Source organism: Sorghum bicolor, chromosome 5, assembly GCF_000003195.3.
Source record: "Sorghum bicolor cultivar BTx623 chromosome 5, Sorghum_bicolor_NCBIv3, whole genome shotgun sequence".
NCBI lineage: Eukaryota > Viridiplantae > Streptophyta > Magnoliopsida > Poales > Poaceae > Sorghum > Sorghum bicolor.
This window is the reverse complement of record NC_012874.2, coordinates 57,231,477-57,303,565: the sequence shown is the minus strand read 5'-3', so window position 1 is coordinate 57,303,565 and position 72,089 is coordinate 57,231,477. Positions and strand designations below refer to the sequence as shown.

At 46.3% G+C, this 72,089-nt stretch overlaps 2 protein-coding genes, 1 long non-coding RNA gene and 1 pseudogene across 4 annotated transcripts; 3 read left to right on the top strand and 1 right to left on the bottom strand.

Moving 5' to 3' along the window:
- On the top strand, nt 14,046-17,015 carry LOC110435967. The gene is made up of 3 exons (XM_021462086.1): nt 14,046-15,417; nt 15,525-16,810; nt 16,929-17,015. The coding sequence occupies exons 1-3, from the start codon at nt 14,046-14,048 to the stop codon at nt 17,013-17,015; spliced, it is 2,745 nt and encodes a 914-aa protein (XP_021317761.1).
- Nucleotides 35,327-44,001, top strand: LOC8064784 (DNA-directed RNA polymerase II subunit 1). 2 transcript variants are annotated; one of them, XM_002450796.2, is made up of 14 exons: nt 35,327-35,471; nt 36,502-36,765; nt 37,298-37,597; nt 37,686-37,844; nt 37,957-38,118; nt 38,206-38,426; nt 38,500-38,641; nt 38,743-39,078; nt 39,164-39,450; nt 39,563-39,821; nt 39,938-43,125; nt 43,234-43,305; nt 43,439-43,498; nt 43,584-44,001. In XM_002450796.2, exons 1-14 carry the CDS (start codon nt 35,388-35,390, stop codon nt 43,672-43,674), a joined length of 5,625 nt encoding a protein of 1,874 aa, XP_002450841.1. In that variant the 5' UTR covers nt 35,327-35,387; the 3' UTR covers nt 43,675-44,001. The 2 variants fall into 2 exon arrangements, with proteins under 2 accessions (XP_002450841.1, XP_021316578.1); XM_021460903.1 differs by having other exon boundaries at nt 43,427-43,498.
- LOC8083147 lies at nt 65,297-68,970 on the top strand (annotated as a pseudogene).
- LOC110435663 lies at nt 69,299-70,113 on the bottom strand. The gene is made up of 2 exons (XR_002453470.1): nt 69,593-70,113; nt 69,299-69,520 (listed from the first exon to the last, which is right to left on the bottom strand). It is a non-coding gene; the product is annotated as an uncharacterized LOC110435663 (long non-coding RNA).

Below are 72,089 nucleotides of genomic sequence, written 5' to 3'. Positions count from 1 at the left end.
TCGATGGTGACGCAAGACACGGACAAGCTTTTTATCCAGGTTCGGCCGCCGAGTTGGCGTAATACCTACGTCCTGCGTCTGGTTGTATTGATTTGTGTTGAGAGAATATGATGTCCTAGGGGGGTCCCTTGCCCCTCCTTATATAGTCTGGAGGGCAGGGTTACAGATCTGGAAACTAATCCTAGTCGGTTACAATTGCCATGGATAATTCGATATCAATTCCTATTCTAACCGACTAGAATCCTGCTTGATCTCCACATCTTGTTTCCTTGCGCGAAACTCCAGGTTGTCGGATCAAGCCTTGAACTCGTCTCGTAATGGGCCAAGCCTCCTGGCCGAAGTCTAGCCGTAAGGGTATAGGGGTTTATACCCCCACAGTTTCGAACCAAGTCGTTCGTGTATCCTTTTTCTTTTCCCTTTTTTACCACACTCACCTTACCATTTTCACCACACCACATGGATTTCACTCTAAGCATTAATGAGCATGGAATTTATTTCATAGCCACTTCATTTACTCCATGCTCATATGCAACATCTTCACAATCCATTGGTCTCTCCAACATCACCACATTCGAGATCTCCAACCCCCTCATCCTTTCTATTTATAAAAACTTTAAAAGGGCGGTTGTCGATGCATATGATATGTCTATATTAAATTTTGCAGATCTCGTTGAGTTGATCTTGATATAGGTCAGCGTTGGAGGGGAAACCACTCCACTGACATAAATTAATGGTTTCCCAAGGACAAGCTTAGTGTCCTAAAACAAGCACTGATCAGATTGTAACATGAGCTTTTAATTATTTGCAACATTAACTTGTGTATTGAGCATATAAGGATAATTGTACAAATATTCCTTCGGGTATTCTTGTCACTAACCTTTTCCAGGATTGGAGCAAGAAGATCGGATGAATAACAAGCACAAGGTATGTACAACCAATCATCATACAACATTGAATTAAATTCATCCAAACTTGAATTATGCAAAATTCAAGCTTGGGGAGTACTTTACATAAAAACATCCTCTGCCATGTTGCTCTGTTGGTTGTCCCTACCTTTGAGACATGCTCAATTTGTTAAATACTAATCACACTACTTCATCTCCACTTGAGTAAATTTCTATAAATGCTCTCATGCTACCTTTATTTGCTTTAGTATATGTTTAGGTTTGGAGTAGTTTCATTTATCTCTTAATTAAGCTTGGTGCTTAGTTTAGGAATGATGATCTTACTTCCAAGGGGTTTTAAATTAAGCATGGTGCTTAGGTTAAAATGCCCTCCTAAATCAAATTAGACATGGTGTCTAGGTTGATTTTTGAGCCGATAGTATGCTATAGTAGATATTGGATATTTTGTTGGATTAACCCCTACAGGAAAACTTTCAATATCGACCTGAGATGTCCTGAGATAAACTCACATTGGAGACAAAGAGAGACACACATGAAGTTTAACAATTTACACAAGGAAGACATAGCTCACAAGAGATGATCCATGGAGGGTACCACAAACACGTTGCATAACCACTAAGAAAGGAAAGCTTACACAAGGTGATACTGTACCATCATTCTTCAAGTAAGGTAACATCTTAAGGTACTTGACTATCACTTTTATAAGCTTCTCCTTATTTTTGGCGTTCACATGAATAAAAGAGACAAACATGTATGATTTATAACTCTAGATTAACCAACCCAATCGATTCAACATGTTTAGTCCTTCCACCTTTGTAATCCCACACTCCTATTCTTATGGGCTAAAATGTTGCACACTCAATCTTTGGGAGATATATTTTATAAAAAAACATAAGTATAGATAGATTATCTTTCCATTAGGTTGAGCAATCTGATCTGACAAAAGTTTTAAATGCTACACTCATGATCTTATTATCTATCAACTTTGTCTTGCTCGTTATGATTAAGGTTAGAGAGAACAAATACACTTTTGGTTCTGTTGGTGTTTTCCACCAACAGAGCCCATGCACTTGATCTCTGCCTTGTCTCTATGAGCAGGTACACTTCGAGCAGCATATGAAGGAGTTTTACAACTCCCAGACTCCACCAAGTGAAGAACTTAGATCAACGAGTACACACACTGGAGATACTGGACACTCAGGCAATCACTGCCCTGAGATGCTTGAGGATGTAAACTACTTCAACAACAACTACTACTACAATCATCCTCAACAAAACCAAGGTTGAAATCAACGGAGGCCTAACTACTCAGAGAGGCAATCCAGGACGCCCCGTCATCCCGATCTCCATCGGCATGGTGGACTTCCAAGAAGCACTCTGTGACTTTGGCTCCGGCGTCAACATTATGCTCAGGCTTGCAGATCAGACACTAAGTTTCCCAAAGGGAATATTGAAGAACCTCTATGTCCGAGTTGGTACCTTATACGCTCCAGCAGACTTCGTGGTGATAGAGACTGATACTGATGAGAGGGCACCCATCATCTTAGGGAGGCCATTCCTGAACACCTCGGGAGCTATCATCTACGCTAGTGCTACCAAGATCAGTTTCTACATCAAGGGGAGGAAGGAGACGTTTTCCTTCAAGAACAAGACTACACAAATCTCAGATCAATCCCGACATGAACCAAGGAAGAGGACCAACTGGAGGAACAGGAACAAGCAAATGTGGACTGAGTCAGCTAAGATGGTCACTGCAGCTCAAGGAGGTCAAGATCGTCAACTCAAGTCGCCTTTCTAGATCAAGAAGGACGACCCTGGTGTTCCAAGCATCAAGTGCACAATCAACGGATATTCTTTTCAGAAGACACTCTACGACACCGGATCTGACGTCAACATAATGGCCGCAGTCACCTATCAGCTCCTGTTTAGAACCATGCCCCTACAACCAAAATACATTCAGCTCCAGATGATTTGAAGGTTATTGACATGGGAGAAGACAAGTACAATCCACCCATCATCCTTGCGAGACCGTTCCTCAGCACCGTTAAAGCAATCATCTACATTGGAACCGGAGAAGTCCACATGCAGGTACGCCGCTATTTTACTGACCCTAACTATATAGTTGAAGACTCTAAGCAGGTCAGGACAAGAAGAAGACGACGCAACCGCAAACAGAGGAGGCAAATTATCAAGGACGGATGGGCGGACTATGAAGGAGAAGTTGTAAGGTCAGAAGACATACAGCTTGAACAGAACTGTCCTGAGGAGACCGTAGTACCAAGTCAGGTGTGGATAGAGAAGATAGTTATACACGAAGATGAAGCGCCGCCGGAACCACCAACTACGCCATCCAGCGAATCCCAGGACAAGTGAGAAAACGGAGAGTCCCGTTCAGAGGACGTAAAAACACCGAACGCCTTGCCAAGAGGTAAACTTGGTAGTTATCTTCTTCCTTTCAATTATTTAAAATAGTTTGCTTAGTTAATCAGGTTCATATCATCTCAAAAAGAAAATAAAAATGTTTAAAATAGTAAGCCCCATGTGAGTATGCTCATGGCATAAAACCCATAAGTACATTCACTGTGGTGGCATAAAAAATGAAATAAATATATTCCTGTCCTATAAAAATAAAATTATAAAAATAAATTTATGATCCTACTAAAGAGTGTAACATTTATTGAGGAGGCTCAACATGATAAAGGCTAAGAGATATTTATGCTAACACTTAACTAGTTCCACAAAGCTTTGTTGTCTATTTGAACTCCACAGAATTCAAGGATCAAAGAAGACTAGCAGACGGAGAACATCCTAATCGCTGACAGAGTGCTGCCGACATTCAAATACACCTCCGCCAGCTGCTAGCTACATCAGAAGAAACTTCGTCAAAATCCAGCTTGGGGGAGAGCACCCCCATTTATCCAGCTAAGTATTCTACTCACGTTTATACTTTACTCTAATAAAAAAAGATGCATAATCATATAAACCCAAATAAAGATTTTGTGCTTATATATATATCTTTGCTTAGTTTGCTAAATAAATAAATAAATAAAGTTTGCTATGAACCCTAATGATAAGCTCTCACATGGAAATGATGAATAGTTGCTCTGCCATGACTAGTTCTCAAAATTGAAATCTCTCTCAAGTTTAGGCATGACTGTTATTAATTAAGATTTGCTCTAAACCTGAACTTGTGGGGAGAGGACTTGATCTAAAGTCTAAGTCGTTAACGGATATGATATGGGAAGGTTGAGCTGCTGTTTTTCTGTTCCTAGAGATGCTAGAATTCTGGAGAATTTTATCTTTAAAATCTTTAAAATGTTGCATGATGAGTTCCTGTATGATGAGAGTTTAAAATCCTACCACAGCCATATATACATGCTTATTAGACTATGAGCCACACATTTACTTTTTACTGCTTATGAGCATTGAGTGTGGTCAAGCTGTGTAGACCCTTAGGAGCTTGTCTTGTGGTTAAATCAAGATCCACTTGCACGTTCACCCACACATGCTGCTTCTACTCCGGAAGTACGCATCCACATATATCCACCCAGTTCCATCTCCAGATTCATCCAAAAATATTCTACTCCTAATCAGGGAGAGAATAGCCAAAAACATTTCTGTTTTTCCCTGTGAAATAAATGCTCAAGTTATCTTGGTTACTACCACTTGCTATATTATTTCAAGAGATGAGTGCTCTAAAAAAAAGAGAGAGAAAAAAAAATAAATACGAGGAAATAAAAAGGGGCAAGTGCCCGGAACCTCGAAAGAAAGAAAAAGTGAGACGAGAGGTAAAAATGGACAAGTGTCCGACAGTAGAATTAGGGGTACAAGATACCCACCTGAGAACAAAAAAGAGAAAATATAGAGCATGTCATTCTCCTCAAAAAGTTTCAAAAGAGCAAGAAAGGTATGTATCCCCTCAAAAGAGCATAAGTAGAATTAGACTTTCACCATTGTTATCACCATCATCACCATACACCATTCATCGCCACACATGCATATCTTGATTTGACTTATTGACATGATCTTCTGGATCCATGGTTTGACTATGCAATAAATGTCTTGTAAGTATGTATTAGCTGTCTCCGACCTATGAGCTCCAGATATCAAAAGCCTTATTAGAGTAGGGTGAGAGAGAAGGCAATGTCACTATGCCTTATACCACAAATACCACATACTTTGAGAGAAGGCATATACCATCACTGCCTTGGTAAGGATCCAAAAATACCACAAAAGAGAGACTAGAGAGAGTCATACAAGGAATCTCAGAGTTTTATTTGAAAATCTGCAAAAACTCCAGAGCTATAGTTAATCGAAGAACAAGAGACATGGCGTTTGACTAGACCGTTCTATCTTTTAACTACTCAAGATAGAAGTGACGGTTACAAGTCCCATGGTGAAAGGTAAATGAGTAAGTTTTAAGTCTTAATAGTTTACTCTAACCAGAGATGAGATCTTGTTTAAACGCATGTGTATCTTTAAGTTATGAAACCACTGCAGAAACTCTTGAGTTCATCTTTGCTCAGGGACGAGCAAAGGTTAAGCTTGGGGGAGCTTGTTGACGGTCCTTAATGCTCACAATTAACCATCAACTAATCATAGAAAAGGATCCAAATGCAACCAACACCTAGACTTAGGGTTTTATCTGACAGAATTCCACGAGTTTTGGTGTTTGTCTATTTCTGCAGGGGGTTATCAGGAAATACGGAAGAAAGGCCCACACGTCGGGTTTACATAGAGATATTAACGTGCCGCGCAATTTTCTACCATCTAGAAGACTCTAGAAGCCACGGGAACGAACGGGAAGGAAATCGGGCTCGGAGGCAGGGCGCCCGCCCAACTCTCCTGGGCGCCCGCCCAGCTACAGTGCCCAATCAGGATACGTTTCGCGGATTATGCTCCACCGACCTAAAGGATCAAGGAAAATCGTGCGATCAATGTCGGTTTGATCCGACGACCCAGATTCACTTGAAGGGACTATAAAACCAGACCTCCCTGGCCCCTGGAGATCATACCTCTTCTACAGAATCAAAGCTAGGGTTTCAATTCTTCATCCAAGTAGAGAGGATCCCTCTAGTTCTTCTAGTTCTACCTCTAGTTCATCTAGATCTAGTTCTAGTTCATCTAGTTCTAGTTCTAGTTCCTCTAGTTCTAGTTCTAGTTAGTTCTAGTTGTAATCTAGAAAATAGGGAGAGAGAAGAGGAGAGCGGAGGAGGAGCCGGATCTGTCGGATCTTCCTCAACATTGTACTTTTGCAGCATCTGGTTCGTTCTTCATCGTTCTCCAGGTTCTTCAATTCATAACTCCTGAGTTCTCTAATTACTTTTATTTACATTCAAGTTATTTATTGGATTCCCGCTTGCATCAAGTGCTCTAATCTTTGAAACATTAGAGTAGTAATTAATAGATTAGACGTGGTGTTTAGTCTTGCAATTACCTAGAATTGCACCCAATCCTACGGATTGTTGTGGTAGCCTTAGGGTAGTGACAGCCCTAACGGTCGACGTATTCCACCATGTTCGGATTGGTGTTTGTAGGACCGTAGTGAGACCTTCCTAGCCCCCTTCTCATCTCTTTCTGTGGTTAGTGCTCTGATGTCCCGATATAGATAATCTTGAAGTAATTCTTGATTCTTAGATCAACTAGAGAACTCTCAGGAAACTTCCTCTCTTCCCATCAAAAATAATTATATAGTTATCCTTGGGCGATCTTGGATCTTAATTAGTACACTCACGTTCTCTGTGGAAAATCGATACTCTGGAATACTCCCGGGTGAAAGCTACATCGGTATCCGTGCGCTTGCGGATTTTTGTGTTTGCGTTTAAAATACCCAACAGGGAGCCAGCCAGCTGGGCCTCGGCCCAGAAAGGGGCGCGGGGTTTGGGCCAAAATGGCCGAAAAGAAGGAAGGGGGAGAGAGAAAGGCTTTTTCCTTTTTATTTTCCAAACATTTTTTTTCAAACTCTTTTCCAAATGAATTTTTGAATTCAAATTCCTTTCTTCAAAACCACTCATCACATAAAAGAAGTGCACCAACATGTATGCAACAAAATATTAGCCTAAACTTATATTTAATTTTAATTTCTCCAAATTTATTTATTTTCCTATATTGAAAATGCTCACAAAATATATTCATTTAAATTCAATTCATCTATTTTAAATAAATAAAATTTTTGGGTGTTACAATTCTACCCCCCTTAAAAATAATCTCGTCCTCGAGATTGGGTGATGCTTACTCAAACAGTTGTGGATACGACTTTCTCAAATCCTCCTCTTTCCTAGGTGGCTTCATCTTCGGTATAACGGTTCCACTGTACTTTACACATCTTTATGGTTCTGCTTCTTGTAACTCTGTCTGTAGTTTCCAAGATCTTTATCGGGTACTCTTCATATGTGAGATCTTCTTTAACGGTCAACTCTTCTATAGGAATCTGCTCTTCAGGTACCCGCAAACACTTCTTCAACTGAGAAACATGGAATACATCATGTACACCTGACAAGCTCTCAGGAAGTTCTAACTGATAGGCTACTTCTCCACGTCTTGCAAGAATCCTGAACGGTCCGACATATCTTGGTGCTAGCTTACCCTTCACATTGAATCTCTTCACACTCCTCATTGGAGATACCTTCAGATATACAAAATCACCCTCTTTGAAGCTCAAGTCCCTTCTTCGGGTGTCGGCATAACTTTTCTGCCTCGATTGTGCCACTCTTAGATTGTCTCTAATCATCCTCACTTGTTCTTCAGCACTTCTTAGGACGTCTGGTCCAAACACCTGTGTTTCACCAGTTTGATTCCAGAATAAAGGTGTCCTATACTTGCGACCATACAAAGCTTCAAATGGTGCCATCTTGAGACTCTTCTGGTAACTGTTGTTATAGGAAAACTCAGCATACGGCAAACTTTTGTCCCAACTAGTACCATACTGCAGAGCACAAGCTCTAAGCATATCCTCCAAGATCTGATTAACTCTTTCTGTCTGCCCATCAGTTTGGAGATGATAAGCAGAACTAAAGTTCAGCTTAGTTCCCAAGGATCTATGTACTTTATGCCAAAAGTGCGATGTAAACTGAGTTCCTCGATCGGACACGATCTTCTTTGGAACTCCGTGTAAGCACACAATCCTTTCCATGTACAGCTCGGCTAACCTTGCCCCTTTGTAGTTGGTTTTGACTGGTAAGAAATGTGCAACCTTAGTGAGTCGGTCTACTATTACCCAAATCGAGTCATACCCATGTTGAGTACGTGGCAACCCGGTTATAAAGTCCATACCGACTTCTTCCCATTTCCATTCGGGTACCTGCATTGGTTGCAACAACCCTGCAGGTCGTTGGTGCTCAGCTTTCACCCTCTGATAGGTGTCACACAAAGCAACATACTCTGCTACATCCCTTTTCAATCCATACCACCAATATCTCTCCTTTAGGTCCAAATACATCTTGGTACTCCCAGGGTGTATTGAATAAGCAGAGTCATGCGCCTCACGTAGAATTGTGTCTCGGATAGCCTTCACTTTTGGCACACATATCCTTTTCCCAAACCATAGGGTACCATTCTCATCTATCCTGAAGCCTGGTGCCTTTCCAAGCACTACATTATCTGCTATCTCTTTTAATTTCTCATCCTCCAACTGACTCTTACGTATCTCTTGTTCCAATGTTGGCTCTATCTCTAGACCCATGGTATGATTCACAAAGCCTATGTTGAGGTGTTCTATTTTGGCTCGTAACTCAGCTAGAATAAATGTCAGCTGAAGTCTGTTGACATAGCTTTTCCTACTAAGTGCATCTGCAACTACATTTGCTTTCCCAGGGTGATAATGCACTTCCAGGTCATAATCCTTGATCAGCTCTAACCAACGATGTTGCCTCAGATTCAGGTCTGACTGGGTGAAGATATACTTTAGGCTCTTATGGTCTGTGTAAATATCACACTTGTGACCAATCAAGTAATGCCTCCAGATTTTTAAGGCATGGACCACTGCGGCTAGCTCCAGATCATGAGTAGGGTAATTCAACTCATGTTTCCTCAACTGCCTAGATGCATAGGCCACTACTCTTCCTTCTTGCATGAGCACACAACCTAAACCTAAGCGAGAAGCATCACAATAGATGGAGAAGCTCTTGCTTAAGTCAGGTAAGGTCAACACTGCAGCTGTGGTCAACCTCTTCTTTAACTCCTCAAAGTTAGCCTGGCATTTGTCTAACCAATCAAACTTAGCACTCTTCTCTAATAAGGCCGTCATGGGCTTAGCAAGTTTAGAGAATCCTTCAATGAATCTCCTATAATATCCGGCCAATCCTAGAAAGCTATGGATTTCACTCACATTGGTCGGGGGTTTCCAATTCAACACATCTTGCACCTTGCTGGGGTCCATGGCTATCCCTCCATTGGAGACCACGTGTCCTAGAAAGGAGACCTCCTTTAGCCAAAACTCACACTTGCTTCTTTTGGCATATAGCTTATGTTCTCTAAGCTTTTGTAAGACTAGCCTCAGATGCTCCGCATGTTCCTCTTTAGTTTTGGAAAAGATGAGTATGTCCTCAATGAACACCACTACAAACTTATTCAAGAACTCCATGAACACCTTGTTCATGAGGTACATGAAATATGCGGGTGCATTGGTCAGCCCGAAAGACATAACTGTGTACTCATACAGGCCATACCAAGTAGTCAAGGTTGTCTTAGGTACATCCGATGCACGGATTTTCAGTTGGTGATAACCGGATCGAAGGTCTATTTTTGAGAACACACAAGCACCTTTTAACTGATCAAACAGGTCATCAATTCTAGGCAAAGGGTACTTGTTTTTGATGGTTACTTCATTTAGTGACCGGTAATCCACACACATTCTCCTGGTACCATCTTTCTTATCGACAAAGATAACGGGTGCTCCCCAAGGTGATGAACTAGGATGAATAAAACCCTTCTCTAGCAACTCCTTAATTTGCTTCTTAAGTTCCTCTAGTTCATTCACTCCCATTCTATAAGGTCTTTTAGCTATAGGTGCAGTTCCAGGTAAAAGTTCAATAAGGAATTCGATGTCTCGGTCAGGTGGCATACCTGGCAATTCATCAGGGAACACATCAGGGAAGTCATCCACCACTTGGTTCTCCTCATTGACCTCATCAGTCAACTAGTTCACGGTAGCAGTTGGAGGTGCTTGCACTACCACTTCTACACAAATTCTATCCCCTTTAGGTGATGTTACTACCACAGACTTCTCCTGGCATTGAATCACTCCCCGATGTTGCTTCATCTAATCCATCCCAAGGATAAGGTCAATACCAGAAGTTCTTAGCACAATGGGGTTTACTTTGAACTCTACCCCCCTTAGAGAAACACTAGTGGAGGGACTCCAATAGTTAGCTGGCATAGTACCCCCCAGTGAATTCACTAGCATTGAGTTTTTCATGGCACATAAAGCTATGCTATGTACTCTAACAAAAGCTTGCGAGATGAAAGAATGTGAAGCTCCGGAATCAAAAAGTACAGTAGCAGGGATGGAGTTGATACTGAACGTACCCAGCATGACCTCGGGTGCCTCCTGAGCTGATTCAGTAGACACATGGTTCACCCTTCCAGCTAGTGTGGGGTGGTCGAGCACTGGGCCTCTGATTGTTGTTCTGATTATGTGGAGCTGAGGGGTTCTGCTTCTTCGGGCACTGATGGGCATAGTGACCCACTTCACCACAACGGTAGCAAGCATTGGGGTTGTTTGCCACTGCTATCTTCACTAGAGCATTGTTGGGCACACCTGGACGTGGTGCCTGGGGGTTAGCTTGCTGCTGAGGGCGTTGATTACCAAACTGCTGCTGGTACTGGGGACGCTGCTGGTTCTGGTTTTGGTTGCGCGGAGGGTACTGGCCCTGATTCCACTGACTAGGGGGCCTCTGGTTCCTTGGAGGAAAGCCTTGCTGAGGAAACACGCGCAGGTGAGTGTTGCTGCTAGATGCCTGCCCCTGAATCTTCCTCTTCTTAGCATCCATCTCTTTGCGCTTATTGTCAATCACTATAGCACGGTTCACAAGTTCCTAGAAGCTGGGGTAAACATTGGACATCAACTGCAGTTGCAGGCCATCATACAGTCCTTTCAGGAAACGACGTTGCTTGTCAGAATCCTTAGCTACTTCACCCGGAGCGTAACGTGACAATTGAGCGAACTTGTCACGGTACTCAGTGATAGTCATGGAGCCTTGCTTGAGAGCACGAAACTCCTCTTGTTTGAGCTCGATGAGCCCCTCTGGAATGTGGTAAGACCGGAAACTCTCGATGAATTCCCTCCAAGTGACAGGCGGTGCATTGTTTGGGCGTCCATATTGGTAGGACTCCCACCACTCCTGTGCAGCCCCTTGTAGTTGTCCGGAGGCATACAACACCTTCTCCATCTCATTGCACTGAGCAATGTTCAGCTGCTTCTCCATAGCTCTTAACCAATCATCAGCTTCTAAAGGGTCACTAGCATGTGTAAAAATAGGGGGACGTCCCTTCATAAACTCTCCCCTCTTATCGCGAACCTGGACCGATGGTGGTACGACGGCGGGCTGATGATCCAGGCGATCCATCATAGTTTGCATCAATTGAGCTTGCATCAACATGAGCTGCTCTACTGTCAGAGGCTGTGGTGGTGGCGGTGGGTCCACTGGTGCGCCACGGCCACGACCACGGCCACGGCCTCGACCTCGACCACGGCCTCTTCCTCCTTCATCAGTCATCTGTTTCCAACAAAGGAATAAGCTTTTAGAGGTCTTTCCATAATTATAAACTGATTATAATATCAAATAAGCTTTGCTGAAATTTTTCTGGACAAGATGCAAAATCAGCAGTGCAGTATTTAACTCATAACTCGAGTTTCTGGGATCCAACTAAGGCATGCCATACATGTTTGGAAAGCTTATGAAATTTGTTACAACTTTTGTTCAGACCACTTTTACAGATTCTGACATTATCTTGATCAAAAACAGGGGTAGCGAATCTGTTCTGTGTTCTAGTCTGCACAATAGTCCCAGATTATAACAAGGATATCTCCCAGACCCGAGCAGGTTTTGACGTGGTTCCAGTTGCAAATGAGAGATACCGCAGTCTAGTTTCCTCCACAAAAATTTCAGAATTTTTGGACGTACCACTTCAGATATAAAAGTTAAACATCACAGGCTGCTCCAGAAAAACAGCACAGCAACAGCAGAAAATACCAACCCAACTAAGCATTCGATAATTAAACTTAAGATAACAGAAGTTTGTAGATAAATCCACAACCTTCCAGCAGTCATTACAAAGATTCGAATCATGCAAATACATAAACAAATTCAACGGACACATCAATTGTTCACAAACACTCCAAACTCAACTGACACAACGGGACTACGAAATAAAACAACTATGGCATCCTAGGCCTATGGTGCGTCGCCGGAGATGCTAGGAGGTGCGGTCTTTTTCTTGTAGAGCGGTGGCAACTCAAGCTACTCTCTAAGGTTATCAACCATCTCCTAGAAGCGGTCTAGGGAATCCTGCTGGTCACGTAGCTCCTCCTGTAGATCATCATTGGCCATCTGCAGGACATGCATATGCCTAACAGTTGCATCCAATGGCGTGTCAACCTCCTGCGGGTTCTCGATAGACCAAGTACCAATAGTAGAATCATGGCGAGGGAGGAACTTGTATTGGTCTGCTCTCATGGCCTCATAGCGAAGGCCATGGTAGTGAGTGTAAGCCATCTGGGCGGCGTCCTCCATGCTGTCCTGTGCCTCAGCTCGCCTAGCAATGTGACCATGAATGCTCCCTACCATATAGCTGTCATGTGCCTCATTTCCCACTGTGATGGTAAGATCCGACCTCCAGTATGTGGCCTCATAGGGGTGTGTACTCTGCACAGCAGTACCTGATGCCAATCTCCTTATCAGCATAGTAAGTATCCAACATCTCCCTAAGCAAGTTGTGGAAGTAGGCTGTAAGTGAAGGATACTTGTAGTGGATAGTGGTAGTCCATCTTGGGTCTTCTTCCTCAGGACCATCTGGAGACACCACCTCTGGTACAGCAGGGGCAGCAGGTGCAACTGGTGGAGCTGGTGGTGTAGGTGTAGCAGGTGCCACTGGAACAGCTGGTGGCGCGGGTGCAGTGGGTGGAACAGGTGCAGCTGCTACAGGGGTGTCATGACCGACGGGTGATGGCGCACCAGCGTTGGGCGTTTTCAGTAAAGGAGAAGCGTAAAGCTAGTGCTGTGTTTATGTCGGTCTATGACATGTAGGTCCATCGGACCAGTTGGCCTTGGCCATATATGCTGTGAACTTATCGTTGTAAGACAATTAAGAAAAGTATCGTAATAGAACTCGAGACAGAGAGAGATTCCTCTGTGCTCCTCGTCGGCGATTTCCATTGTTGTGCTCACGTCTCCGGCGATCACCGCCGGTGGCCAGGGGTGTTACAGTGGTATCAAATACAGTCAATCCTCGGCCCTTCCCTACCCACCCAGCTCGCTCTCGCTCGGCGTTGGTCGCGCTGTCCATTGCCATTGAGCGAGGTCCACACGAGTTCGGTCCACATACTCCTGCCGGATCGATCCGATCCTCCAGCCACGACAAGCGCACGGCGGCGGCGTGACGGGATTCACTCGCAGCGTCACTTGCGAGTTGGCGAGCGGCCGCGGCGGCAGATCGGGATTCGCATCGGCGGCGGATCCAGGCGCGGAGCGGCGACGCGTCCACTTGGCGTCTACATCTTCGGCTCAACAACTCGACTGGGGGACTACATCAACCTCTTTGGTTCGGCGGCGTGAACCTCAGTGAGCTCTTCTCAATCGCTCACACCTATTCCTTCTTGTGCTCGCATCGTTTTCTAGCCCAGGGTTGCGGAACAATTGTTTCCGTGTAAAATTCCGTAAGCTAACGGACGATTGCGGAGCGGTGGCGTTGGCGAGGAACCGTCCTTCGATTTGGGTTGCGGAGCACTGTTTCCGTTGTAAAATTCCTCGATCGAGCCTCGGTTCCAGGAGTTGGGGATTTGGTGTTACAGGATTTTGGGGAGGTTGTTACTGAACCGGCTGCTACACCATACATTGTTCTTCTGTTTTGATTCAGTTGGTCACCACGGCACCATCCAAGCCACCGAAACCTTCGGCTCAGACCTCCATCTTGCTGGATCAAATGGCTACCAATGCTGGGGTTGAGCAGGGCCACTGGCGCGAGGTGTTGGACCATCTCGACCTGCTCTCTCAACGCATGAATGATTTGGGTGTCACTCAACAACAAGTCAAACAACAGTTGCAGGAGACAAGCCTGAAAGTGGACAAGTGCACTGCTGATCAAGACATGATAGCTCAGCAAGTCAGGGTAAATGGCCATGCTGTTGCCCAGATCACTCTTCGTCAGTTTGCCAATGAGAACCATTCAGATGTTACTGACTCAGTAGTGGTAGATGAGGAGGATACTTTTGAGAATGTGTTTGCTGCCAATGAGAGAGCCAACCCAAGACAGAACACAACTTTTCACCCTCGACACAATCGGCTTCCACCGCGGCGGGACGCCTTACCTCATCATGCTTTGCCCAAGATGTTGTTCCCTTCCTTTGATGGCTCTCAACCCAAGATCTGGCTGGATAAGTGCAAGAACTATTTCAGGATCTATCAGATTCCTGATACTCTGTGGGTGGAAGCAGCTTCAATGCATCTGCAAGATAATGCATCCAAGTGGTGGCAGACTTACAAGATGACTTACCCAGATGTCTCTTGGCAGCGTTTCTCTGCTGATATCCAGATTCAGTTTGGCAGTGATGATTACAGAGCATCACTGAATGACTTACTTGATCTCAAACAAGACACTACAGTGGAAGAGTATACTACCAAGTTTCAGTCCTTGCAGTACGATGTCACTATGCATGGTGGCAACTATGATCCTATGTTTTTTGCCACTCACTATGTCAGGGGTCTCAGGGAGGACATTCGAGCTATGGTGGAGCCACAAGTCCCTACTACTGTGGAGAAAGCAGTTATCATCGCTAAGATTCAGCAGAAAGTGGTGGAACGCGGCAAACTGAAGTTTCAGCATAACAAGCATCAGCCTAAGGGACAGCAACCCAGACCTGAGGCTAAGCAAGCTAATACCTATGGCAGTCTGTGGAGGGATAAGCAGCTCAGAGACTATAGAAAGGCCAACAATCTTTGTTATGGCTGTGGTGAGAAGTATGAACCAGGGCATGCTGAGCAATGTCCCAAAAGAGTCAAACCACAGCTCAATGCTATGGTGGTCAACGACTTGGACAAGGAGATTAATGAGGACCTACTCAATGAAATGGCTATTGATGAGATGTTGACAGAGACTTTTTGTCAGCTGTCACTGAATGCCATGTCTGGCACTGATACTGGCAATTCCATTAAACTGAAGGCCACGGTCAGAAACAAAACCATGCTCATTCTGGTGGATACTGGTAGTAGTCACACTTTTGTCAGTTCTGCTTTTGTCAACTTGACCCAGTTACCGACTACCACCATGCCTCATCAAAAAGTCCAGCTGGCTAATGGTACTTGGATGTCCACTACCACACAAGTGAAGAATCTGGAATGGTACATTCAGGGCCATACTTTAATACAGACAAGATTGTGTTGGAACAACTGCCCTATGATGCAGTTCTGGGCTATGACTGGCTTAAGACATTCAGTCCCATGCAATGTGATTGGCAAGCTAAGACACTACAATTTCAGTATCACCAGAAACTGATTACTCTCAAGGGTCTGGTACCTGCACCATTGTCTGCCAATCCTATCACGGCTAAACACATGTTCAAAGCCATCAAAGGCAATGATATCTGGGCATATGTCATGGTAGACAAAGCAGTTTCACCTGCCAGTACTCCATCCACAGCAACAACTCAACGAGCAGCTGAGCTACAAGATTTACTGTTGCAGTATGCTGACATATTCCAGGATCCTAAGCATTTACCACCACATAGATCCTATGATCATGCTATTCCACTGTTCCCTGATGCAGTTCCAGTGAATGCCAGACCCTACCATTATTCTCCTCAGCATAAAACTGAGATTGAAGCCCAAGTGAAACAACTCTTGGAATCAGGACTCATCACTCACAGTCACAGTCACAGTCCTTTTGCCTCTCCTGTCTTGTTGGTCAAGAAGAAAGATGGACAGTGGCGGTTTTGCATTGATTACAGAAAACTTAATACTATGACAATCAAAAACAGGTTTCCTATGCCTATTGTGGATGAAATTCTGGATGAATTGTCAGGTTCCAGATTTTTCACCAAATTGGACATGAGGTCTGGGTACCACCAGATCAGAATGCTCCCTGAGGATGAGTTCAAAACTGCTTTTAAAACACATCAGGGCCACTATCAATTCAGAGTCATGCCTTTTGGTCTCACCAATGCCCCTGCCACTTTCCAGTGTATTATGAACCAGTTGTTGCAACCATACTTGAGAAAGTTTGTGCTGGTTTTTCTGGATGATATCCTCATATACAACACTTCTATGGAAGATCACTTGCAACACATACAGCAAGTGTTTGAGGTGTTAAGGAAGAATCAATTATATCTCAAGGCTTCCAAGTGTACTTTTGCTCAACCTAGCCTGGAGTACCTTGGTCACATAATATCTGATAAAGGGGTAGCAACTGATCCAGCAAAGACTCAGGACATGGTAAAATGGCCTACACCATCCACAATGACTGAGCTGAGAGCCTTTCTGGGATTCACAGGATATTACAGAAAGTTTGTGAAGAACTATGGAGTGATTGCCAAACCACTTACTGTAGTGCTCAGGCTTAAACAATTTCAGTGGTCAGCTCAAGCCCAAGAAGCTTTTGACAACCTCAAAGTGGCTATGACTACAACTCCAGTTTTGGCTCTACTAGATTTCACAAAACAGTTTCAGATTGAAACAGATGCTTGTGGTGAAGGAGTGGGGGCTGTGTTGATGCAACAGGGTCAACCCATAGCTTATCTCAGCAAAGCTCTGGGGGCCAAACATAAGGCTCTTTCTATCTATGAAAAAGAGTTCTTGGCTCTCATTATGGCAGTGGAGAAATGGAGACCCTATCTGGAACGCCAAGAGTTTGTTATCCTCACTGATCATAGATCCCGACTACGCCGAGAGCAAGGGCTAGGACGGCTCGACGGCGGCTGACCACGCGAAACGGCGGCGAGGATGCTCCTGTGCACACACGACGGCAGTTAGAGAGAGAACCGAGGCGAGAAAAATAAGAAGAACAAACTAGGCGACTTCGCGGGACCAAAACGGAGCTCGGCAAGGGGATTACGGGGAAGAAGCTCGGCCAAACGAAAACTCCACCACGGCGGCGATCTCGGCGGCACTCTGCGACGGTTTCTGCGCAAGCCGAGAGGAGCAGAGAGAAGAAAATGGGGAGGGGGAAAAAGCTCGGGCGCGCGGGGCTCTCCAACTTAAAGACCGAGGCGTGGGGAGGGGAGAACGTGGGAGCGGGGGCTTCGGCCTGGGCGGTTTAGCAGAGAGAGGGAGATTCGAGGGCGGGCGGTTGGAGGAAGGGGGTGGATCTGACGAGTGGGCCCCACCCGTCAGCCGCCAGAGAGAAAGAGGGGGAAGGGAGCCAGCCAGCTGGGCCTCGGCCAGAAAGGGGCGCGGGGTTTGGGCCAAAATGGCCGAAAAGAAGGAAGGGAGAGAGAGAAAGGCTTTTTCCTTTTTATTTTCCAAACATTTTTTTTCAAACTCTTTTCCAAATGAATTTTTGAATTCAAATTCCTTTCTTCAAAACCACTCATCACATAAAAGAAGTGCACCAGCATGTATGCAACAAAATATTAGCCTAAACTTATATTTAATTTTAATTTCTCCAAATTTATTTATTTTCCTATATTGAAGATGTTCACAAAATAAATTTATTTAAATTCAATTCATCTATTTTAAATAAATAAGATTTTTTAGGTGTTACACATTCCTTGGCTCATTGCGAAACTTTAGGTGTGTGGCGTCAAAATGCTTCCACACTGACGGGCATTATTGGTAGGGTGTTAGAGCTTGCCATTGTCCTTCTTGCACTCACTAGATGCATGCCAAGACAACAGCTTGGCATACTCGCGGTTCCCAAATAGACACCGCAGACGGTCGACCATGGACAGATTCCCCATCACTAGGGAAGCAATTCTCCTCTACGTATTACCTTCTTCATCCTCCTTATGAGTTTCCCACTCTTCTTGATCGCCTTCTTCTTTGGCCCACTCAAGGCTCCCTCATCCTTTGCATTCAGTATGACAATCGGCAATCCTCTTGTAGCGGCTTGCGCTGTAGTTGAGACAACTATGCCTTGGCACAATATAGAGTGGTTAGGGTAAGCATTAATCTTTTGAACCCCCAAGATCATTGGTTTGATCTGCTTCTTCATCCGATAGGTATTAGTAGGCACTTTGTTACCCTTTGGAAGCAGAGAGCCAAGGAAATGTAACTGATCATTGATGCTAGCGTTGAACCATCTGAAATGCCTTGGACATCAACATCTGGAGATCAAAACGCCTTGTGGTGACATGCTGCCCCAAACACCATATTAGTGCTGAGTATCCATATATCACATATGACATATCTAGTGGTCTCACGGGGAGACAGAAGTGCTTGCATAAATTTAACGAAAAGCAGAGGCTAACAGTGAAACACACGATGAGGGCAGAGTCTGTCGTGAGGTATGTCTGCTGGAACAGCGACTAAAGCAGAGATGTGGATGAGCTTATGGTTCTAAGTACTTCCTCCATCCATAAAAGCATGATATTCTAGCTTTTCAAGGAGTCAAATAATTTAAACTATGACTAAGATTATATAAAAATGTATTAACATTTATAATACAAAATTAATACCATTAAATGAATTATGAACTATATTTTCATGGTTAATTTTATTGATGGCAAAAATATTAATATTATTCATTATAAGCTTGGTTAAACTTAAACTTATACTAGTTTGATTGATATAAATCTATAGTCGCATTTTCTTTTGAACGGAGAAAGTAAAATTGAAAATGTATGCAACAGCCCCATAAATTATCTTGAAAAGCTTGATGCGAGATTGTGCTGCTTGAGATGCTCTTTTGTTGACGTGACGTCTTTTTTTTTATTTTATCTATACCTCAATAATAAAGAGGTAAAATTTTAGGTCTTGTTTTATCCATCTATTTTTTAGTTTGTATTCCTCTAACTATCGGACAATGAAAAGTTTTTTCTGTCAGACTTATATATATAATAACTTGTGCTTATACGAGTTATTAGAATAGCTTTTGCGTAACGTGATATGAAGTCTGAATCCAAAATATAATAAGAAAAAGGAAACATAATGAGTTAATTATGAATATTCGTTTTAGATACGAAAAGCAAAGACATGAGATAGAGTTCAAGTACAGCACGTTACGAGAGTCCAAATTTGGGAGATAAGATAAAAACAAAAAGGAAAATGAAATAGGCCAGAAAATGGAAACGATATGAGCGAATTGTGAAACAGCAAGAAATAGAGACGAGAAGGTCAAGAGATAATAAAGAAACAAAGAAGGAAAAGGAAATCAAACAAATAAAAGGAAACTTTACAAGCTGCAACCAATGGTTCTCAGGCTGACCGTCAACTCCAGATATGTTCTGTGACAAACTTTTCTTCAAGCTTGATAATAGATACAATATTAAAAGATGCTTCCACATTCGCCGAGAGCATCTAGAAATTATAAAATTAATTGGAAACCAGCAGATTATACACCGTTGAATTTTATGATAACCTAACCGTCTGTATTTAATGATAAAGGAGAGTAACTAAAAAAATAATATGTACTATCAGATTTTATGAAGCTCTAAGGGTCTACATTAATTAAATATATATTAGTTAGAACTAGAATTTATTAATTGGAAAAAAAATCTCAATCGAGATAAGAAAAATACGACTCTTATATATTCCTAATTACTTGATGTCTCACCACATGACAGGAGTTCTAATACGATTTTCACGGTCTGATGAATATAGTGCTCTCCACAAAAAGTATAATAAATATATCTCTGCAATCCCTAATAAGGTCTGCCATGTAAAAAACAAGAGAAGTTTTTTTTGTCATAACAGATCAATCCGTGATGTATCCATATTTTTAATTTGGGAAGAGCTGTAGGTTTTTTCACATAAAAATATAATAAATATATCTCTGTAATCTCTAACAAGGAGAGAAGTTTTTTTTTATCATAATCTATCTCTAATAATAAAAAGCCAAAATTTCAGCTTTTTTTTCATCTGGGCTGTTTTTCGTCTGGCCCATTCTTTTCTCCATCCCAGTCGTTTCTTACCCCAACAGCCGTCCCACTCCTATTCTGCTCACATCAACCCAAGGTTTCCATCCCGTTGTTCCCTTCCTCTCCCATCCCGTATTATTTCGTCGCGCGAGCTCACGTGGAGTTGGACGCCGGCGGCGCCTAGGCTACATTGACCGGCAACCCAGGCCACCTAGCGTGACCACGACCAGCTGCCTGTCCTGGCTGTTGCGGGCCCGTTTGCCTCCTCTTCCCGTCTCGTCCTTCCTTCCTCGCGCAGTCGCGCTGGGACCGTGCTCGCCGGAAGATGGACAGAAGCGGCGCGCAGGGTGCCTACGCCGCCAACCCAAGCCGCTAAGCGCCCGTCCCAGCCGTCGCAGGCCCGTGCGCGGGGAGATGGACGGCGGAGCAAGAACGAAATCCTCTGATCTTGCCATACACACGACTGACAAGGTTAGCTTTCTCAGTGATTGTTCTTATGTACCAATGAATAGTATAATGTGGGATTTTTTATTTGAAGATTAGTTCATATGATATTCCTTATGTGGATTTTGGGATTTACAAGGTTTAGTTTCTCATATCTGTCTTTGTTTGATGATTCGTACGTGCTATTTAAGTGCACTTGTGCTAGGCCAATATGTGATTAGGGCTCTCATTCATTGTAATTGTAGTATGTCAAAAAAAATCCTGGTTTGGTTTTTGCTGCAAACATATTTTTTCCAAAAAATAAATATTTTTTATTGTTACTTTTGCAGAGAATGGATCAAATTGTTGAATCATCAAGTGCTTTTGAGAATTTTGATAATCGACTCTTAAAGAAAGTTAAATGTTCAGAAACAAAAATTTTGGAATCAGGTAAAAAAGTTAAATGGTGATCCATTATCTTCAATTGATTTGTTGGAATTAGATAGATAAACTGTGATCCATTACCTTCACCTGCATCTCCAACTATCTAGACATTATCTCTAAATTTTGAATTGGAAGGTAAGCGAGAGTGGAATAGATGATCAAAAGTTGATATATATATATATATAGGTAAAAGTGTCATCTTTATGTAATTTTGTATCATCAATCCTTTTTGTTGTCATATACTGATTTGTCATTATCTCTAATTTCTTATTTTGTACATAAGCAAATGGCTGATTAGATGATGATGATAAACAGCTTGAAGAGCACAAAGAGAACAAAGAGGTTGGTACATATGACTATATCCTGAATCCTTTTTATTGTAATATATACTAATTCAATATCTCTATTTTTTTATTTTGTAGATCAGCAAATGCCTGAAATAGATGGTGATAAACAGCTAAAAGAGCATAAACAGAACAAAGAGGTTGGTACATATCAGGGGCGTCCTTAGGCCCGTGCGGGCTGTGCGACGGAACAGGGCCTCCGAAAATCATGGGCCTCCAAAAATACTAACTCTCCTATATATGTATAATACTTTTAGTCTTTATTTTAAATAGAAAATCAGCCATTGCTAGCTATTTTGGAACAAAAACGTGGCCTGATGTCCACGATCAGCGATCATTAGTTTTTTTGGGCCAAGGCCTACTGTCCACAATCGTGACTTGCTATATGCTAGTATGGAGCCATTGGGCACGATTTTAACTTCCTTGTGGGATCGGAGATACGCGCTATACTGTGCGGCCGCTGGCTGGAGTTACGGACCTGGACACCAGTGAATTCGATTTTTGTGGACTTGCTATTCACCTATTCCTCGCCCTCGCCGACGCTGTCGTTCGAGACATAATCTCAATCTTGTGCTATATTGAAGACGGGGATCGCCTGGTAAATTCCATGACCAACCCCAATTTTATTTAGTTAATTGATATTGTTTGAACTTGCAAATCATGTTAAATTGAAACTATTGAAGATCTACTTGTGAACTACAACGAAACAAGAAAGACTTAATGTACTAGCGTTAATAGCACTTGAGAGTGGCATACCGAAGAACATTGATTATGAACATATTATTGAAGATTTAATTTCAAAGAATGCTAAAAGAATATTGCTTTCCAAGCGATAGTTATACAACAGCTATAAATGTTTTATTTATGCTACAATACTTTGTGACATAAGTAATATATTAATTGATATTTATCATTAGTTTTTTGTTTGGGTAGGCCTCCACTTACCGTTTTGAACTGGGCCTCCTATTTTCACGGGACGCCGCTGGTACATATGACTATGTCCCACGAGGTAAAAGTGTCTTTTTTTATTTAATTTTGTATATTGAATCCTTTTTATTGTAATATATACTAATTCAATATCTCTATTTTTTATTTTGTAAATCAGCAAATGCCTGAAATAGATGGTGATAAACAGCTAAAAGAGCATAAACAGAACAAAGTTTCTCCCACAAGGTATTTTTTTGTACAAAGGTACTCTTATTGTTTTCAGTTATAAGATTTTACCATGGGCTGCTATATATCTATCATATTATTCCAGTACTATATGTCTTTCTTAAGGACTAACCAGGAGAAATCATGTATTATAATGCCGACCAAGCATTTTTTGTTGCGCAAATGGTGGTGGCCTACGTAATTTGAGCAAGTTTTACTATGTTTTGTCTTCTAAGTCGACAAGTGTTGCACTATAATTTTTAATTCAAACATATATTATTGCAGATTTCTCTGTAAAAGGTACCATTTTTAATCTTGTTTGTTGTTGTCGAGGATATCAATAAGGGGTACCCCACCCAATGCTCATAACGAGAGGACCCATACACAAATCGGGGCCCTGACTCGACGCCCCGCTCGCACGCGCGAGTACCAAAGCACGACACCAACCATAGCCTTGAACACGGAAAAGGGGTGGTGCGAATCGACAGAGGCTCAACTTGACAGCGACCGTCGAATACGGAAGTGGCTCGTACGAATCGACAGGCCTCGAGCACAAGGACGCCTCCCGCCACCTGTCACGGGTACGGGAACCAGGGCATTTAATGCGCCTGCCGTGTTCTCACCTAACCAGACAGTCACGGGAAAGGAGATAGGGAGCGAGCACCCATCCAATCCCACTTTTCACAGCTTTATCCCTTCAGATGAGCCAGAGTACGGCCAAGCACAGTGAGCCAGTCGTGACGTCGCGTCACGACCTCCCTCGAGGCATCCAAAGTCAGCGCATCGATCAGCAAGGCCATGCGTGGCACCGGACCCTCGAATGAATACGTTCCATCCCAGAGAAGAGTCAGACGGTGAAAGACAGCACCTCAACCACCCTGGACGTGACTACTGCCACGACGTACAGGCGTGCCCACGGTTAAGCCAATCCAAGGCGATGCACAGGAGCCGAATTCAGAAGCACGCGTAATCATCACCAAAGTACCAAGTAACAAGACAGCTCGAGGCCACGCCAGTACGGAGGCCTCGAGTGGGTCAGGCGCACCACGCCCCTATCGACCCATATTTTATTACCTACGCCATGTAACCTAGGTCTCCTCTTGGAACTATAAAAGCGGAGGCATAGGAAAGGATGAGGGGAGGACACACGTAGAAGAACAATCATACATCGCCTCCATCTAGGACTTAGAATCCACCGCAATACCAACTTGTATTCGCCCCTGTACAAGCACTTAGGTGCAAGACAATAGAAAACATCTCCCGCTGGACGTAGGGCCTTCTCTTGCCCGAACCAGGATAAATCTCTGTATCTTTCTTGCATCACCATCTGGGAGAGGGAACACGCACACAAGTTTACTCGTTGGTGTGACCCCCGGGGTAAAACACCGACAGTTGGCGCGCTAGGTAGGAGCCCTGCGTGTTTTTCACCGACTCCCCATCTCGTTCCAGATGGCCACTTTCGTTTCGCCGATCCTGCGCTCCACGGTGATTCGGTTCAGGAGCCTGAAGTTCATGTCCACCGGTACCGGCTACGACATGATCCTGCTCTCGATCAAAGGACCGGGAGGAACTCGCGTCGCACCAGCACGATCGAAGGTCTCGAGACGGCCTCGCCACCATGCCTCCCCGCCCAAGAAGAGGCGTGGACAGCACCGCCACCACCCGTCTGCTATGTCGCGGTCATCGACCCGCGCCAGGCGAGCGGTGGCGCAGCAGCCGGCAGCCCTGCGCGCCAAGGCTACGGATACGACGGCCCGGCGTCGAGACGACCCCACAATGACATTGGGAGATAACGCGACTCGCGTGCTCTCGCCCTCGACGACGCTGCTACCGCACGGGTTGTTCGCCTCTAGGGGAACACACCCGTTCGGTCTGGACAATGCCGCGGCGTCCCTAGCCAGGATGATATGCCCAGACGCCCAGACGTATGTGGAAAGACCGATGGTCCTCCCGGGCAGCGCCGAGGCACAACAACAAGCAGCTGAACTGCCAGATCTTTCCCGGGTGCGGAGCCTCCGATGTCTAGGACCCGGGTGATATACCATCACCTCGCTCAGACAGCGGATGGTGGAGGAGGGGCGTGGGTGTTTCTACGCTGCAGAACCAGACCCCGACTCCGAATCCGACAGCTACGACCCTACAAGGGAGTGCTACAAGATCGATGGGGAAGTGGCGACCACTGATGAAACGCAAGACGCCGTTGCCGGTGGCCGAGCCCCCGTAGCGAGAGAAGATCCCAGGACGCCTTGGAACGACGGGCCGGTCGATCCTCCAGCGCAGGACGACAAAGCTGCACAGCTCGCGCAATTACGGGAGCTCAAAGCCAAGCTCGACGAAGACCGCGAGCGCCTCGCTCAACTCGAGCGGGCCCTCGAGCGAGACCAACCACATTCGCACGCCGAAGGCGTGCGCGGTCGAGCTCGAGAGGTGTATCGTCAAATCGTCGGGGACGAGGAGCCAGAGCCACCTGTCAGCCGCTTCCCCCGAGCAGGCCAGAATGTCGTGGTGGCAACCATGCTGTTGCGTAACATGCCTGAGCCTTCCAATTCCCAGGCTCGGCGCATTCGAGACGTGGTGCAGACTCTGCTCCAAGTGGCGGCAGCCCAACAGGCCGAAAGCTCGGCTTCTCGGCATCGGGGGGCTGCCACAGAGAAACATGTCGAGCCGGCCCGAAACGAGAGGGAAGTATCGGTTCATCAAGGGCCACCCCCTCGAGGAAGGAAAACCGCGCCCATCTAAGAGCACCCCATCAATGATCAACGGCAACACGACGCTCGACATGACATCAACGAGCATCGCCGCCGTCGGCATGGGGACGCAGAGGAGCGCGGCTACAGCGCCCACCGCGGCGGACGTTACGACAGCGACGAGGACCGAATGGCTCCAGAGCCACCGCGCCCTCGAGTCTTCAGCAGAGCAATCCGCAGCACGCCGCTGCCCAGTCCGTTTCGACCTCCGACTAGCATCGCCAAATACAATGGCGAAACCTAGCCCGAGCTCCGAGGCCGTACTTCCAACGGACCTTGAGTATGGGTCACCTCGACTCAAATCCTACAACGAGCAGACAAATAAAGAGACCCAGAAAACTCGGTGGACCAACTCGAGAAAGCTCGAGACATGGCCCTCCTCAACTCCGCAAGATACCAGCAGAAGCTTCGACGTTACCACGACAAGCATGTACGCAAAAGGGATCTGAACGTGGGCGACCTCGTCCTTCGACGACGACAAAGCAACCAAGGACGCCACAAGCTGACTCCACCTTGGGAAGGCCCATACGTGGTGGCCGAGGTTTTGAAGCCGGGGACGTACAAGCTCGCGGACGAAAAAGGAGCGGTCTTCACCAACGCGTGGAACATAGAACAGCTATGTCGCTTTTACACCTAGAACTTCGAAGCTTTATGTCCTCACGTATACTTTGTACCGAGATCCTATGAATGAATACATGAATAAAGGAGAATATTTTTTTCAAGTAATTTACGTTACCACCGAGCAAGTCTCGGTGTTAGGAGGAAGTCCCAACTATGACCCATCATAGTCGATACTCCCTCGGAGGCTAGCAGGGGGACCCCCCAGGTTCCTAAAAGTCGAATGACTTTTTCTTTTTAACTCCTAAACAAAACATCGCAAGATCAAGTAGCAAAAGCACCTCGAGCCCCTTAAGGGTCGAGAAACGTCGAGCCTGAGAACCCCTATGCCCCTGGGCTATGGCAACTCTACTCACTTCCTCACCCTTAGGGCAATCGAAGATGCCTTAACGAAAGATCGAACGAGAACGCAAAGTTAGGCAGAAAAGGAAACAAAGGAAATTCGAGCATAAAAATAAACAAATACACACAAGTCTTAAGACCATTCAAGCCATAGTGTTTACTTAAGACAAGTAATAAGTACTTTACAACAGGTCTAGATACCAAGAATAGGCTCGCAGGCCTCAGTCCACATCTCTGTCCCAACCACCGTCTTCCGCGCCCGAGCTAGTCTCAGGAGGGAGTACCTCTGGCTCAAACAACCTTGCCAACCTTTCCCTAGGGACCTCTGCCTCATTGATCAAGGCATGGAGCCTCTCCTCGTTCTCGGCGTCAGTCTTGGAAATGTCGGTGACAAAGCCGTGGGATACCACCTCCATGTTGTAGGAGAAGCCCGAGCAGACGACCGCCATCGCTCGCTTCATCCCGGTATGAAGGGCGTCCCGCACTCGATCCCTCAGCGTGGCACCTAAGTAGCACAGCTGGTCGACCAGCGCATCGCCTCGGGCCACCTCCCTCGACTCATCCATAGGTTCGAGCTCCCAGGAGGCTGAAAGGTTGCTTATCGCAGTCCTTAGTCGACCATTCAAAGCTACCTCCCCCTCGAGCTGAGCCTTGGTGGAACGGGCCTCAACTTGGGCAGCCAGGAGATCATCCTGAAGCCCTACAAACACCGACACGAGAAAGTTAAGCAACATAAAGGATATACCTTGCAAAAGAAACATGCAAGTATAAAGAAACCTACCACGGATCCTTTCTTCGAGGGTCGTGTTCTCACCGACTAAATCGGTGTTGGCCATCTCGATCTCCTTGTAAGAGCGAGCCAGGTCAGTGTTGGTGGCCCGCAAGTCCTCGATCATATTACCCGCTTGTAAGACGGCTCCTTCCTTCTCCAGCAGTGCTCTCTTCAAACGATCGACGTCGTTAGAAAGGCTGCGAGAGCGAGCTTGCTCCGCCTCGAGGTCCTCACGGGCCTTCTTCCCAGCTTCCTCCACGGTGCTCCGAGCGATCTCGCTCTTCACGCACTCTTCCTTTATCTCTCGATAGGCCTCTCGGGCAGAGGCAAGTTCCGACTTGACAAGGCTCTTCTACTTATCGAGCTCAGCGGCCGCATCTTTGTAATACGCGGCCTCTTCCCGGGCCTTGGACGCAGTCTCCTCAGCCGACGTGGTCCGCACCCTCAGCTGCGCGACCTCTTTCTATTGCCTTCTCCGTGGCCTCCTGAGTCTTGGTCAGGACAGTCTCCCTCTCCTTCTTTTCCTCCTCAGCCACCATAAGATCCTTGTAGGCCTAGAGAAGCTTCTCTTGCGACTCCAGGAGTTGGTCCTTGAGAAGAGGGAGTTGTTCCCAACCGCCTCTCGTCACGTGAATAAAACCCAACTTTAGGTGGGAGGTCTCCTTCACGTCCTGCAGCAAGTAGCTAAACAATAAGAATACGAGACCAAACACCCAGATAGCTAAGGACCGAAAATACTTACAAAGAAATCTCGGCCGAGCCCGTTGTTGACAATATCCGACATCAGGCCCATCACGTGCTTCATCCAAAGCCGGAGCTCCTTGAGATGCTCCCACTTTTCGGCCTCCTTTCGGTCATCTATCATGATGTTGGGCTCCTCTGGATCGGTGGAGGCTCGAAGACGAATCCGACTGGGCCCCCAGTTCTCCATCTCCTCCTCTGTACGCGCCTTGACGCCTCGGATAAGCTCTTGAACGGTCTCGAGCGAACCTCCGTGGCGCAGGAATATGTCGATGAGAGAAGGAAACCGCCTGTCGTCATCCACCGACCCCCAGGTCCCGGTCTCATTGGCGTCGCCACCGCCAGAAGTGCCGGCGTCGTCCCCCTCCTCGGCGCTGGGTTCCTCCCACGACCGCTGATCTCGAAGGAACCCCGGGGCGATCCCATCTATGCCGTAGAGGGAGCCCTTGATTTCGGATTGGGGGTCCGCCGGCGTGCGCATAGCACACGCGATGGCCACGACGCCGTCCTTCCGCCTAGGTTCGGCCGGAATAAAGGCTGGCCCCCTTGGACGGAGCCACGCAAGGGTCGACGAACCATAGACCGGCAGTCCTTCCTCTCTGGTCTCGGGCCCTTGCAGCGACGATAATACTAGCAGGCGTGGGCATTGTGGTGGCTGTTCGAGCAGCTCTTCCAGCTGCTGACTCCACTGCTGCTGCTGCCTCTGAAGCTCCAGCAGCTCTTGCTGCCGGCATTGCTCCAACTGCTTCTCGAGCCGCTCTCCCTGTTGCCGCCGCCGCTCTTTTTCTTCTTCTTCTTCCCCTCCCTCCTGCTCTTGGAGACGAGGCGTCTCGATCCGCCTTGGTGACGGCGGGGCAGTGTCAGAAACGTAGCCCCCCTCCGACGGATGAGGCAGGGTTCTTTCAACACCCGTCGATGGCCGAGGATCGGAGGAACCTGTGTGCGCCCAAAGACGATACGTCAGTCGCAAAAAAGCTTGATGCAAGAATCACCCAGCTCTAATACTACCGAAAGGAGAATAAATCACTCACCCGAGCTTCTAGAGAATGCCCCCACTTTTAGATTCTTGGCCATCGAGGGTTGGGCCTGTTCTAGCGGTCGCTTCAATCTAAGAAAATGGGGAACAACATAAGAAAAGCCGAAACCAGAGAGTGTGCAAGACATCAGAAAACAAGAATCGCGACGTGAAAATCTTACCCCACGGGAAGAACGACCCGCCTGCCAGCCCCTCGACCAACTAGCCTCGAGCCGCCCCGGGTCGAGACCCCAGGCTTCTCTTGGACAGGCGTGGGCCTCGGCTCGACATCTCCCGTCTGGCGAGCGCCGGGGCTAGAGCTCCCACGACCTCCTTACCCTTACTTGAGGCCGCCACGGCGGCGCGGCCACGGGTCAATGGCCCCGTCGCCATAGTCTTAACCCGGGGGCCCGCCCCAGACGCGGGAGGAGGTTGGAGCCGAGAAATGGCCAGACCCTGCGCGGGCACAGGAGGGGTGTCAGCACGGGAACGGCATGGTGAGGACTCCATTTGATGACCGTCGCGGGGACCGCCCGACGTCCTCTTAGGGGCCCCGTCTGCGGGGCATCGACGTCGGCTCGAGACGGGCCCTCGAGGATTCTATCGAGACGAGCCGCCATCCCCTCGGAGTCGTCGCTGTCGTCATCGCCCTCGTTGCCGTCATCCTCGTCGAGAGAGTCCTCCTCGGACTCCCCCCTCTGCCTTGATTTCGCTCGACGTGTCTCGAGCGCTTGCCGCTCGAGATTCTTTTTCTTCTCTTTTTTCTTTTCTAAGTCCTTTGCGGACTTTTGTTTCTCTGCGGACTCGCGTCTCCTATCACGATCGACGTCGTCCTCCTTTACCGGAGGCCTCGAGGACCGAGCGTCGATCGGGCCCTGTGCGAGCAGAAGTAAGTCCCAGAGAAAGTCAGAAAGATCAAAAATTGAGTAACGGCAAAGAAAGGCTTACCAGGTCAATCGACCCCTCGTCAGGCTTCATGGGGAAGCCGTTGACGTGCTCACGCTGAAAATCACCCGTGACGGCCGCCCTAACTCTGGCGGCGACCTCCTCGTCCACGGGCGCCTCGTTGGACATCCGGCATGCCTCGAGGTCGCGAGACGAGACGCCGGGACCCATCTCATCCATCCTCAGCGGTCAAGACATCAACGGGAGTACCCATCGATGGTGGACAGCCGAAAGGACAAACGCGGCAGTCAGACCTTCCACGCGCAGCTTCTTTAGGGCATCGGTCTTGACAACGTCGTAGTTCCAGTGGTCTGGACGCTCCGAGATCAAGCGCCCAGTGTAGTCGGGGAAGAGGTCGTCATCGTTTCGCAGATAGAACCATTGGGAGTCCCATTGGGCGTGGTTCGACATCAGCCCCACCGGAATGTACTCTCGAGGCTCCTCCGCCTTGCTAGTCTTCTGCACCAGGTTGAGGCAGCCGGCCCACACTGGTTTCCTCACCCCTGTAGCCCCACCAGGGGCATGGAAGAGCTCCCCCGGTACAGGTGAAGCCACAGGTCCCAGTGCACCATCATCCCCAGATAGCCCTCACACACCGCAGCGAAAATCGCCGCGGCGGTGATGGCTTTCGGCGAGAAATGTTGGAGCTCCACCCCATAATGGTGGCAGAGCGCCCGCATGAAGCGGCTTGGAGGAGAACCGAGACCGTGGCGATGGAACTTGGCGAAGGAGACCACGTACCCCTTGGGCGGTCTCGGCTCCCGGTGGTCCACCGCCGGCGCGATCCACTCCGGCCACGACGAGAAAACGCGGGGGCGCAGGAGTCCCTCCTTCTCGAGCTCCAGCAGCCGGCGCTCCGTCATCGACGACGGGCGCCAGTCATCGGCGGCAACAAGTCTCACCGACATTTTGAGGGATGAAGGAAGGCGGCTCCGCTGCTATGTGCTCGAGGGTGCGCGCGCGCGTGAAGATGGCAAAGGAAGCAAGGGCGAGAACGATGGCGGAAGGCGGAAGGAGTAATGGCTGAGAGACCCGACGATATTTATAGACGGCCAACCTCCAACGGGCAGATCCGGCGAATACGGTAGCCTCCCTAGTAAATGCACCGCCTAATGGTCCTGATTGCTCTCACTGACAGGGCGCTACGAATTCCACGACGGCACAGTGCCGCAACGGCTCCCGCCTAAAAAGGTGCGCCCAACGGGTAGGAAAGCGAACCGCCGTGACCCTTCCTTCCCCTGTAAGATACGTACGTGTCACGATAAAAATCTTGAGGGATCGCAGACTCGCCCGCTGAACGGGTTCGACGGTCGTCCTCGAGTACCAGAGTCAGGGATGCCCAGCGAGAGGTCGAAAACGAGGCCAGCCTCGAGAACTCGCTGGGGATGTCCAAGGCGAGGGCAAGAGGGTCGAGAGGAATCCCCACGGAGGGAGGCAGCGAGCCGCTGGACTCTATCGAACGAGACCAGTAACCCCGACCGCGTTGACCCCGCTTTATGAGAACGCCTCCGGGCTACAGCTGACCCCCTCGAACGGGGCACAGGTTCTCACTTGGATTACCCGATAGGAGCTCGACCTGGGGTAGGTGACGCTCGCTCCGCCGGGAGTACGTCACGACTCCGATGCGAAACCAACCGATTGAGGCTCAAAGCCCCTCTTCCATGGCGAACGACTTTCGGAGAAGGGGGAGATCAAGAGCACTTCCATTAGAAAAAGCAACATAACCCTTGAAGGAGTCAAAGACTCCTCCAAGGGCTCGGGGGCTACCCCCGCGGGGGTCGCTCGCGCGACCCCATGGAAACTCGACCGGCGAAAGAGCCTCTACTCGAGCGCAAGTGCTCGAGTAGAGACTCGGGGGCTACTGTCGAGGGTGTCAATAAGGGGTACCCCAACCAATGCTCATAACGAGAGGACCCATACACAAATCGGGGCCCCTGACTCGACGCCCCGCTCGCACGCGCGAGTACCAAAGCACGACGCCAACCATAGCCTCGAACACGAAAAAGGGGTCGTGCGAATCGACAGAGGCTCGACTTGACAGCGACCATCGAATACGGAAGTGGCTCGTACGAATCGACAGGCCTCGAGCACAAGGACGCCTCCCGCCACCTGTCGCGGGTACGGGAAGCAGGGCATTTAATGCGCCTGCCATGTTCTCACCTAACCCGACAGTCACGGGAAACGAGATAGGGAGCGAGCACCCATCCAATCCCCCTTTTCGCAGCTTTATCCCTTCAGATGAGCCAGAGTACGGCCAAGCACAGTGAGACAGTCGTGAAGTCGCGTCACGACCTCCCTCGAGGCATCCAAAGTCAGCGCATCGATCAGCAAGGCCATGCGCGGCACCGGACCCTCGAACGAATACGTTCCATCCCAGAGAAGAGTCAGGCGGTGAAAGACAGCACCTCAACCACCCTGGACGTGACTACTGGCACGACGTACAGGCGTGCCCATGGTTAAGCCAATCCGAGGCGACGCACAGGAGCCAAATTCAAGAGCACGCATAATCGTCACCAAAGTACCAAGTAACAAGACAGCTCGAGGCCACGCCAGTACGGAGGCCTCGAGTGGGTCAGCGCACCACGCCCCTATCGACCCATATTTTATTACCTACGCCATGTAACCTAGGTCTCCCCTTGGAACTGTAAAACGGGAGGCATAGGAAAGGATGAGGGGAGGACACACGTAGAAGAACAACCATACATCGCCTCCATCTAGGACTTAGAATCCACCGCAATACCAACTTGTATTCGCCCCTGTACAAGCATTTAGGTGCAAGACAATAGAAAACACGCCCCCCGCTGGACTTAGGGCCTTCTCTTGCCCGAACCAGGATAAATCTCTGTGTCCTTCTTGCATCACCATCTGGGAGAGGGAACACGCACACAAGTTTACTCGTTGGTGTGACCCCCGGGGTAAAACACCGACAGTTGTTTTATAGCTTTTGTTCATAATATGCATTTTGTAGTATTTTGAAAGGCGGCGAAGGAGGATCAGAGCCCGAGTGAGTAACAACAGGCCTCTCCCAAGACATATTAATCGATCTTTGATGGAAGTTTCCCACCGAGGTCAGATATGTACGGAAGAGTCCCCTTTGCTTCCTGCTAGCTGCTGTTGTGTTCCTGCTGCTATTACACAGTGAAGTCTGGTTTGCGGCAAGTAAGACAGTGGCAATTTTTCGTGACACCTAAGCTATTGTCATTGTTAAATGTTTTTAGAGTGATTAAGCAATGATTCTGCAAGAGTTCAAGATCCACAGTAAATTATCTGCCATTAGCATCCACCTGAGAAAGAGTCTGCTTATTCTTTTTCTCAGGGAAGCAAGTCAACTCAACACAAGTTTATTTTGATTTTGGTGACTCCAGTATTCACTTCATGTGGCCTTGAATGAGTTCTTATGGTCATGTTTTTCTAACCCCCAAGGCAAACGGTATTCTGAATGGGTGGATGGGTGCTGACAGTTGATGCTTATGTGAAGTTTGCAGATTTGGAGGATGCATGGAGGCTATTTGATGAAATGCCTGAGTGAACTACTATGTCAGGCATGCATATTATTGATTGGTCGGTATGCAAAGGATGAATGAAAGAGAACATGAAAGATGTAAGATTGTTGTTTCATAAGTTGATACTGGGACGTGTTCTCATGGTCAGCGATGATATCAGGGTATAGGTATAATAGTTATCTTGGAGAAGTTTTTAGGATTGTTATCTTGGAGAAGTTTTTAGGATTTTTTTCTGAGTCGCTCTAAAGGTAAAAGGCAACCTAGACAAGCTTATTTTTGTCTTGATGAAGTCTGCATGATCCCAGTTGGTAAAAACATGAATCTAACACGCAAGTGGCAAGTGTGTGGCTGGTGTTGTGAACATGAATGTAAACTGAGGGAACTTGGAGAGGACTGCTTTTTTGTTTGAGTCTATGTGGGTTCAAGTTGGTTTTCACATGGTTTAAGCCAATAAGGTGAACATTTATCTTGGAGATGCTTTTCGAGGGCTACTCCCCCTATAATGATGTGTAAGTTGTATCCTTGATTACTGTCTTGGACAACATATAGCACATATGTTCATATCATGATTTCACTTTTTAGTGTATGATTTGGATGAAACTTTATTTTAGTTGATACTAACACCACATTTCTCATAATTTTAGTTGGATCCGTGACAACGCACGGGCACTTTTCCTAGTCAGTAGAAAGATCAATCTGTGATGTATCAATATTTTTATTTTGGGAAGAACTAACCGTAGATTTTTTCACATAAAAAATATAATAAATATATCTCTGCAATCCCTAACAAGGGCTACCATGTAAAAAAACGAGAGAAGTTTTTTTTATCATAATCATGGGTAGAAGGATCAATCCTTGACATATTTACAGTACGTTTTTAATTTGGGAAGAACAAGTGGTAGGTTTTTTCTCGGAGAGCACCAAACATGTGTTGAGTAGTGCATGTGATGTGCATGAGTTGTATTGATAGATGTATTCCAAGTATGCTCGATGAGTCTTATCCGTGTTTAATTTGTGGTCACCATGGGTGTCCACTTAAGTTCCTGTATCTGAATATGTCTGATATCTATTTTTTAAAAAAGAAAGATCAGTCCTTGACGTTTAGTAACGAATATAGTTCTAATTTACTATAAATGTCTAATAGTTTTTTCTCTCATTACACGCATGAGCATGTTTATTACTCTCTCCATCCCAAATTATAAGGCGTTTGACTTTTTTGATTTTAAATTTGACCACTCGTCTTATTAAAAAAATTATGCAAATAGAGTCAAATTTAAGTCATTTTTGTAGAACTTTTGTTAATAAACCAAGCCACGATAAAAATAAATAAAATAAAATTTTGCATAAATTTTTGAATAAAACGAATAATCAAACTTGGTGTCATAAAAGTCAAATATTTTATAATTTAGCCAAGGGGTTCACGGCGCAATGGCAAAGGCCATTGGTTGGGGGCTCCCACCCAGGGTTCAAATCCTGGGTGCGGCACTTTATTCTGGATTTATTCCAAGATTTTTCGGCGCTATGCATTAAGTGGTAGGCGACGTGCCCGTCGACAGCGAGGCGCCTGTGGTGACTTCGTGAACTTTAAGATTTGCCGGCTTAGTCCTTCGAAGGTGCTCATAGGGGTAGGGTTTGCGTACGTGTGTTCGTAGGGGTGAGTGTGCGTGCGTGTTGAGTGTCTGCGTTGTACTGTGTAATCTCAAAAAAAATATTTTATAATTTATGATGGATTGAGTAGGATATAATACAAACCACTAATCCACTAACATTAGCTCCGTTGGCCATGTCGACTGTCGTGATGGACCCAGAAAGCAGTCTCCCAATATCCGCAGAGCACACGACTACGGACGGACTTGCCTTCCGTTTTGATCGCGCCCGGCCGGATCCCACACGAAGTCGCGAACCCATCGCCCCCGTCGCGCCAACATCCAACGGCTCACGCCACCCTGACCAAAGGCGGTTTCCCTCCCAAGCGCCCACGCTCCCCGCACGCAGTCCACGAGGACCACGGCACCCTGCGCCGCCTTTAACCCGTGCACCGCACCCACGGGTCCACAGAGACACCCGCCGGCTCACGCTCCGCACGCCAGGCCTACAAATACAGCCGACCCCCCAACGCGGCCTCCCTGTTTTTCTCTCCCAAAAAACAAATCCCACCCCGCCGTCGCAGGCGAAACTAGCTGCTCGGTCTCGAACCCGCCGCCGCGCGAGATGGACGTGAGGTTCCCGCACTCGCCGGCCGAGGTGGCCAAGGTGGAGCTCGTGCAGTTCGGCATCCTCAGCCCCGACGAGATCGTAATGCCTCTCGCCCCCCTCGCCCCTTCTCTGCTTGAATTTGTTCTTCGAATTCAGCGGGCTGGGCTGGGCTGGGTGGTTTGGGGAGGCTGAGGGTGATGGGGTGTGGTTTGTAGCTTGCGAGTTGGTGCTCTCAGTTTGGATTTGATCTCTTGATGATGTGCTGGTGCTGCAGCCATGATTGGTTTGTGGCTCATTCGACTGATTTGGAGTACAAAATCCAATAGCACTTAATTTTGTACTAATAACACAAAACCTAACCAATCTGAGAGACAATATTCTGCACTTGCTGTCTGGGCAGGTTTGTATATGGCCAACGCCAAATGGGTACGGTTATGCCTAGAATGAGTTTGGTTACATGTAATTGCAACTGCTAGTTTGAACTGGAAAGCACAGATTAGTAGATTTGTTGGAGGCTGTTGAGTAAAATTTTGAGCAGGTCCATTATTAACTCCATATATAGCCAATGCCATATTGGTATGGTTATTATGAACTTTACTGTCAAGAATGTGTTTGGTTTAGTCAGGTTTCATTGCAACTGCAAGTTTGAACTGGAAAGCACAGATTATTAGATTTGTTGGGTTATGGAAAGCACAGATAATTAGATCGGGTACAGCTAAAACGCACCATTGATGTTACATGGTGATTAAGTAAGCAATTCCTTTACTTAATGCAAAGATAACGATTAAGATGAAACATTTGCATCTGCAAGTATGAACTGGAAAGCACAGATAACTAGATTGTTGGGTTATGACTACTCCAGTACAGCTGAAATGCACCATTAATGTTACATGATGATTAAGTGAGCAATTCCTCTACTTAATGCAAAGATAATAATTAAGATGATGAAGGATGATGGATTTACTTAATGCAAAGATAACAATTAAGATGATGAAGGATGATGGATTTAATAGCAATGTTGTGTTCGTTTGTACTGCTTCATTAAAAGAAATGTCGGCACATCTGCATTGCCTGAACAATAATATTCAGGTCATGTAATTTAATGGTGAATATTGCCTGTGCTCTGCAGAGACAAATGTCAGTGGCACAAATAGAATATGCAGAGACTATGGAGAAGGGGAAGCCAAAGGCTGGTGGGCTTAGTGACCCTCGAATGGGGACTGTCGACCGCAAAATCAAGTGCCAGACGTGCATGTCTGGGATGGCAGAGTGCCCAGGTCACTTTGGTCACCTTGAGCTCGCCAAGCCCATGTTCCACATTGGCTTTATGAAGACTGTACTGTCCATTATGCGTTGTGTCTGCTTCAACTGCTCCAAGATCCTCGTGGATGAGGTACCCTGGGTTCTGTTACTATGTAGAATGTTTGTGTGCACTTGCTTGTGTGCCTATCTGGCTATAGTGAAAGGAGTTCTGATTTTAAATCAAAGCATCATAGGAGCCTTCTGTATTCTGACCATTATATTAACGAATGAATTGTCCTTTTTGTACTGCATCAAGCTATGCTCATGTTTTGCTATTGTCCACAGGAGGCATGGTTAACAAAAACTTGTAAACGTGGTATCGCATTACAAAAACTTGTAAACAAAAACTTGTTTGCATGTGCAGGTAGACTTCTCTCTGAAACCTAATATAAGAGTCATGAAGCTTAGAAACTTGTGCTGTAGTGTATATTTTGGGTGATATTACCACCCTAGCAAAAACATATTTGTGTTCTGTATAAAACGACCAGAGTGATTAAACCTGACCATGAACCAACTTTGGAGCTTTTCACAAAGTTCTGATTTAGCTGTTGCACATGTTTAGCCACTATACTAAATGTCATGTTTTTTTCGAAGGTTATTTGATATTAACATTCATTTTGCAGGATAATACCAAGTTCAAGCAGGCTCTAAAAATCAGAAACCCAAAGAATAGGTTGAAGAGAATATATGATGCTTGCAAGACCAAAAAGGTCTGTGGTGAGGGTGATGACCTTGATGTCCAGCAGCAGCAAGATACTGATGAGCATGTAAATAGAAGAGGTGGCTGTGGTGCTCAGCAACCAATTATTACAGTTGATGGTGTGAAGATGCTTGTGGAATTTAAAGCACCAAAGAAGAAAAATGATGATCAAGAGCAACTCTCTGAGTTAGTGGAACCGAAGCAGATTCTCTCTGCTGAGAGGGTATTTATATGATCTATGTTTATTTAACAAGTTGTTCTAAGAAAGTTACTGTAATCATGCGGTTTTCTTACATGGCTTGTTTGACCAGGTCCTTAACGTTCTCAAGAATATATCTGACAAGGAGAGTCTTCTGTTGGGCTTACATCCCAAATTGGCCCGTCCAGATTGGATGATACTCCAGGTTCTTCCAATTCCTCCACCCCCTGTTAGACCTTCTGTCATGATGGGCACTTCTTCCAAAAGCGAGGTGAGCCTACTACTACTATTACAGTAATTATGTTTTGACTTGTTTGCATGGATGGATAATGCTCTACTATAGCTCACTGTTATTCTTCTTGGCCTTTCATCTGTTTATGCAGGATGATTTGACTCATCAATTAGCTATGATAATTCGGCATAATGAGAACTTGAGGAGGCAAGAGAGAAACGGAGCTCCAGCTCACATTATAGAGGAGTTTTCTCAGTTGTTGCAATTTCACATTGCTACATACTTTGATAATGAACTTCCTGGCCAACCCAGGGTGAGTAGTCTACTAGAAAGATGTCTTGCATGTCACCTGTAGATACAAGGCTAAATTATCCGTTTCTGTTTGTTTTTAAATGCTCAGGCCACACAGCGTTCTGGAAGGCCAATTAAATCAATTTGCAGCAGGCTGAAAGCAAAAGAAGGCCGGGTTAGAGGAAACTTGATGGGGAAGCGAGTTGATTTCTCAGCCCGTACTGTTATCACACCCGATCCAAATATTAACATTGATGAAGTGGGTGTGCCATGGAGTATTGCTTTGAACCTGACATATCCAGAAACTGTCACTCCATATAACATTGAGAGGTAAACCAGTTTACTGAAACGTGTTATGCCAATGTTGTTTTGCTGAGCTTACAACTAACTCCAATGATCTCAGGTTGAAGGAACTTGTACTAAATGGGCCTCATCCTCCCCCAGGCAAGACAGGTGCAAAGTACATTATCAGGGAAGATGGTCAGAGGCTTGATCTTCGTTATGTGAAGAAAAGCAGTGATCAACATTTGGAGCTTGGTTACAAGGTGAGTATTGTATTAATTGTAACTGTAGCAGTAATACTTTTTATCATCTCATGAGAAAATTTCTTTACTATTTTTGTGCCTGTGGTCTGTGGTCTTCTCAGGTGGAGAGGCACCTCAATGATGGAGATTTTGTTCTTTTCAATCGGCAGCCAAGTCTTCACAAAATGTCTATCATGGGGCATCGAATCAAAATTATGCCATACTCAACTTTCCGATTGAATTTGTCTGTGACATCACCATATAATGCTGATTTTGATGGGGATGAAATGAATATGCATGTTCCCCAGTCTTTTGAGACTAGAGCAGAAGTTCTGGAATTAATGATGGTGCCAAAATGTATTGTGTCTCCACAATCAAATAAGCCTGTGATGGGTATTGTCCAGGACACGCTGCTTGGATGTCGCAAAATCACCAAAAGGGATACTCTCATTGAAAAGGTGAATAAAGACAGACTTTACTTACCTTTTTCCAATAGTGTTTTCTGTTAAATTTTGTAGCTCAACGTTATGAAATTTATTCCAGGACGTATTTATGAACATATTGATGTGGTGGGAAGACTTCGATGGAAAGATTCCTGCTCCTGCCATTCTCAAACCAAGGCCTATTTGGACTGGGAAACAAGTTTTCAACTTAATTATCCCAAGGCAAATAAATTTAATTCGGTTTTGTTCCTGGCATTCCGATGAAGAGAAAGGATTTGTTACTCCCAGTGATACTGTGGTCAGGATAGAAAAGGGAGAGCTTCTATCTGGCACACTTTGCAAAAAGACTCTTGGAACAGGCTCTGGGAGTCTGATTCATATCATTTGGTAATTATGCTTCCATGAGAGTTCTGATTCAGAAGTTGCTTCACAATTTAGTAATTTCTTTTTTCTCGTTTCTTTCTGCTGATCTAGTTTCGTTTTAACTTGTTCTTTGCAGGGAAGAGGTTGGTCCAGATGCTGCACGCAAGTTCTTAGGTTATACGCAGTGGCTTGTCAACTACTGGCTTCTTCAAAATGGTTTCAGTATTGGAATTGGGGATATGATTGCAGACGCAGCCACAATGGCTGACATTAATAAAGCCATTTCTGGAGCTAAGGATTGTGTGAAGAAGCTTATTAAACAAGCACGTGACGAGCAATTGAAAGCTGAGCCAGGACACACCATGATGGAATCATTTGAAAATAAAGTAAATGAGGTAATTGATTGTCTTTGATCATGGATTGCTTTTTATATATAGGTCTTCCAATCAAACAGAAAACTATCACTCTCAGTTAAGTTGTTTAACATCAGTCCACTCTCTTTTTATTCCAGGCTCTCAACAAGGCTCGTGATAATGTTGGAAGCAATGTGCAGAATAACTTGTCTGAAAGCAACAATTTGAAGGCTATGGTCAGTGCAGGCTCAAAAGGCAGTTTCATTAACATTTCGCAAATGGCTGCTTGTGTCGGACAACAAAATATTGAGGGCAAGCGGATCCCATTTGGTTTCAGTGATCGAACATTGCCACATTTCACGAAAGATGACTATGGTCCTGAAAGTCGTGGATTTGTGGAGAACTCTTACCTTCAGGGTCTGACACCGCAAGAATTTTTCTTTCATGCTATGGGTGGTAGAGAAGGACTGATTGATACAGCTGTGAAGACTTCTGAGACTGGATATATCCAACGGAGGCTTGTGAAAGCTATGGAGGACATCATGGTGAAGTATGATGGCACTGTAAGAAATTCCTTGGGAGATGTCGTTCAGTTCATATATGGGGAAGATGGTATGGACGCTGTTTGGATTGAAGAACAGAATTTGGACTCTTTGAAGATGAAAAAAGAAGAGTTTGATACTGTATTCCGATATGAACTGGATGATGAGAATTGGAGGCCTAACTACTTGCTGCCTGTCCATTTTGATGATTTGAAGACCATAAGTGAATTCAGAAGTGTGTTAGAGGCGGAGGTTCATAAGCTAGAAGCTGACAGGTTCCAGCTTGGAACTGAGATTGCTACAAATGGTAGTCATACATGGCCTTTGCCTGTCAACCTCAAGCGGCTTATCTGGAATGCCCAGAAGACATTCAAGATTGACATCAGAACATGTTCTGACATGCACCCAATAGAAATTGTGGAAGCGATAGATAAGCTGCAAGAAAGACTGAAAGTTGTGCCTGGTGATGATGCTATAAGCATTGAGGCCCAGAAGAATGCCACCTTGTTCTTTAATATCCATCTTCGTGCCACATTTGCTAGCAAGAGGGTCTTGAGGGAATACAGGCTTACAAGGGAAGCATTTGAGTGGATTATTGATGAGATTGTTTGGAGGTTTTCTCAGTCTTTGGTGGCCCCTAGTGAAATGATTGGATGTGTTGCTGCACAGTCCATTGGGGAACCAGCAACTCAAATGACTCTGAATACCTTCCATTTTGCTGGTGTCAGTGCCAAGAATGTTACTCTTGGAGTTCCCAGATTGAGAGAGATCATTAATGTCGCCAAGAAGATAAAAACTCCATCATTGTCTGTTTACCTAAAGCCTGAGGTGAACAAGACGAAAGAATTGGCTAAGAGTGTCCAATGTGCTTTAGAGTACACCACACTGCGCAGTGTGACTCATGCCACTGAAGTATGGTATGATCCTGATCCTATGGGAACCATCATTGAAGAGGATTTGGAATTTGTCCTGTCATATTATGAAATGCCTGATGAGGATATTGACCCGGATAAGATTTCTCCTTGGCTGCTGCGTATTGAGCTTAATCGTGAGATGATGGTTGATAAGAAGTTGAGCATGGCTGATATCGCCAATGAGATCAACCGCGAATTTGATGGCGACTTATCATGCATATTCAGTGATGACAATGCAGATAAACTTATTCTTCGCCTGCGCATCATAAATGATGAAGCTTCAAGAGGAGAAATACTAGATGACTCCGCTGGAGATGAAGTTTTCCTCAAGAAGATAGAGAGTAACATGTTGGCAGAGATGTCTCTTCGAGGCATTCCGGATATTAACAAGGTGTTTATAAAAGAGGTGAAAGTTAACAAATTTGATGTGAGTGATGGTTTCAAAGAACACAAGGAGTGGATGCTTGATACAGACGGTGTCAATCTCTTGGCTGTCATGTGTCATGAGGATGTCGATGCTACAAGAACAACAAGTAACCATTTGACTGAAGTGATTGAGGTTCTTGGAATTGAGGCTGTTCGTAGAGCTCTTTTGGATGAACTTCGGTCGGTCATATCGTTTGATGGATCCTATGTAAATTATAGGCATTTGGCTGTTCTTTGTGATACAATGACATACAGAGGTCATCTGATGGCTATTACAAGGCATGGTATCAACCGCAATGACACTGGACCTCTTATGAGATGTTCTTTTGAAGAAACTGTGGATATCTTGCTCGATGCTGCTGTACATGCCGAATCTGACTACCTGAGAGGTGTCACTGAGAACATTATGCTTGGCCAGCTTGCTCCTATTGGTACTGGAGGCTGCTCGCTATTTCTGAATGACCAGATGCTGCAGCAGGCCATTGAACTTCAACTCCCAAGCTATGTGGATGGGCTGGACTTTGGCATCACATCAGCACCTTCACCTCTCTCTTCACCTCTCTCTGGGTCGTCATATCATGAAGGATTGATGTCCTCGAGTCATCTCCTGAGTCCAGATTTTAGGCACTCCCCCATTGATACATATGCTTCGTTTTCGCCATATGTCAGAGATATGTCGTTGTCACCTGTTCCTTCACAAGGTGGTTACTCTCCAATTCCCAGGTCGGAAAGTGGTTACTCTCCGATTCCCAGGTCGGTAAGGTACATGGCTGTATCACCGATATATACTCCATACAATGCTGCATCACCAGTTAATGCTTCTACTTCAACATCATATACTCCAGTAAGTCCGGTTTACTCACCCACAACTCCAGTTTACACGCCCATGAGTCCAGTTTACTCCCCAACGACTCCAGTTTCTTCGCAAATTCAGTCATACTCGTCCGCATCTCCAATTTATAATCCTATATCTCCTAACTCATCAAGATATAATCCTTCTTCTCCAAGTTTTAGTCCCACTTCCACATCACCATCATATAGTCCAGCATCAGCATCGTATAGCCCAACATCACCATTCTATAGCCCTACGTCTCCATCATACAGTCCTGCATCACTCTCATACAGCCCAACATCACCATTCTATAGCCCTACGTCTCCATCATACAGTCCTGCATCACTCTCATACAGCCCAACATCACCATTCTATAGCCCTACGTCTCCATCATACAGTCCTTCGTCACCCTCATACAGCCCAACATCACCTACGTACAGTCCTACATCACTTGGTTACAGCCCAACATCGCCTGGTTATAGCCCGACCTCACCAACTTACAGCCCAACATCGCCAAACTACAGCCCCACTTCACCAAGCTACAATCTTTCGTATACTGAGTACAATTCTTCCAACACTTACTCTCCAACCAGACCAAGGATCACTCTAGACAGCCAGGCTCCAGACTACAGGTACTCACAATTCTACAGAGTTGCAAATTTATCCTTGATAACTGACGGTGGCAATCTGTGTTCTAATTTTTATGTATTGATTGCTTGTACTACCATTTTTAATTTCAGTCCAACTTCGCCGACTTACTCACCGACTTCACCATCATATTCATTACCAAGTCTGTCATACAGCCCAAACAGGTGAGCTCCATTCTGGCTTCATCATCTGTATAAAGCATCTTCACATCTGTGTCTCACCATTTCAGCCGTATGTCCCCTCGAGTTTTTGTGGATTTTTCAACGGACTGACTAACTTATATAGTAACTTGTGTAGGCCAACTGATGACTCTGGAAGACCTAGCCCAGATTATAGCCCAACCTCTCCAAATTTCAGGTAAGCTGACATGGCATCAGGAATACATTACCAGCCTGTCATCATAAAAGGCATAATCACATTTTTCATTTAACATTGTGCACAGCCCTAACAGAAGTGACTCCCCCACTGCGGCTGACTACTCCCCATCCTCCACTGGCCAAGCCATTGAAAAGGACGGCGAGACCAGCCACTGAAACGATGAGAAAAGATTTTGGTGATGGCTGCAGAGGAAGAAATGAATCCATTGCAATATTCCGTTTCTTTCTGCTTTTGTACAGCTGAGCGCATGATTTAGACGAATGCCCGAAATCTACATGAAGTGCTGGCTCCGAACTCTTGTAGCAAATGTAAATGTGTCCTGCAGGAATTTCAAATTTTAATGGCTAAACGACCTTTGTAAGTGTCTGTAAGTGTCTGTAAGTGATTTGGAGCAAATACGACCTTTGTGGAAGGCTATATTTTCCAGACAAGGAACCGTAGTATGGTATACATGAGAATGCGTCTGCTTCTCTTTCTGATCACACTTGCCTTATTCCCTGCCGGGATTGATATTGCTTGCGATTAGTTCAGTCCAGCAAGGAATTGTATTTATCTATTATTCATGACTTGCGAGCACCACTTGGGACTTGCGAGCACCACCGGAGCAAGCTAGAATGGTGTCTGATTTTTTCAGTCTGCTCTATTTCTCATTGCCCTCGGGCTTGTAATACAGTTACGCATGCTGTAACAGCTTTCGGTATTAATCTCTCCAGCTTAAATTATAAGTCATTCTAAGAATTTTGAATAGTCAAACTATCCTAAGTTTGATTAAAATTATATGACAAAATAATTATTATTATGATATCAACCAAGTATCATTAGATTTTTTCTTAATTATATTTTCATAGTATATATTCACTTTATGTTACAAATCTTAGTATTTCTCTCTATAATTTTAATTAAACTTAAAAATAATTTGACTCTCTAAGATTTTTGAAATAATAATTTGGAATGAAGGGAGTAACTGTGTAAATGGGCCTTCGGAGGAACATGTCCTGACTTTGTACCTGCACTGGTGTCCAGCGATTTGCCTGGACAGTATGTTTAATGAAGTCTTTGTTATTCTCAAAAATAAAAAAGAAGTGCCGGGAGTCCGGTTCAGTTCATCGATAGAAAAAAAAAGATAAACGAATTTATGGGAAAAATTTGTCAGTCAAAATAAAAAAGAGAAAGACCTGAATGCAGTAAACGGGCATTATATGTGGACTTTATTTTTTTTTCGCTAACACGCCCGCCCCAGAAAGGACGTGTATTTCATTAAGAAACTGCAGTCACCAAGGTTACCGCCAGAACAATCCTTAGCACTGAAAGGCACAAAACAAAGAACAACTGGAAAAGAAAGCGCTACACAGAAGCCCCACGAGATCGTCCAGCAAGAAGCGCGCCTAAATGTCTGTTCCCGGCTAAGCACCAGAGCCCCGCTTCCTCTTGGATCAACAACGAAAGACGCACAGCTTGAGTCGAGAGTTCGTCAAAGGTCCTCCTGTTACGCTCCTTCCACAAACACCAACACACTAAAGAAGAAGAAGGCGTCAAACCCTTTGCGCCGCTGCTTGGCCATCAATTTTCTCGCCTCCAGCCAGCTTTCGATTGCCGGCGATATCAATAGCAGCCATCTCACTGTTATTGTGCTGTTATGCTCTACAACAACGGCAACAGCTGCCATCTCGTTCTTGGATGATAAATATCCTAAAGTTTCTTATGCTGAGCTGTTCCAAGGAAGTAATGACTTTTCTGGTAGCAATTTATTGGGAGAGGAAGATATGAGCCCGTATATAAGGGCACATTGTCACTGAAAAACGTTGAAACTGAAGTAGCTAAGGTGTTTGATCTGCAGCAGTCAAAGCTTTGTAGTTGAGTGTGGAGCTCTTAGTAAGATCCGCCATCGCAACTTGATCAGCGTCAAACCAAAGCCTTGACAAGTGGCTACATGTCCTTAATCCTGATTCAGATGTGTCCGGACCTATACCAGGCCTGACACTACTGCAAAGATTGAACATTGCTGTCAATGTTGCCGATGCTATGGACTATTTGCTAAAAAAAAAAGAGTCAACTATGGACTATGTACTATGTACAATTTTTTTTTGCGAGACTTAGGCCTTGTTCAGTTCCTAAAATTTTTTATTTTTGGGTAGTTGAACACTTTCGTTTTAATTTGATAAACATTATTCAATCATGGACTAACTAAGCTTAAATTGTGTAATTAGTTTTTGTTTTCATCTATATTTAATGTTCCATACATATGTCGCAAGATTCGATGTGACGAGGCTTGAAAATTTTTGGGTAGTTTTTGGGAACCGGCGCTTTCCTTGTTTTTATAGGAGAGCTTTGAGGAAGAAGTAAAAACAGTAGCACCATTTCTTTTTTAAATAATAGATTCTCATTATAATATTATACATGGTGTTACTAAGAAAGTAAGAGCATCTCTGTCGACGAAAGCTGGTCGGCAGTCTACCTTGAGGTATACCCACGGTAGTAGTTTATCGGCAGACGGTGCGCAAACTACGAACTCGATGGTGATGCAAGACACGGACAAGCTTTTTATCCAGGTTCGGCCGCCGAGTTGGCGTAATACCTACGTCCTGCGTCTGGTTGTATTGATTTGTGTTGAGAGAATATGATGTCCTAGGGGGGTCCCTTGCCCCTCCTTATATAGTCTGGAGGGCAGGGTTACAGATCTGGAAACTAATCCTAGTCGGTTACAATTGCCATGGATAATTCGATATCAATTCCTATTCTAACCGACTAGAATCCTGCTTGATCTCCACATCTTGTTTCCTTGCGCGAAACTCCAGGTTGTCGGATCAAGCCTTGAACTCGTCTTGTAATGGGCCAAGCCTCCTGGCCGAAGTCTAGCCGTAAGGGTATAGGGGTTTATACCCCCACAGCTAGTCCCCGAGCACCATGTATTGTGATGTAACACGCCGTCTTGAGCTTCTTCGATCAGTGAGACTTGACGTCTTCAATAAGTGGGAAAGTCGCCCAAACAGTTGCAACGGTTCTTTGACCAACTCGAAAGACAGTTGATCAACATCGACATCGAAGAAGCGAGTTGTTCGAAGAATGCGTGGTGCTCTAAATTAAAAAAGATTTCTTTCCTGGTGAAGTGTGCCCACTTTACTTTTTTGAAACGTATAAACATCAAAAAAGCAAGCATATTCACCGCAAGGTGAAGTGTGCCCACTTAGTCCCCGAGCCTGGTAGTAGGTGACGTAGGCACGTGGTGCCAGGGTCAAAATAAAAGTCTTCAAAGAAATTCTGTAACTGAGATGCATCGCCAGATGCATCGTACCGATGTAGTCCCCGAGCTTGCTGGAAGGCGAAGTATGAGCCTTGTAGCAAGGTCTAAAAAATTGAATTTACCAGTCCGTCCGCAATTGAATAGACTAATCGACCAGTCCCCGGGTGTATAATAGTATGACGACCAGTCCCCAAGCACCAAGTGCGCTCCTTAGAATTCTGCGTTGCTATACTGTACGACCAGTCCCCGAGCATTGAGTGCTCGGTGGTCGGTGCAGTCTTTGAAGTTCCGAGCTGATAGACTGGGCGACCAGTCCCCGAGCGTCGAGTGCTCGGTGGTCGGTGTAGTCCTTGAAGTTCCGAGCTGATAGACTGGGCGACCAGTCCCCGAGCGTCGAGTGCTCGGTGGTCGGTGCAGTCCCTGGATTGTTGACTCTCTGGCATATTTGTCTTCTTTTTATTGAAACGATCTTTTCAGTTAAAGTTGACATGACGAGACCTCCTGATGGGTTGTCAGATGGACGCATGAAAAGTTGCGCCTGACAACTGTACAGCCGCCCTCTGCGTGGTTTGAGAAAAAGGGAACCATCAATTGGTACGAAAACTCCGCCGCATTAATTGTCTATAATCATTATAAACTGAAACGCCGCATCCGCCGCATGGCCCGCTCACTTCCCGAGAATACGGGAAGTGGGAGAGGTGGAGTTGCGGGTTATAAAAACCTGACAGTTCCGCCGGTACTCCTTACCCTGCCATTGCCCTCAAGCCTTCCATTTTCGCCTCCTTCAATCACCTGCATCTTCGTAACCCAAATCCACTTCTCACCTCCAATGGCGAAGAGCAACGCCAAGAAGAGGGCTGAACTGATGGCCAAGGAGTGGAAGAAGTCCCGTAGCACCACCAAATCCCTCGGTGACCTCGTCGACATGGGACTCTTGCACAGCTCGGAGCTCGGTGGCTGGAGAGCACCGGAAGGAGAAAGCTTCCCCGACCCTCGTGCCGGTGAGATCGTCGTGTTCGAAGATTTCATTAAGAGGGGCTTTGGGGTTCCGGTTCATCCATTTCTCCAAGGTCTTCTTCTGTATTATGAGATCGGGATTTGCAATCTGCACCCGAACTCAATTCTCCTTATTTCCACGTTTATTCATCTGTGCGAGGCCTATGTTGGCATAGAGCCGCACTTCGATCTTTTCCGTTACCTTTTCTGCTTGAGGAAGAAGGGAGCAGTTGGAGGCTCTAAGGTTGCAGGTGGAGTGTACCTCAACCTTCGTGATGGAATGAAGAATCACTACCTACACTGTCCATGGAACACTTCCTTGACCGAATGGTATAAGAAGTGGTTCTACGTCAGGGAGGAACCGGGCAGCTCCACGTTCTGCGACGTGGGGTACATTCCCGAGAAAAGGGTAAGCTGGACCGACCGCCCGGAGTTCGACAGTCAAGTGGCGGATCTGATGAAGCTGATCGACTGGTCGCGCCTGGATGGGCTTGGCGTGGTCAGCAACTTCATTTGCCGTCGGGTGATGCCCTGCCAGAAGAGGGTGCACTCGGCGTACGAGTATTCCGGAAGCGTGGACCCGACCAGGATGCGACCGGAGATCTTGGAGAAGGCGGAGGTACAACGGCTGTTGAATGAGCTGTTCAACTTTGCGGACGGAGGCTTCATCCGCGGCAGTGATCGGGTGCAAGCCTTCAAGTTAGGCCGACCAGCACCAAAGGTATGTTGCAGAGTATTTTGTTTTAGCATTCGTATATCGTCCGTAGCTGACTCATCTTTGTTGCTTTTGCAGATCGGCGATGTCGACCGGTGCACAGTGTATGTATCACTGGCACCGGGGATGGAGAATCCTGCGGGAGAAGACCTGCCAGAAGTCGATGCTGCTAGGTGTACTCGTTACACCAGCAGTGAGGAGGAACAAGCCCGCCCCGTCCCGACCACCGAAGAGAGGGTAGCGGGGAAAAGGCTATTGCCGGCAGATTCCTTGCCGACACCGGAGTTGCCGGCAGATCTACCGGCGGAGAGTAGCCAAGCGCCGAAGCGTCGTCGGCTCGTGCGGATCGTTGACGATGATGACGACGACGAGGAGGCTGCACCGTCGTTAGTCCGACGACCTCGGAGCCGCCCAGATAATGCGCCGACCGCTACTGATCGAGTGGCCGGCGACCCCCCCTGCACCGCAAGTTGTCGAGATGGGGGGGCAGGTGCCGACCGGCCGGGCAAGGAGGAGGTTCACCGCGACCCACCGTCGATCAGACCTGTAAGTGTTCAACTTACGTATTTTGGACTCCTCTTTGCTTTTTTTTTATTATACTTTTGTTCCTGTAGTGCGGCGTCGGATGTCGACCCCGGCCAGGCTGCCAGCCAGGGGACGGGCGAGCCTATCCGCGCTGCTGAAGATACGGCCCCCCAGACCACAGAGCAGCCTGCAGCTGCAGCCGCGCTTGGGAGCACCGAGGGGCTCCCGACCGCGGCACCGACTACGACAGGAACCCCGACCAGGGCTGAAGAGGCTCCCCCAGCTGGCTCCACAGAAGAGGAGGGAAGAGCCCCGACCCCTCCTACTGCCGGGGGGAGTGGAGTCCCCACGCCGCCCCGAGCAGGAACCTCTTCGGCTGCAGGCTCCCCGGGTCTGGTCCGGGGGCCAGTAATGCCTGGGACCACCACCGGGGGTGACGCAGCGCAGGAGGAGAAAACCCGGGCGGCCTCCGATGATGAGGTGGAAGAGATTGAGGGTCGTCCCAGTGATGGCCGCCAACACGTATATGTGTGGCGCCAACGCGGGGATCACTTTATCGGGCATGAGGAGCTCGCCGAGACCGAGGAGGCCGCCAGGGTGGAGCGCGCGGCCAAGCGCCTCGTCGACGAAGTCAAGGTAAGCGACTTTTTGTACTGCTGTACATTCTATGCCTTTTCTTGCATGGTCGTTATATGTTCGCTTTGTAGGGCGTAATGAAAACGGCAAAGTACCGAAAACGGTGCTTTGACCAGATAGAAGGCGTCGTGGCCGAGAACAAGGCCCTGGCCGCGGAGGTAGACCGGCTGCGATCGGAAGTCGGGGAGAAGGTGGCCGAGATGAGCGCCCAAGAAGAGCGTCGTCTCGACCTCACTCGTCGCTTGGCCGACCAGTACCGGCAGCGAGAAGGTTAGTCACACGCTCCGAGCAGCTTTGCGTACTTGTGTAGTTTGCTGTACCGACCAGTTTATGATTCACGCAGACTTGGAGGAGGAGGTGGCGCGCCTCCGACAAGAGAAGGAGCAGCTCAGCCAACAGCTCGCCGGTGCGCTGGAGTCCGGGCGGCGAACAGGAGAGGAATTGGGTCGGAAGGACCGGGAATTATCTGGTAATGGGTGCCGCCTTGCTAGCTGCTGCTTGTCGCCCCTTTGTTTGTTTGGTATGCCGAAAATAACGCTTTGTTTCGTTTGCAGTGCTCAAGGTGAACGCCAAGAAGCACCTAGATGATCTGATCAAAGACCGGGACTCCTGGAAGGTCAACTGTTGCAGGATCTGGAAAGGAGTGTCCCCGGTCCTAGACCTGATCAGTCCCGAGCTCCCGGAGAGCCAGCCCCGCGCGCCACAGTTGACCCCGGTCGAGAAGGCGCAACGGGCGTGGGACTGGCTCCAGCAGTTCGTGAAGGACGCCGGGGAGCTTGCCGGCGCGCACGTCCTCAGCATGGTGCGCGCCCACTACCCCTTGATCGACTTGAGCAGGCTGGAGAAGGGGTACCCGAAGGAGGTCGGCCCACAGGAAGCGGACGGGCTTCGGGGTAGTCTGCTGGACTTGTCGTCGACAGTGATCGGCGACATCAATCTGTGCGGAACGGCCACTCCCCCCGACCAGCCGAGTTCAGATAGGTCGGCCAGGGAGTTGTCGGGCGCGTCCGTTGCGGGAGATGGGCGGTCGACGCCTGCGGTCTCGACCAGCCAGGCGCCGGTGGCCCCGACACCTTCGTCCGGGCAGCAGGGCCAGGCGGGTGATCAGCCCGAGCAGCTAGGCCAATAGAGTAGTCTGTAGGAATAGACTAGTGTCTGCCCGTCAGGGGATTTATTGTAAACTTTGTATGTAAAATTTGTAATAAAGTTTGCTTTTTGTCATGACTGTTGTTTTGAGCGCTGTAAGATTATCTGAGTGACGTGTCACCGTATTCGTCTTGGTAGTCTTTAAGAGCATCCATTGCAGGAGTTTTGCCGAGTGCTGTGACAAGGTATAGGCAAAGAATAAAGAATTTCATTATCAACGATTATGAGATACTTACAAAGAAAAGTTATTAAAACTTTATGGATAGAAACGTCGCAGTTTGTCTATGTGCCAAGAGTTAGGCACTCGTGTTCCGTCTGGGTATGCCAATCTGTAGGACGTAGGTCGTGTGACCTCGGTCACCACGAAGGGTCCTTCCCAGGGAGTGGATAGCTTGTGCATTCCCTCCTGGCTTGTTTTCCATCGAAGTATCAGATCGCCGGCCACGAAGGAACGGTCCTTGACGTTCCTGTTGTAGTATCGCTTGACTGCCGCGAGATATTTTGCTGTTCGGAGACACGAATCCAAACGCTTTTCCTCCATGCAATTGATTTCGAGTTCTCTGGCATTGTCAGCGGTCGCCTGGTCGAAGTGTTCGATTCTGGAAGATCCGAAGTGTATGTCAGACGGCAGGACCGCCTCTGCGCCGTACACCATGAAGTAGGGAGACACCCCTGTGTTTCGACTGGTCTGAGTTCGGAGGCCCCAGACCACTGCCGGCAATTCTTTCATCCATCGACCGGGTGCTCTGTCGTTTTCGGTGTACAACCTTTTCTTTAGGGCGTCGACAATCATTCCGTTAGCACGTTCAACTTGACCGTTGGCACGTGGATGTGCCACTGACACGTATTTTATGACTATGCCTCTGTCATCGCAGAAGTCCCAAAAAGCGGTGCCAGTAAACTGAGTGCCCAGGTCGGTGATTATGCTGTTCGGGATGCCGAATCTGTGTATGATTTGATTGAGGAACTCCACAGCCTTCTCAGAGGTTCCCTTGACCAGAGGCATGTACTCAATCCACTTGGAGAACTTGTCGATTAACACGAAAACAAACTTGAAATTGCCCGGGGCTGGTTTAAATGGCCCGATCATGTCAAGCCCCCAGCAAGCAAAGGGCCAAGACGACGGGATGGTTTGAATTTCGTGGGCAGGTACGTGGGTCCTCTTAGCGCAAAACTGACATCCTTCGCAATGTCGAACCAGTTTTTCTGCGTCGCCGACCGCGGTTGGCCAATAAAAACCTGCTCGGAAAGCCTTTCCGACCAGCGTTCTGGATGCGGCGTGATTGCCGCAGGATCCAGCATGTATGTCCTCTAGAAGCTTGATACCATCATCTTGGGGTATGCACTTGAGCAATACTTCGGAGCTTGCGTTTTTCCACATGAGTTTGCCGTCGACCAGGATGTAGTTCTTTGATCGTCGAATGAGGCGCTGGTTCTCTGTTTTGTCCTGAAGGCCTGTCCCGTCCGATATGTATTTGATGAACAGGGTACGCCAGTCACGCCCACCGGTTGTCGGAGTGGCGTCGTCTATGAGCATTGCCTCGGTGGGTTGCTTGTCGACCAGGGAGGAGCCTACGCTCGGCTCGTGGATGTCCTGGACGAAAATACCCCGCGGGATCTGGGCCCGAGATGAGCCTAACTTCGACAACGCGTCTGCTGCTTGGTTCTTATCCCGGACCACGTGGATGTACTCTATGCCGTAGAAGTTGGTTTTCCATTTGCGAATTTCTTTGCAGTAGAGATCCATCTTCTCGTGGGTTGCGTCCCACTCCTTGTTGAGCTGGTTGATGACCAAAGCGGAGTCGCCATAAACATAGAGGCGCTTGACTCCCAGCTCAACGGCTAGTCTTATGCCATGCAAGCATGCTTCGTATTCGGCGACGTTGTTTGACGCCGGAAAAAGGATCCGAAGGACGTAACGCAGTTTGTCCTTGTTGGGTGATACGAACAGTATCCCAGCGCCGGCACCGTTGATGTTCAAGGACCCGTCAAAGAACATTGACCAGTGGTCTGAGACATCGGGAACGGAAGGCTCGTTGAGATCCGTCCATTCAGCAATGAAATCGACCAGGGCCTGAGACTTGACAGTGGTGCGACTCTGGAACTCCAGGGAAAATGGACATAATTCCATTGCCCATTTCACGTTTTGTTGTAGTCTTCTTGGTAGTCCCGTCGTCCATTGGGACGTTTGACCGTATTTACTTCGTGGTCGTAGTCGCGAGGGCGCTTTCCTCTGAAGTCGTCGCGGCTGTCGCGCCGCCGATCCCAACCGTCTCTGTGGTCGCGGTTGTCGGGGCGACGGTGGTTCCTGTTGTCGTAACGACCGCGACCGTCATCTCGCCGGGAAGGCTGGTCGGGACCTCTCGCATCGTCTCGGATTAGTTTTTCTGCGTCGTCGGCATCGGCGTAATTTTTGGCCGTGGCGAGGAGCTCTGCTACCGTTGTTGGGCGTTTACGCAGCAGCTTGTTCCTCAGCGCTTCGTGGAAACGCAGGCCCTTGATGAAGGCTGAGATGGCCTCGTCGTGGGAAATCTTCGGGATTTTGAGGCGCATATCCGAGAATCGTCGGATGTAATCGCGCAGGGGTTCGTTCTTCCTGTCCCTTATCCTTTTGAGGTCATACTTGTTGCCGGGCTGCTCGCATGTGGCGATGAAGTTGTCGATGAAAGCCAGGCGTAGCTCTTCCCAAGAGTCGAAAGAGTCCTCGGGCAAGCCAAGAAGCCACTGATGACCAGCCTGGTCGAGGACTACGGGGAAGTAGTTAGCCATGACGTGCTCATCTCCTGCCGCTGATCGGACGGCGATTTCATAGAGGGTGATCCAATTCTCTGGATTTTCCTTGCCGTCGTATTTTTTAAGTTTTTTGAGCTTGAAATTGCGGGGCCACACGACCTGGCGGAGGTGTGAGGAGAATTGTCTTAGGCCCGGAGGACCGTGCGTTGCATCATACTCGATGCGGCGCAGGTTTTCGTGGACTGCTCTCTCTGCGGCGCGCCTGTTGATGCGGTCCCGGGCATCTTTGGGAGGGATGTCGTGGCGGAGATCCCTGTGCTGGTTTACTTCTTGGCCGCGTACGTGGTTCTGCTTGCGGCGACCGTCGGCGTCCCGACCACCATCGTTGCGCCGTGAGTCCCCTCGACGGTTGTCGGGGGAGCGGCTGCGGTGACGCCTGCTGGGAGGCGGTGAGGCTCGGCTACGATTAGTCTGGTCAGAGGCAGCTCCCGTATAAGAGACGTCCTGGACTCTCTTGAGCAGAGTGGCTGTCTGTCCCATTGCAGCGATCAGGTATGCTCGGATGCTGGTCCGGACTCCCTGGCATTCGGGGGTATCAGGAAGCCGATCTAGGTTAGCCATGGCGACAGCCACGTTGGCGCTTGGCGTTTTGTAGACTGGCTGGTCCCCGACCATGTCAAAGGCATCGTTGAGATTATTTGGTGGCATTTGTTGTTGCTCGTCTGCGCGTCGACGGGCGCGATCGGCGTTGCGCTGTTCGCGGAGTTGCCTCTGGTCATCTGTTTCTCCATCAACGACCGGTTCGTCGGCGCTGACATTGAACACAATATCCCCTCGCCGGGGGAGAAATATCGGGAATCGGTCGAAACCCGGAGGGTGTGAAGGAAAATCCAGGTCGTAGTCCTCGTCTTCGGTGTTTATAACCTCGGTGGGGACGGAACCGGTGCTTGAGTTGGTGCTGGAAACCTGGCCGTCCCGTAGTTCTCGGATTGTCACCATGTTGACGTAGTGACGATCGTTCCTTGTCGGCAACCAACCCGCCTTGCTAAAAACGGATTGGGTGTGCTGTGAGTAAACAGAGGCCGAGTTGTTCAGGCCGCAAGGATAATCTTCCTTCTTGAGCTCGACGGATCGTCCTGAAGGTGTTGAGGTTATCGTCAGAGACGTTCCCAGCCGTTCGTGTGTGGCGACACGAGTTGGCCGGCGGGATTTGAAAAAATCCGCTGGAGCAGCTTGGTCGGACTGACGCAGAACTCCGTCTACTAGTTGGGAAACTTCGAGTAGCTTGGAGTCAGCGCGATCAAGCGCTTGGAGAAGGTCCGAGCTGTCGATCTTCTTTCCCTCGTAGAGCGGGAGCGGTGGTCGGGTGCTCGGTGCCGCCACGTGTGTGGTCGGAGACGGCGTGATCTCAGATTGGATCTGGGTCTCTTTCGAAACCGTGGTCGTGAGGCCGCCGCTGCACGTCGTCCACGTGATCTGGCCAACGGTGAACGTGAGGCCTTCAGGCACGGTCGCGGAAGCTGGGATCGTGACCATCTTGTTCGCCGGAAAAGTTGCACGCACACCCCCTACCTGGCGCGCCACTGTCGACGAAAGCTGGTCGGCAGTCTACCTTGGGGTATACCCACGGTAGTAGTTTATCGGCAGACGGTGCGCAAACTACGAACTCGATGGTGACGCAAGACACGGACAAGCTTTTTATCCAGGTTCGGCCGCCGAGTTGGCGTAATACCTACGTCCTGCGTCTGGTTGTATTGATTTGTGTTGAGAGAATATGATGTCCTAGGGGGGTCCCTTGCCCCTCCTTATATAGTCTGGAGGGCAGGGTTACAGATCTGGAAACTAATCCTAGTCGGTTACAATTGCCATGGATAATTCGATATCAATTCCTATTCTAACCGACTAGAATCCTGCTTGATCTCCACATCTTGTTTCCTTGCGCGAAACTCCAGGTTGTCGGATCAAGCCTTGAACTCGTCTCGTAATGGGCCAAGCCTCCTGGCCGAAGTCTAGCCGTAAGGGTATAGGGGTTTATACCCCCACAATCTCCAAAGGTTTTGGCAAATTGACTTGGCATTTGTTGCTATTTGCAAACTCTCAAAACAAAATGCAAAGCATAAAAGTAGGCCATCTCCAAGGGAATTGGCATATGGACTTGGCAAAGGATAAAAATTGAAGGTCTCTAGGCGCGCGCGCTTTCTTCACGCGTGACTTTGCTCGCGCGATCGGGTTTGCAAAGTCGTCCACAGCTTGACATTTTTGCCAAGTTTGCTCCTCATTTGCCAAGTTGCCCAAATTGCAAACTCCAAATACAAAACCGTTGGATACCTCTTTTGGAGCTTTTTGGCAAATTACTCAAATGCAAAACCCTTGGAGATGCTCTAAGAAGTCAACTACGCACTTTTTGCTTACGGGCGTCTTAAAAAGGTGAGGTTTACATGACACATCGAGAACAGTAAAAATAATACTTTATCTATTCTAAATTATAAGTCATTCTAAGAATCATAAAAAGTTAAAGTATATTAAATTTGACCAAAATTATAGAAAGAATTATAAAAATTCATGACATCAAATATATATACTATAAAAATACAATTAATAAATAATCTAATGATACTTAGTTGGTATAATAAATATTATTATCTTATTGTGTAATTGTACTTGTATTGTGAGAATATTGGTGCGCGACACTCATCATGAAGTTGACTTGTAGCACCAGCAACGACTGGCGATATAAACCGCCTCTACGACGGACTGCCTGGCTCTACCTTTGTGCGGCGGCCATGCCTAACGACGGAATGAGAAGAACAGGTAAATAAACGCACGTCTGGACTGGACTCCTGGGCAGTGGGCACTTGGGCCTAAATTAAATGGGCTGCGCAACCACTAAACCACGTCGTAGCAGCAACCTATTGCTGACTTATTCAGCTAGCTGATCCGTTTCCGCAAGCACAGGGACATAGAAATATGCTAAACTTTTAGACCACTCAGTTAGTGGCCTAATAATAAACTTCCAGGATTATATTTCACGAAAAGACAAGGATAGTCGTTTAAGAAGATTGAGAGTATTGGTGCATGCCCGGTGCCCCAAAGCTGGTCTTTATTTCAAACAAAATACAGCTTATAGCATACGTACAGTTGCTGTATAGCACAGTGTAACAGGCAGGCTCGCGTACGTAGCTGCCAATTACTTAGCGCGCGAGACATGACTCATGAGGTTGGATTGTATCAAAAGCAATCTAATTTCTGTATCTGTATTCAGCGAGATGGTAATTCTGCATCATGCGCATGATGTATTGTATTGTATAGTATATATATATATATAGCTGCAGCCTGCAGGGTTCTCCACCGACCAACCGCGGCAGGTAGCTAGCTGCCAGATCAAGAGAGGCAACTACTAATTCATTCCAGGCGCCGTCGGGTATCCCGGTGGTAATTCATTAGTTCCAGGGTAGCCGTAGTCATCCTGCTTCGTTGCCACAGCTCCCGCAGCTGCTGTCTGCTTCATCTTCCTGCCTGCACCTGCACCTGCACCAGGGCACGGTCGACGACAGATATATTCAGATCATATATAAGAATATATAGATAGATGCAGCAGCGTACGTAGCTGTGTTCGTTCGGTGAAAGCATGAGGGACTGTATGAACACCGCGACTACCTACCGTAGGCCGCTGCTGCTTCAGTCGTTGCAGTTGCAGCAATAACGGAGGAGGAGGCGGCCAGGAGGAGCGAGGCCACAAGAAAGCACAGCACCGCCGTTCCGGTTACTGATCTGGTCGCCATCGTCATGGCCATGTGATCGAGGGCGCGCGGCCGTATATGTTGATTGGTTGACCTGCAGTTGTTGCCGTGGCCATTGTTTCCAGCGGCCAACCCTCCTATTTGTAGGTGTTATTGAGCTACCTAACACGAAGCCACGAGCGACCTAGCTAGCTATATGGTCAAGCTGCGTGTGCTGACCGTATCTATGCTTGGTATTGCACGGCGTGCACAGTAAAGCCATGGTTACATAATGATATTAATTGTAGTGTCATCTAAGGCCAGTTTGAGTGGAGGTTTCACCAGGATGTCATGCACATTTATTAGAGCGTCGTGTCAGTAAAATTGCACTTTTTGCATGAAATAAAGAGGAGAGAGAAGGAAGTAGTTTCACCCGCGGTCGTTGTTTCCCACGCGGTGAAATTGGATGAAATCCCCACTTAGGGCTAAATCGTTTCACCATCTTGCATGTGATCCAATCATTTTGCAGTAATTAAATGATTTGCCTAGCCTAGGAAACATCAAGATGAAACTCATGCATTGTGGAGGTTGTTTCATTATTCGTTTCATTGATGCCTTGTCAGCGGATTTGTTTTGGAAACAGTGCATTAAAACAAGCCACTGAGACTAGCCTAAGTATTTTACTGATGTGACAAGATAGTTATTGAAGAAAGAGCAAAAATCATAGAAACTAGGTCTAAGGCTAGTCTCAATGCATGTGTTCATGAGAGTGTCATGTGCATTAAATAGGGTGCCACATAAGTAAAATTGCTAACTTGGCAGAGTCATTAAATGAAGAAGTAGTTTCATCAGATGAGAGAGGAGTTTCATCCCCATGAAACTCATATGGCTCGCTTACCTAGTTTATAGTCTTAGTAACTGTACCATGAAACTATGCATTGAGAGTTGAGACTGACCTAAATTAGAAACCATGTCTACACAACATACAATACATTAAGTGATATGATTGGTTGAAAATGGAGATATAATAAATGTGATTGGATAAAAAATTATTCTATTGAAACTATTCATCGAAACCATAAATTTTTTATATATTATCTATAAAAATTAATAAATATAGAAATTATATATAGTTTCTAGGAGACTTTCTCGCCGGCCGACCATTATTTGTGACCACATGTGTATTTGGAAGTGTTCCTAAGAGCCGCTGCTCTGTCATGCTTAAAGAAATTGGATAAGATCATATTGTAATTAGCAACCAAACATACCAATGTATTAGTCAATAGTCAATACGATTTCTAGCCAACGCTAGAATCTTGCTGAATGTGTGAAATTCGATCAAACAGCTGGATATTTTGGAACATGTGTCCGTCAATGCGTGCAACATTCTATACACGTGGTCCAGCTGGTCGACACGCCGGCTCGTCCGTGCCGGTAAATTGGCTTTCACTGACATGGATATCGGTTGAGAGAATTATATATATCACTTAATTACAGAATGAGGCATTGGTCGATGCTCAAAATGGCCAAAAACCTCGGCCTTTTTGCGGCCCGGGGTTAAAGACCCCTTTAGCACCGGCCAGAGCCACGGGCCGAGGCAAACCCTTTAGCACCGGTTTGTGTTACAAACCGGTGCTAAAAGGTAACCCTTTAGCACCGGTTTTTGCCCTGAACCGGTGCTAAAGGTCCGGTTTATAGGCCGGCTCCCTCCTCCCCTCTGCCTATTTGAAACCGAGAGCACCATTGTTGTTCTTGGAGCTTCTTCTTGCTTGTTCTTCATTTGTTCTTCATCTCCAACGCCCATCGTTGATCTTCTTCGACTCCGTCATCGTCTCTTCGTGCTTGGAGGTGACTAACTTCAGCCTTTCTTGTCTTTTTCATGTTGTTTTTGGCTTGTGATGTTCCCATCATTTTTTAGCTCAAATCCACTTTGTTATTTTAAATCATTCACATGAATTAGTATCCATATATATATATATATATATCATATTTCATGGTTGACCTAGTTTTAATGTATTTTGCAAGAATGAATTATAGTATATTTTTATGATCATAGAAAGTAGGATAGTTCAAATTAATTGGTTTGTTAATATCACTTGATTTATTTTTATTACTACATATAATGTCCATTGTATCATACATGTTTACTAGTAAATGTGGAATTTATAATTGTTTAAAAATTGAGTATGGATAGTAGATGGCAACCGTGACCGGGTCTTCGGTCTCTCAACGGGTTCAAAAGCGATACCGTCCGGAACTCCCTCTCATTACTTGTGGCAAGTGTGGGCAGAAGATTTTGATGGAGTACAAAGTGTCGAAAGAGGGAGTAAACAAGGGTCGTATATTCTACAAGTGTCTAGATCGTAATGTGAGTTATTTCCAGACATTTGCTTATATATGTGCATATTTTTTTAAATGATATTAATTAAACTTTTGATTCTCTCTTTTAATTTCAGTGGGACGGTACCGGCGGATGTACAGGTTGGTACTGAGAGGAAGAATACATTGAACACATTAAGAAATCTTTTGCACAGGTGGTTGAGGCTGAAGGTGGTGAGGCAGTGAGCCGACGAAATGAGTTCAATGATGTTGATCAAGCGAATGATCTATCTATTATAGTTGGGATCGGACGCGAACTAATTATGTTGCTTAAGTGCATTTTAGTTTTGTTTTTTAATGCTAGTTGCGATTGTATTTGTTGTAGCCAAGCTTTCCTAAATTAATCAACTATGTATCTTAGACATGTTGTGCAATAAGATGAGAAACTATATGTGTGCATGGTTTTCATAATATATATGTTATCTTTAATGCAGATGGTAACACGTAATTGGATGTATAATGTCGATCGGCGCTCCGAAGAGTTCATTAATGGCGTGCACTATTTCTTAAGTGTGACCGAGTCAAATAAGAGGGACGGTTTCATGTGCTGTCCATGTGCCGTGTGCAAGAATTTGACGGAATATTCTAACTCAAGAACTCTTCATTCACACTTATTAAAGTCTGGTTTCGTACCAAACTATATTTGTTGGACCAAACATGAAGAAAGCGGGATTATAATGGATGAAGGTGAAGAAGAAGAAGAAGAAGAATTGGACCATGCCAATATTATTGCTCAGTACGGTGGCTTCAATGATGTTGCAATGGGGGGAGATAATGAAGAAGAGGTGGCGGCAGAAGATGATCGGGGCGATGATGCTTTTGGTGATGCCATCCGTGATGCACAAAGAGAATGTGAAAGTGATAAAGAGAAAGCCAAGTTCGAGCGCATGCTAGAGGACCACAGGAAATCGCTATATCCCACTGCTGAAGAGGGGCAAAAAAAGCTGGGTACCACACTAGAATTGCTGCAATGGAAGGCAAAGAATGGTACATCTGACAAGGCATTTGGGCAGTTATTGAAGATCATAAAAAAGATGCTTCCGAAAGGCAACGAATTGCCCACCACTACGTATGAAGCAAAACAGGTTGTCTGCCCTTTGGGATTAGAAATCCAGAAGATACACGCATGTCCTAATGACTGCATCCTCTACCGTGGGGAGGAATACGAGAATTTGGATGCATGTCCAGTATGTAAGGCATCATGGTATAAGATTAGACGAGATGATCCTGGCGATGTTGAGGGTGAAGAACGTCATAGGAAGAAAATTCCAGCCAAGGTTATGTGGTATGCTCCTATAATACCACGATTAAAACGTCTGTTCAGAAATAAGGACAATGCAAAGTTGTTGCGGTGGCATAAAGAAGACCGTAAGATAGACAATATGCTGAGACACCCTGCCGATGGATCCCAGTGGAGAGCGATAGACAGAGAATTCCCAGATTTTGCAAATGATGCTAGAAACTTGCGGTTCGCCTTAAGTACAGATGGTATGAATCCTTTCGGTGAGCAGAGCAGTAGTCACAGCACTTGGCCAGTTACTCTATGTATCTACAACCTTCCTTCATGGCTATGCATGAAGCGGAAGTTTATTATGATGCCGGTGCTTATCCAAGGACCGAAGCAACCTGGCAATGACATAGATGTCTACCTAAGGCCATTAGTTGTCCCACCACCTCCACCGCCTGCACCGCCCTCTCCATAGAGTGCACGGTCGGTCCCCTCGCCTCCAAAGCGAGGTAGTAAGAAGCGGTCCGCCCAAGAAGGACCGAAGTCATCGGTCCTACCTCCAAAGAAGGCTGCCTCAGCAAAGAGAGCTAAGACGCCAGAAAAATTACCTTACGAAAAGAGTGAAGAGGAGGTAATTGCTACATCCAAAGCTGAGGTCCAACAATTTTTTGATAAAATAAAGGAGGATAGGGAAAAACGGCTTAACCCAGAAAAGCCGTACTTTTATGTGAAGCCATCGGAACTGAGGCAGAAGGTGGCGGACCATCAAAAGAAGCAACGCGAAGCTCAGAAAAAGCCAGCACTTTCGGACTATGAGCGGTCTCTGGTCAAGTCTTCACAGCCTACTAAGAAGAGAGTAGGAAAGGGGGTCCCACAGCTCGGAGAAGTATCAAAACCGGTGCCCCCTTTGATTGTGCCAAATCAATACGGCTCAAATGAAGACTTGATGCCAAAAAAATCCTTAGTGTTGTCTGAGCTAGACTCGCTTGAGCGTTACTTTGGACAGAGCGGTTTAAATATGGAAGAAATTGCCGCCATTCTTGGATGTCAAACATTTGAAAAAGCCGAGGTAGTTAATCAATGGAGGGCAAGATATGAACCGGGCAGGAGTCTATTCGACCCTAAGCGTTTACACGAGCTCGGCACACAAATGTTTGCAATAAACAAATGGTGCATTGAGGCGTCTAAAAGGGAAGATAATTGGATTTCTGTTCGTATTAGACAACATCACTACTTCCGTGGAGATGACCTCATATACGTGCAGTTCGAAGAATTGCACCAATTATGCCACCTCGACGCTCTTGACAAATCTCTTGTCAGCTGCTTTTGTCTGTAAGTATTTTTTTCTTTTTATTATACTTCTAACTTCTTTAATTACATGTATATAATCCTTACACACTTAGGATTTGTATGTATATATGCAGGCACCAAATGAGAGAGCTCAGAATGAAAAATGACAATAGTATTGGGTTCGTTAACCCTTATATTGTTTTCAAGGCTCCGCAGGTGTGGACAGCAGATCATGAGACAGAAGTCTGCACCAATCTTATGAGGTTCTTTGTAAACCAAAAAGAAAAACAAAAAATACTCTTCCCCTTCAACTTCGAGTTAGTTATATAGTTATTAAGTGCATGCATATTTTATTTTACATTATAGGACTGACTATATATATGTGTGTGTAAACAGCTTTCACTGGATACTCATGGTCATTGAAATTCCCAAGAACCGGTTGATAATCTTTGACTCAATGAGAAAACCACAAGAAAATTATCAACAAATGGTAAACATTATTCAAAGGTACGTAATGTCGATCTCAGCTACAAAAATATCATAATATGACTCTGTAATTATTAGTTCACGATCCACAATGGCTGTGTATAGGGTTTGGGAAAGATTCATTGACCGTGAACATCTCAGTGGATGTAAAGCGCCGCTTAACATAATACATCCACAAGTAAGTTCTACTAGCTAACAAACTTTCGCTAACTTTTAGCCTTTTTATTGTCGTGGTCGTGAATATTTATATATATATATATCGTACAGTGGTGTTTAAGACAAGAAGGGGGGAACAATCTATGTGCATATTACGTGTGTAAATTCATGATGGCACAAGTCAATCAAACACCCATAGAGACGCTCAGAGTACGTTACATGTCTCTTTTCATTATCTCCTGAATTATATTGAACAACTTAGATAACTAATACCTTTTTAATTTATTTCAAATTAAAGACGGAATGGCTGAGGGAAAAGGTCCTACAACAAGACCGAATCAAAGCTATCCAAGAGACGATAGCAGGATTTCTCCGCGACCAAGTGATCAATCCAAACGGCGAGTTTCACTTCAACAGCAACGAAACTCTTATTCCAAACAACGATGATCATTTGTATCGTTTGTAGACATTGGGAGAAAAAACTCTATGTATATATGTGTTACGAATTTTGTACATATAAAACTATATATATAAAGCTTTTTACATATCTATTTAATTTTTGATGTGGTCTATTCATTTTATTATAGGCAAAGCTTAATTATTAAGCTAAGCCTATAATTTTCATTTATATATGCTTAATATGCGTGTAATATAAATATATTATTGTATCAGAAAAACATGTATTGAAAAACCTATTATTATATATTATATATAAACAATAAACAGTACCGAAGAAGTGAAACAAAAAAAAGAAAAAAAAACCCTACCAACTGGTGTTAAAGGGTCCTGCAACATGGCAGCCCTGGCAGGACCCTTTAACACCGGTTGGTATTACCAACCGGTGTTAAAGGGCGGGGGGGGCCCTTTAGCCCCGGTTGCCCGAACCGGGACTAAAGGGTGGGCCTTTAGTCCCGGAAGGGCAGCACCGGCTCGGGAACCGGGGCAACAGGCCCTTTCCGACCGGTGCTAATGCCCGATCATGCAGCAGCGTAAAAAATGAATCTTTCTTCTAAGATACTCCCGGAATCAAAGTTTCTTGTCTAGAACCGAACTGAAATTGCCTCCCCTAAATAGCATTACCATCCATTTCCTCCATCCTTCTGTTAGTTGACTTGTTTGACCATGTCAGTAATTTTGAAGGAGGATGACAAAATGCCCATGACCAAATAACCCATCACCGTGACCCCTGTTCCCCGACGATGAGTCGCGCTCGCGTCTCTCAGAGCCAATCTATCTTCGTCTGAAATTTTTTTTTAAGTCACGGTCCCTTATACTTTCTTAAGATCACAACATGCACAAAACGCCACCCATTTAAGTTATTGCATATGAGATCAATCCTTTATTGCACTACCATTTATTATGGCTCTTAGATTTTTATTTAAGGTTGGGCCAAACCCAATTGGATCCAGAAAAATATTTAGCACATTATTATTCGCATAAATACAATACAACAAATTGTACGTCACAATGAACTAGCATGTTTCCGGCCTTGTTTAGTTCCCTCACTATTGTTCACTTCAGCTTATCAGTCGAATCTGTCAGCCATCAACAGTGTTTTTCTCACACAATAAATCAGCCAACAGTACTTTCTACCATGGCTTATCAGCCAAACGTATTTGATATTGTCCAACCATGGACTAACTAGGCTCAAAAGATTCATTTCACAAATTACAGACAGACTATGTAATTAGTTTTTTTATCTATATTTAATGTTTCATGCATGTGCCGCGCGATTCGATGTGACGGAATCTTAAAAAGTTTTTGAATTTTGGGTGAAACTAAACAAGGCCCTAGTTGTAATTTTAGGAGGCTGCTTGGTCTCTCGGCCAGCTAGCCTCGCCTAGCTTGTCTAGGCAAGCAAAACCTTGTTCGCCTCGGCGAGCCATATTGGCTAGCATGTCTGGGCAAGAAAAACCTTGCCAGTGCAGAACCTGAGGTAAAGCTGGCTAAGAATTCAAACGTCTTGCCCATTTGAACTTCTAGCTCAGCAAGGAGACACACGATGGAACCCAGGAAATTGCCTCAGCAGACTTGAGAATCCCTGCAGAGGAAAAGCCAGCACAATTATGGAAATATGTGCAGCATATATGCTCAGCCAGTCAGTCCTCTGGATTGATACGTAAAGAGCAAAGTCAGCAAGAACGATCAAAGGACAATATCCTCATAACCGAATTACCACCGCCATCAACTCCGCGTTCGGTTTCAGTCCGTGTCGTCAGTGCCATACTGTGTTTGAATTGGCTGGTATGTCAAATCACCATGAAGAAAAATTGTCAAACAATAATGGACACCAAGAACAGTCTAGCTTTAGTCCGCTACTCATGTGGAAAAAGTCACTTAGAAAAAGTCACTTAGTCAAGTCTACGCACGTAATGATCGCTGTCAAGACAAGTGTAGGACGAAGTCACCTGCCTAAATTGAAGAGTTGTTGCAGGACTGTTCGATCAGCACAACTCTGAAACAAGAGCAGACACACATGCATGCTCTCTGTTTGTACTCATCATCATCATCAGCAGCAGCTTCCCGCCACAACACCCATATAAGCCTGCACATGCCAAGGCCTTGCCATTAGCACACATTAGAAAGGAGAAACCACGCAGAATCTCACACAAGATGACCTGCGCTGTGCGCGCCTGGGCATCCGACCGTGAGAGCATGGCAGGCGCACGCACGTCTGGAACGCACGCACTGCAGCTGCATCTGCTGCTGATCATGTTGCTGTTAGCGGCAGGCGTGCAGCGGTCCCACTCCAACATCGAGCGGGACGCGCTGCAGGCGTTCAGGGCTGGCGTGTCGGGCGCGTCGTCGTCTGGTGCTCTCCAGTCGTGGAACAGCACATCGCACTTCTGCCGGTGGCCTGGCGTGGCGTGCACGGACGGGCATGTCACGTCGCTGAACGTCTCCAGCCTTGGGCTCACCGGCACCATCTCCCCTGCCATCGGCAACCTTACATACCTGGAGTACCTCGTCCTCGAGAAGAACCAGCTCTCCGGGACCATCCCGGATAGCATCGGCAGTCTGCGGCGCCTACAGTACCTCGACCTCTGCGACAACATCGGCATCAGTGGGGAGATTCCAGAAAGCCTACGCAGCTGCACCAGCCTCAGATTCCTCTACCTCAACAACAACAGCCTCACCGGCGCCATCCCTACGTGGCTCGGGACGTTTCCCAACCTCACCTACCTGTACCTGCACCTCAACTCCCTGTCCGGCAAGATCCCGCCGTCGCTCGGCAACCTCACGAAGCTCCAGGCCCTCAGGGTCGATGAGAATTACCTGCAAGGCAGCCTGCCCCTTGGCCTCATGGATCTTCCTTCCCTCCAGACGTTCAGCGCATACCAGAACCTTCTGCAAGGAGAGATCCCACCCGGCTTCTTCAACATGTCGTCGCTCCAGTTTCTTGCCCTCACCAACAACGCGTTCCATGGTGTCCTCCCGCCGGACGCGGGCGCGCGCATGTCCAATCTCAGGGGCCTATACCTTGGTGGCAACAATCTGACAGGCCCCATCCCCGCGGCACTTGCCAAGGCCTCCAATCTAACGTGGCTCAGCCTAGCAAACAACAGCTTCACTGGGCAGGTGCCTCCCGAGATCGGTATGCTCTGCCCCCAGTGGCTCTACATGTCGGGTAACCACCTAACGGCGAGCGACGATCAAGGCTGGGAGTTCCTGGACCATCTTACCAACTGCAGCAACCTGCAGGGCCTTGCCCTTGACAACAACAAGCTCGGTGGCGAGTTGCCAAGCTCCATTGGCCGCCTCTCGAGGGAGATTCAAGCGATCTACCTGGGAAACAACCGCATATCAGGGCCGATTCCACCGGGTATCGGCAACCTCGTCGGCTGCAATTGTTGGACCTTGAATCCAATCTCTTCAACAGCACCATCCCGGAAGGGATTGGGAATATCAAGAACCTCATAGAGTTGGGGATGCAGGGGAACAGGTTAACCGGGCCAATCCCATCCTCCATCGGCAACCTCACCCAGCTGCTCCAACTTGATCTGAGCAGTAACACGCTGAATGGATCCATTCCTCACACTCTAGGCAACCTGAACCGCCTAACATCGCTCAACCTCTCGGGCAATGCCCTCACTGGCCACGTGCCAAGGGAAATCTTCAGTCTGGTGTCCTTGTCCTTGGTGATGGACTTGTCTGACAACCGATTGGACGGCCCACTTCCCCCTGATGTCTCCGGCCTCACCAACCTTGCCCAGCTAGTATTGACCGGGAACCAATTCTCCGGTCAGCTGCCGAAACAGCTGGACAACTGCAAGAGCCTGGAGTTTCTTGATCTGGATGGTAATTTCTTCGACGGAAGCATCCCACCGTCGCTGAGCAAGCTCAAGGGTCTTAGGAGGCTCAACTTAGCGAGCAACAGGCTGTCAGGGAGCATCCCACCGGACCTCAGCCAGATGTCCGGCCTGCAGGAGCTGTACCTGTCCAGAAACGACTTGACAGGAACTATTCCAGAGGAATTGGAGAACCTGACCTCCCTGATCGAGCTGGACTTATCTTACAACAACCTTGATGGCAGTGTACCGCTCCGCGGCATATTCACCAACATTTCCGGGTTCAAGATCACAGGGAATGCCAACCTCTGTGGTGGCATCCCGGAGCTCGACCTGCCCCGGTGTCCAGCAGCCAGGAACACACACCCTACTCGCTGGCTTCTCCAGATAGTGGTGCCTGTCCTAAGCATCGCTCTCTTCTTGGCCATACTCCTCAGCATGTTCCAGTGGTACAGGAAAAGGCCGGGACAAGCAATTAAAACTGATGATGATGCAACGCTGGATGATGTCCTGGACGAGATGAACTATCAGAGAATATCATACGCTGAACTGGACAAAGCGACCAACAGCTTCGCAGACACCAACCTGATTGGTGTAGGGAAGTTTGGGTCCGTGTACCTGGGCACCCTGCCCCTGCTACTGAAGGGTACTTCAGCGCCCGACAAGGTCGCTGTGGCGGTGAAGGTGTTCGACCTCTGTCAGATTGGTGCCTCCAAGACATTTGTATCGGAATGCGAGGCGCTGCGGAACATCCGGCACCGGAACCTTGTCAGGATAATCACCTGTTGTGTCAGCGTGGATGCGAGGGGCAACGATTTCAGAGCCCTGGTGTTCGAGTTCATGCCCAATTACAGCCTAGACAGGTGGTTGAACATGAACCCCAAGTCTGAAGAGTTGAAGATCATGAAAAACCTGAGTGTAATCCAAAGGCTCAACATCTCCGTGGACATCGCCGACGCGCTGTGCTACCTCCACACCAACTCCGTACCACAGATCATCCATTGTGATGTTAAGCCCAGCAACGTTCTCCTCAGCGACGACATGAGGGCGGTGGTGGGTGACTTCGGCCTGGCAAAGCTACTTCTTGAGCCGGGGAGCCACGACACTTGCAGCACCACAAGCACAGGTGGTTTGAGAGGCACGATTGGATATATCCCGCCAGGTAACTCCAACATCTTGTGTGCCAGACATATATTGACATGACAGTGTCAACCCTGCTTTAATTTGTGTGCTGTGCAGAGTACGGCACGACAGGGAAGGTGTCAACATATGGCGACGTCTACAGTTTTGGGATCACACTGCTGGAGATCTTCACTGGGAGGTCACCAACAGATGACGCGTTCAAGGACGGGCTGACGCTGTTGGAGTTCGTTGCCGCGTCATTCCCAGACAAGATCGAGCATGTCCTTGACCCGGCGCTTCTGTTGGTTGAAGGGATTGATGGCCAAGTGTCCTGTGGCTCCAACGATGGCGGTGCACATATCTCAGAGCACAAGTGCCTGGTCTCCGCTGTGAGGGTGGGGCTCAGCTGCACGCGGGCAGTGCCGTTCCAGAGGCTCAGCATGAAGGATGCGGCCACCGAGTTGCGCTCCATCAGGGCCGCTTGTGTTAGTTTGGCTGGGTAAAGGTAACAATGGAGGTGGGAAGGTACGTGATCGTATTGATCTCCATGGAATACAATCCAAGTGCCAAGTGATCCAGATGTGTATTCAGAGTTAAAAAATATATCAACACATAGTTCAATAACTTTTAGTGCCTGTTTTGATAGAGCTCCCTATGCTTCTAATTCTATGCTTTCGAGAAGTGATTCTCTACCTGAAAGTTCACATTGCATTCTCTATATGTGATAAACTATATGTAAAAAAATGATTACATGCGATAAGTGAGTCAGAAGTGAGGGTTTTTTTTTGTCTCTCTCTCTCTGTGTGTGTGTGTGTAGCAAAGGTTTCTGAATTCAGATGGAAACCTACTTTGGGAGCTCAGCCAACTGGATCCTTAGTAATCATGGTGCAATGCTACGTTGAAATAATGATCATGGTGCTTTTTTAAAAAAGATTTATGCCAATATTTTTTTCACTGCACTGAATGTATCCCTATATGTTTGCTGGGAACAAATGTGACTTGGAGAGTGGAGAAAATCTTCATATCTTGTTAGCTAAATGTGAACTAATTCCAGTAAACTACATGAAAATATTTGGTGTTCAACCAAACTATATATGCATTTGGCATGTGGTTTGGACTTTTTTTTTTGATTCAGAGAAATTAGTTCATGAACCTGTGCTCCACCACTGTTTAAACTCTTACATTGCATCAGTGGGGGACCCTGCCCAAGAATAAAGCTAGGGTGAACTTAGACTGCGATCTCTTACAGGCCACATCATTGCTATACAGGGTAGGATTTACTCACAGGCAAGACAGTGGACACACCTTTTTTACTCACTCACAGGCAATTCAACAAGCACCTAGAGAGCACCATGACACATCACGTCACCAGCTAAGTACGGGAGAAGTTAATTAGGTAATGGACAACGCACCTCTTTAGAAGGGCCCGAACGCCGGACTTGCTGAGCTTGTGACGACATGCTCCTCATGGCGGACTGACGGGCACACGGTGACAGACTGATGGCGGCATGGCAGCGGGGGCCAAACAGAGCAGATCAAGGGGAGGCGAAAGTGTGGTGGCGTGGAAGTGGATGAGGAAAACATCAACCTGGAGGGCGGGACTGGGAGCCTGAGGGAGCCGGCGAACCAACGAGGCGCCGAGCCTGCGAGCGCCGCCGCCGCCGCCTGCGTTCCACACTTCCACGCTCGGGCCTCCGAGTGTCGTGTTGCGGAGGCTGGGCCGCAAAGAATGATGGGCCCATGGGACGTTGGCCCACGGGAGTGGAGATGTACCATTGTGCCCCAGCCCAAGAACTCCTGAAGCCTGCTGCATGCTTGTACAACTAGACGAAATCAATTATGTTTACACACTCAATTCATATTTTAAACAATATACCCACTTGTATACACTTTATCCACTCGTGATAGTTGTACCAACTACACTATGTTATGTATTGATCATTTCTACTCCCTCCGTCCCAAATTATAAGTCATTCTAAGAATCTTAGAGAGTCAAAGTTTTTCAAATTTGACCAAATTTATATAGTAAAATAATAATATTTTTGGTACCAACCAAGTATCATTACATTCTTTGTTAGTTATATTTGTATAGTGTATCTATTTTATGACATAAATCTTTATATTTCTCTCTATATTTTTGGTCAAACTTGAAAATGCTTTGACTCTACACGATTCTTGGAATGACTTAAAATTTGAAATGGAGGGAGTATTACATCTTCATTGGTTTTTAATATGTATTTAGTTGAAAAACATAGCTTAAATTATATAATTGGTCTGTTGCGTTATTTTTGTGACATTATAAGTCTATATATATTAGTTTCCATTTTTTAGATCATTAGTTTTTATGTTTGTGTGAGTTCAAACTCTGATTATTGTTGTATTAATTTTATATTCAAAACTTCTTTTATATTTTTTTGGGTCAAAAATTTGACTGTCTCGTAGACCATGCTCTTTGTTAATTTAATGGTACAAACAGTCATTTCAGCTCACATCCTATATGACCTATAGTGCTCAAGATGGTGAGTTTCGGTTATCCAAGTGCTATTAAGTATATAATATTATTCTACAAAAATGAGAGTGTTAGAACTAAGACTTCGTTTTTTTTATAAGCCGTATTTTTCTGTCAGTCAACAGTGTTTTTTTCTCATAATAAATTAGCAAATAATATTTTCAGCTATAATTTTTTAGACAAGCAAATAGGCTCTAAATTCCTAGTATTGATATATCATATGTTTCAATCAAAACGTATAATTTACATTTGTAATTTATTAGCATGAATCATTAACATATATTTATTAAAATGAACGGCTACTTGGATTTTTTTTCTTGGTCGAAAAACTATAAAACTATATATGGTGACAAATAACATTTATGTTTATTCTTAATGAAATAATCATTGGGAGAATGGGAGAAGGCGCATGGGATCTGCATGCTCGATGGAAACTACCGTCATCTTCCCCAACACGGACGGGCGTGGTTTCTTCTGGCTCGGTCCGCTCTTCCCCAACGTGGACAGGCATGGTTTCTTCCGCCCATTGGCGGTTCTGATGATATTGATTTGTGCTTTACTATGTGGTAGACTAGATATTCTAGGTATAACTCTTTAATTTCTGGACCATTGTCTTATTAATTTATCAGAGTTTAGGCCTTGTTTAATTTTCAAAAAAATTGAAGATTTTTTTGTCATATCAAATCTTTAGACACATGCATGAAGAATTAAATATAGATATAAAAAATAACTAATTACACCGTTTGCCTATAATTTGCAACATAAATCTTTTGAGCCTAATTAGTCTACAAAATTGGATAATAATTATCAAATACAAACGAAGTGCTACAGTAGCCAAAGCCAAAAAATTTCTCCAACTAAACATGGCCTTAGCCCAATAGCTTTAACTACAGTAAACTTACTTTTTTGTTTGTCTTTTTTAATTAATTAACTCTCACATCTTGTGTCTAGATTTAGGCGTTACTGAAAAGGACATGAAAATGCGAATGTAGCATATCATTGCTAGGTATTTATTTTTGTAGTTCAATGTTATATTCTTGTTATTGCTAAGTATTTATTTTTGTAGTTCAATGTTGTATTCTTATAAATTGTATGGCAATATGTAGTTGGAGAATTTCTGATCTAAAAAATTTTCTTTGTAATAACAAGTTTTATACATAGATTATATAAACAACAGTGTAGTTTTTGGCTTTTCGCTACTAGAATTTGGTCCTAGTCCTAACCAAATCCTGGGTCCACCACTGCTTACGCAATGAGAACGAGTGTGGTTTCTTCTGCCTCGATACCTTGTAGACATCGCGTCTAACTTAGACTTCGTTTCTTGCTCTTTTTTCTCTTTTTTCGATAAATACAATGCCACGTCAGGAAAACTTAATAAATAGCAAGGTAATAAATGACCA

What these genes read in the sequence shown, in the direction of transcription:
- LOC8064784 (XM_021460903.1), top strand. Translation starts at nt 35,388, where the DNA reads ATGGACGTGAGGTTCCCGCACTCGCCGGCCGAGGTGGCCAAGGTGGAG. An exon ending in CCAAGATCCTCGTGGATGAG is followed by an intron (nt 36,766 to 37,297) that starts GTACCCTGGGTT and finishes TTCATTTTGCAG; the next exon opens with GATAATACCAAGTTCAAGCA. An exon ending in GGGATACTCTCATTGAAAAG is followed by an intron (nt 39,079 to 39,163) that starts GTGAATAAAGAC and finishes AATTTATTCCAG; the next exon opens with GACGTATTTATGAACATATT.
- LOC110435967 (XM_021462086.1), top strand. Translation starts at nt 14,046, where the DNA reads ATGGCTACCAATGCTGGGGTTGAGCAGGGCCACTGGCGCGAGGTGTTG. An exon ending in AAAAGTCCAGCTGGCTAATG is followed by an intron (nt 15,418 to 15,524) that starts GTACTTGGATGT and finishes CCTATGATGCAG; the next exon opens with TTCTGGGCTATGACTGGCTT. An exon ending in CAGATGCTTGTGGTGAAGGA is followed by an intron (nt 16,811 to 16,928) that starts GTGGGGGCTGTG and finishes TCATTATGGCAG; the next exon opens with TGGAGAAATGGAGACCCTAT.